Here is a 63,453-nt window from a genome sequence, read left to right as displayed (position 1 = left end):
AGGTTGCTTTGGGAGGTGCTGTGCGTGTTTGTTTTTATTCCACACTTGCCTCACCCTGGGTTTCATCTCGAGAGTCCATCCAAATGGACACGTGTTACCTTTCCCCTCACCCACCCTCCCAACATTGTCCGTCAGCTCGATCATGTGTTATTACAGAGCGCCCCCCTTTTCATCAAAGCTAATCTGTGTTGCCGGGAGACCCTCTGCCCCATTCAGCTCCAAACCTTCGCCTTCAAACATCATCCCTCTTCGTCCTGAATCCCCTTAGCTTTGAAAAAGGATCCTGGGTCTTTAAAAAGTGGACCGTGATCCTGAGCCATTCAAGGTGTATCCAGTGCCTCGCGCTCAGCAAGGCTCTTAAATGCAAAACAGACGGTGGAGCAAATAAAGATCAAAGGCAGCAGCCTTGCCTGTCTGGCTTGCTGTCCTCACATGCCAAGCGGTGCTGTCACAGTGAGTCATGGCCTTGCAGCTTCCGTGCTCATGCTGACTCCCCTCCTTCACCACCTCAGGGACACCATCCCGTCGACACCGCTTTTGCTACTTTGTGCCAGTGTCTAACATCAACACGTATTCACAGAGGGGGTTGAAACCAGGCAGTGCACGTGGCTCCCTTAGAAACGAGCCACGGTTTCAATAGTTCTGCAATAGTTTTACTCACTGAGACCTCACAGCTTTTATTTCCCTTGTTTCCTATATTGATTTCAAAGATGTTGTGTGTGGTACTTGCATTATTATTATTTCTTTGTTAAGATCCGATTGATTTAAAATGAACTCTGTCTTTTCAAATACTCTACGTTTGCTGTTTTTTTTTAAATGTATTTATTGTCTCATATCATTTTTTTTGTTTGTTTAAATTGTGCATCTCTTAAAAAATCAGTTCTGCAAAGTTGTGATCAGTGCACAGTTAAAACCAGCAGATCTTCAAGTGGACCAGACTTTGCCAGTACAGAGCTTGTATGTCTTTAAGGCACTTCCAGTGTCATCTCTGTAACTGGAAGACCGTACTCCATGTATGTTTTGTAGAAGGTGTCTGTGGGATGGACACGTGCATGTGGATTTACTTTTGACCTATAGAGGGAATGAGACAAGAGCAGGTGTCACAAAATGTGTGTTCATGAAGTTGCTCTGTCATCGTTCTGCCTCAGATGCTATAGCCGAGGATCATGCCCTCTCAGCAATGTCATCGCAGCAGGGGTTGAGCAAGGCACCGTTCTCAGAAGTTCCATATCTGCTCGACCTGTTTGTTCAGCTGTACGAGCAGGCACTTACGCCCCTATGCCCCCATGACCCACTCCCTCCTGTGTCGCTGTGCCACAGATGAGAGCCTGTGACGGGCAGAGTGCCAACGGCCCGTCCTGTGTTACAAGCGGAGCATTGCTGGCGAAGGTTGGGGTTGGGAGGTGGAGGGAAGGTGGCTGCTAGATAAGCAAACGCCTGATCCAGGTCAGCTATTCCAGATTAGAAGACGAAAGACTAACCTTTTAATTAAGTTTGCCGTGCAATTAGAGCCCTGCGGTATTGTGGCCCAGACACTTCCTGCATTGTGCTACACCACCCATAAAGTAGCAGAGCTAAGGCGGCGAGTGAAGGAAAGTGAGAGAGAGAAAGAGAGAGGCTAAAAATGGCCCCACCACATCTGCACCACACCACAAAACAAAGAGATGCCCAATTGCCACCATATAACCGGGCTCTTTAACTCCCAAAGCATGGCAAACAAACCACCTGAACTTGTCTTAATGTGAACCATTTCTAGGAAAAAACCCACAGCAGAACACCTAAAGCTTATCTTGATGTACTACGTGAACACATCCAAGTTTCCACTGCTTTCTTCTTTCTTTCTTTTTTGTTTTGTTTTTTACTCCCGCAGTTCGCTGAGAACTCCCAGAGCCGACCCTGTCAAACTTGGTCTAAAATTGTTTAAGTACATTGGACGTGATTTCCTTCTCATAACAAAAATAGAGACAAAATCCCAACAATCATATATTGGTGATGCTTAATGAGCCCTTTCGGATCCTTGACAATATACCACTAATATGGTGCTTTGCGTCCTTTGAAACATACCAGAGTAGACTCGTGGAAATAGTAACACAAAAGCGAGGCCTCGCTGACACCCTACGGTCAGCACAGTTTATACATTTTCATGCCAGTTACTCTCACAACACTCAATCTGCTACGCGGGCCAAAATTGTGCCTTGTGTTCGCGGGGGAGGGGAGACAAAACGAGAGATGAAAAATGAGTCGGGTGTACGAGTAATCGCCTGCTCTGGAGACACGTGGAGCCTGTCTGGAGAAGAGATACTGGGTTAAGGTGGGGTTGGAGGTATGTCATCAATTTGAGCTTGGCACTAATGGTTCAAAATAAAGACGAACACCCCGCTTTGATCTTCGTGGCCTGTTCACTAGACCTGCTGCTAAAGATAACGATCCATGCAGGTTACTGTAATCTTAGCCTTAAACTGCTCAGGAGGAGGACAGGAGAACAGGGGAAGAATATCTACATTTTAATGGAATGTAATTTGCAGCGAGTATTTGAAGGTGGGCTGCTGATAAAGCATCGTGTTTGAGGAAAAACAAGACGAAAAAGGCGTGCGGAGAAAATTTCTACGAATAGTGGGAGAAGAAAAAAAACTAGGCGTTTGCGAGTTGTGCCTGAGGGGTGTGGAACGTGCTGGGGCCTGCTGCATTATAAAGACAAGCCCTACACCCAGCCAGCTGTGCTGCACACAAAACTGCAGGAATGAGGGCACCATGAATGGCTTTCACTGTGTGACAATGACTGCAGCATTCAGTGGAAAGGCAACGGTCAGGGGTCTCAGCTGCAGAGATGCAGCACCGAGTGTGTGTGTGTGTCTGTGTGCGTGTGTACACTGAGAAATTACCCAGGAATGTGAGGATACATGCCAAAGACAAAGAATTTGCATTCTCCTCGCCCTCTGAAGAAATATCACAATCCCATCAAAAAGCCTGTCCCGACAGCCACACTGGATAGAACTAATTAAAGTCTTGTGATCGGCTAAAGATGCTTTTTCTTTTCCCGCTGATGCCAAGGGAGAACTGTTAGGACTGTGTGATATGGCTTGAAATTTCAATTTTCTATCATCTTACACATTCACTGGCTTTAAAAAAATTTATTTATAGATTTATATCTCAAAATAACAAAAAAAGAAACATTGTCACGTACAGTTCACACATTCTTTCTGCTCTATTTAACCCTAACTTGAGACATGGATACGCACCCTGATGGCGAAGCATGAGCCAGAGAGGAATCTCAACTTTGGCCACAGACGCTCGACTTAAACTCAGCTACGACTTAATAAATACTTTACAAAAATAATGCAGGCTTTTTTTTTTTTACAATGAAGATCTGCCTCAGAGACACACAGTTAAATTACGGGGGGGTAAATGAATGAAAATGAAAACGTGTGCATGCTAAATAAACAATCAAGCGTACAAAAAAACCTGGATAACTGTGAATGACAAAGTTAAGGGAAACTGGGTAACACATTCCTGAGGGAGGTGTCGTTATTCTATTACCACAGGTCTCTCCGATCCGAACGAGCCACACACGCACACAATCGACACGGGCACGATAACAATAACAGTTCTACAATGACAGTTTTCCCTTTTAAGAATATGAAGTCAGTCCTCCCTTTAGTAACCAAATCTCGAGTTACAATTGGCAACATAATTACTGACAAAATTTCATTTTCATTTATTAAAAGTGTAAAAACCAAATAAAAAAATAATCAGATAAAAAAGACTTTCACGCCTGGTTGTGATGATGTTGAGAGAAGTTCCTTGTGAGAAAAAACAGGTTCTGACTCTGTTAGAATTCTTTGTGGTTCAATAAGAGCAGTATGTCTGTCCTCAGAGCCTAAAAGTTCATGTGTTAATTGACCTAAAACAGAATTAAAAAGGGTTTCAGCGCCATTTCTGAGGTTTAGCTGGATATATGGGCAGTGTTTTTGCGGGCTAGAATTCCCTTGCCTCTTCAAACTGTTTGTAATAGTCCTCATCCTGAGGGTTTTCTGGACACGTCTGCCCATTGTTTGGTGGCCTTGCCTGGTTGTAGCGGCTCCAGTCACCTTTGCAGATGATCCAAGGCAGGATGTCCACCTTGTAGTGAAGGTCGGCAGAGAACTCGGTGCTGATTAGATTGGGTGTGCCAGCTCCTTTGCCGCGGGTGATGAGCTTCATGTTGTCGTCGTAGCAGCAGTGCTGCGCAGCCAGCGTGGTGGATTCAAGGGTCAGCATGGAGCGGATGCAGTAACGAGCCGTCGGCTTGTAGATCTCCAGCTTCTCTTTGGGACCGCTGGCGTCTTTCCAGCGGAAATTTCTGCGCGTGGGGGCGTCGTATACGTCCGCCGTGCTGTAAGCCACCTCGGTCGGGTAAGAGCAAGGGCAGCTGGGAAGGTCGTTTGCCACCTTGGTCATGTATTTCTTCAAGAAATCACTCTTGCAGTTCATCCAGCGCTCACAACTGTCTGTGTCTGGAAGAAATCAGGACACAATTTCTAACACTTTCCAACTGCAGAGGATGAAACCAGAAGTGAGATGTTTAAAATCAAGGTGTGCTCGCTGAGTTTAGTAAGAACAGAAAGCAAAGAGGGAGTGGGCAGCTGCATGCTGTGCTCTTCCTGTCCTGTTGCACAGTAATGGAGCACAGCATGAGCATGAGGAATGCTGAGAGTGTGCAGGAGCACTGCTGCCAGATGGAAGAAAATACCTTTGATAGAGTAAGAACATCTGAATGAAGGATAGTGTGGAGTAACACATGAGGAGGCAAAAATCTTACCAACTCCAAAGAGCTCTGTGGCATTGAACTCATCTGTTCCAGCTAACAGGCTCACTTCAGTAGCTGCCGTCCTGAAGGCATCTTCAATACCTTCAGAGAGATGAAAGTATAGTGAAAGCTGGATCAAAAGATGAAAGACCACTAAATCAACACATGGACATACATACCATGTGTCCTTACTATGAATAATGTATTTAGTGATGTGGGTTTTTGTCTGCTATTGATAAGATTTTACCTGGGCAGTTAGGCATGTCGCAAGTTCTGGACTCGGTGGCTGTGCAGGCATAACCGCATGACCTCGTTCTCTTCTGGTTTCCGTTTCCACAAGTGACACTGCACGCTGACCAGCTACTCCAGTCCCCCTCTCCATCCATGTAGTCTTGGATCAGAGAGAAAGAAAGAAACATCCTCAGCCCTGTTGCAGGCCATATGCTGAACTTACATCAGTCTAGCCTGGACAGTTTTGGATACGGGCAAGTGAGGGGGTTCGCTCTATAGTGTGCTCCTCAAAGCACATACAACATACGCTCATCTATCCACATGCACGTGCTCTCTGTGCTGATGCAAAATTATTGTGTCAATGTGCAATTTCAGTGAGCCAGTTAAAGCATTTTGGAAATTCCATAAAAAGCTTCTGTGCATCCAGGAGACAATTTAAAAATCAACGTTTTCTTTGCTACCTAAGCATCCCAGGCACAAAAGCACCGGATGCCACTGAGCTGCTCTGTCTGTGATATATTAGTTTGAAAATGGGAAGTGAAATGGGAAGAAATTATTGTTTAAGTTCAATTATCATTGAGCCCATCACCGTTATGCACATAGTGTGGGCATTTTGAGGTGGAAGTATTTCTGGCTTGGTTCCAACCTTCCTATAGGCCCCCCGCTGCCATCTGCCCCTCATTATGAGCTTTTTTTGTATGAATACAGGCCAGATAGGCTTCTTCTACTGCTGCCCTTTCTCCCCTTTTAAAGCATATTACAGAGCTGGGTGCCAACACTAACCAGAAATCAAGGAAAAAAATAGATAATAACCTGTGCTGAGACCACAGATGAGACGATTGAGTGGATGATCCTCACTGCCTGTCCACAATTATGCTTATAAAGTTTAAAGCCGAGACAGTAATGATGATAAAATATTCCCTCGTCCATTTGTGTGGTATGAAATGACCGACGAATGAGATCTGACCACAGCGATAAGCCAGAAACATTAATCGTGGGCTTTGGTTTTACAAAAAAACAAAAAACATTATATCTCTGGCAGCCTAATCACTGTAGTGCAAGTGAATAAAATGAGATTTTCCACAGCACACGCATTCCTGTTCAACCACGTTGGTTTGGGCATGCTACAACACGGGCCGGACGCATACTGCCTGACAGCGAGCGTAAATCCTTCACCGGCAGATTTATCTGTGGGGTTACTTTGGGAGAGTCTTGCGAGGACGGTGTGGCGACTTTAACGGCGCCTCTGGCCCGGCTCCTGCTCCCGAACTTTGATGTAGCGAGGCGTTCAAACCGTGTCACATAGCGAGCTCCACAACACAGAGGAATCCATCTCATAAAAGAGTGTTAAAGGCTTCAATCAAGGGCTCCCAAAGGCTCGCCTGGGATGACTGCACTTATTATGGTGACAGCTTAAATCAGCAAATCTGCAAATTACAGATTCCACGTCAGACGACAGCCATGTGTTGAAACGCCGAGGACTGGTGCTCGAATAAGACGCGGCCAAATATTGTGCAGCGTGCGTAAATTTCCCTGTAAACACACACACACTGTAATCCTCACCATATTCCGTTTGAGCTTTGCTTCCCCTCCTGTCCCAATCTGCCGGTGGCCTGAGGAAGTTGCTGTCCTCTGTGTTGCTCCCATAAGAGCGCTCATTCTCCTCTGTTTGATGAGTGGAGGAAGACGAGGAGGAGGAGGAGGAAGAGGACGACGACGAAGTGTGAGGCCACCAGTTCCTCCAGTTTGGCGAAGCCCAGTTGGGCTTGGTTTCCTTTCGGAGGCCTTTCTCTGGTTCATGGCCCTCTAGTCCATCCACCACTTCAATGGTCACCTGCATTAAGAGAAGTCGACTCAAAGTCAGTAAGAATTGAAGAATTGAACTATCGATGGTGGCACTTCCTGGTACCCCGACACACAGAGTTACCCACTCCCTGTTTTCTGTCCTCACACATGTGCCTCCCAGATGAGGGGGGAACTCTACCCCTGCCCCGCAGTCACCCTCCCACCTCTCGGGCTCTCTCCACCTAAACACAAAGTTCAAAGGGCGATTCAGCCTCCTCCAGACCATGAAAGCCAGATGAATCTCAGGATCAAAGACACCCCCCCACCCGACCCCCCCTTCTCCCATAGCTCACGCCCTTGCTCAATTGGTTGCTCTGCTCTCTTCCCACATCTTGAGATGTTAATACACTTTGTTCGTGCTCAGATCTGGCAGCGATGCCCTCAGAAATGGAAAGACCCCCTTGCTAGATTAGACAGGAGAATGATTTAAACATGGCAGCGGTTACTCGACCATCTGCATCACTGAGGGACTTATGGGCAAGGGTCTGCCGCACATTTACATAAGCTGCTGTCTGTCTCCCATCACACGGGTTAGCAGTGAAGCATTGCCGGTTAGCATCTGCTTTTCAGCTGTCATTATGATCGACGTGAGACCTCACCGTGTCTCTTCAGCTTTGCTGCGAGCCAGGAAGTGTGAAAAGGGACAAGGGGGGCAAAAGGAAGGAGGAAAGGCGACAGAAGGGGGTTAACGACGTGCGCCAAACTATCCTCCTTCTTCCTGTTTGATCTTCCTGTCCTGTGTGCTTGAGTAGTCTTGTCTTAAGCGGCAAAAAGCGGCAAAGCATGCTGGCAGATGGGGAAACACGTGCGTTTACCTGAATGTTGGGATTCTGTCCGTTGATGTCAGCTTTGGAGAGGTCGGGGAAGTTGTGCAGATCTAGGAGGAAAGCGCCGGGGCCGTCCTTGTGTACGCTGCCGCCCTGTGCCCAGGGGAGGGTTGCAGGCCGATGGGCCAGTCGGTGTTCTGGACCAGACCGTCGGTCTTGAGGGGCCAGCTGGGCTGAGGAGCTGCTTTTTGCATTTATGTTGTTCTGTTGAAGACAGAAAGGAGGGCAATGTTAATTTGTCATCACTTCTTTAAAAAATCGAATTGGTTTGGTTTGGCTGTAAAAACTAAGTAGCCCTATATGTAAGAAATCCAGGGTTTGCACATTCAGCAACATTAAGATTGATCTCTCGTGTTGACAGAGGTTCACTCAACCATGACCTCTGTCATAAATCCTGCAGACAGTGGACTACTGGGAGCCCAGAAAGAAGGAGCCACTGGGATAAACATTCTGTGTGTCTGCCTGCTTAAACCAAAATATAATCTGTCAAGAACTTGCATTCAGAGCCAATGTCACAGCTAGACTGTATATTTTTCCATTTTTAACTGACAGAGTATACTTCTGCTATACCATAGAAATATAACGTAGACATATATAGCATGTGCTGATGGTGGCTGGGAGAAAAGAGCCATGTAGGACCTATGGTTTTCCTGCTTTGGGGCTACACAGAGAAACCTAAGCAAACATTGCAAAAATAATTACATCTGCCATCTTGTAGGCAGAAAAACATTTGGTGCACTGACAGGAGTGTTGTAAATTCATCCCAGAAGGACACTTGAGGCGTTTGTCCCCGATCAGGTATGCACAGAAGGAGCAATTGGACAGCCGTAAGCAGTCGGCAATCATCCCCGTTGTGGGGTGGCAGAAAATAAGATCAAAAAAAGCCATCAATCACGCTCCTTGTTTTCTTTTTTCACGTCCCGTTTCTTCCTGCCTAGTGTTTTTGTGGCCAGGCTGAAGCCTGAGAATATGGCAGCGGCGCTGTACGGTTGCGGTGGCCAGTCACAGACAAAGTGTCAGTTCAGCCACATTGTGGTGGGTATAAAAGCCCCCAGTGGAGCTGTTTGTGTCCAGCCAAGGTGCACTCCGGGGCAATATAGGCGCTGTAAATGGAACGGCACAGCAAGGGAGGAAGGATTATAAATGTAACTTGTATTCAAGCGAGGCGGCTGCACAGAAAGACTTCCACATCCACTGAGCACTGCGTTCCTTAGTTCAAAACCAGATGGAGATAATGTGATAATGGATTTCAAAGAATTTTAAAACGTTCAAATCCCATCTCTTAATTTGAGCGATTGCTTTAATTACAACGATTATACCGCTGGCCATAACTTTGAGAAAGAAGAGCAGATGCATCTAAATTGTTGCTTTGAACCACACACACAAAAAAAAGGTTATAACTTACATATGACGACAAGGTTTTAATGACAATTTATGTCCATAATTGTAAAATTTGACATTCTGAAAAAGGAGATTCCAGCTAAAAACCACAGACGTCTTCACAACCAGCCAATTACGGCAGAGAGCTCAGTACTGGAAAACATCATTCCAGCAGCGTCGGCTATCGACCCTTTATGCGAACATCACAGGGCTCTCTTTGGATGTATCACAAGTACTTGGACTTTGAGATGCCCATGTGATAACCCTGCCTTTCAAGTTCCCAGTCTTCAGATTTCAGTGGCTGTAATTGAGCCCCGCTGAGGGAGGAGGAGGAGGAGGGGACGAGGGGGGGCAGCCCTGAATGCAACACTCACAGCTTCAGTCCACTGTGTAAATGCAAGCACACATCTGTAAACAAATTAAACAGGTGTGGTTGATCTTATCTGGGAGGCCACCTCTTTTTTTATACAAATGCTACGAAAAGTTACTTTTTTGCCGTTTCCCTACAACTCATCGTTTATGGAAACTTATCCAAAGACTCTAAGACGATTAATCAAAGCACAAAAATGACTTTTCCCCACGTGTTTGTCTTGCAAAAGAAAGCATGGAGGTAGAAATCTTTTTTTTTAACCATGAAAACCCAGTCGCAGTGTTTACAAAGAGATTATTCCTCAATTATGCCATCTAGTCATATCAGAATCTTCTGTTGTTTCATATTATGGGTATTTACAGACTTATTATTTAGTCTTGACACAAATATGAATACTTTACAGTCAAGCTTTAACATGTTCTCCATTATGCTGGAGTCACTGCTGCTCAGTGTTGAAGCTTGCTGAGCTGCAACTCGATTGTAAACACAGAGTTTGGCAGCTAATAGGCAAATATTGGTAGTTTATCAGCACTAATTCCACCTAATCTATGGCTTAAACATTAATTATATTGCAAACAAGGGGGGGGGGGGGGAAGCACTATATTACAGAACTTTTTTCCATTTTTTTCCATTTCAAACTGAAATAAATGTGAACTATTGTGCTGCACTAAAAATAAAAGCAGTCATTTACTATCAAATTGTATTCAGTAAATTTTCCACTGTATCCATTTGCAGTAAGAGCCATCTTAAAGATAGTTTCCAGACTAGATCATTTAAAGATTGTTGCTCAAATGTCACAGAAAATGGAAGGAGAGCTTTTGCTTTGCTGTGATGGCAAATTGTGTCTCTGTACATGTGGTAGACCTGCAGTAGATTAAAAACTGAGCTAGGATCACATACAGAAGTTAAAAACGTGGAATTCCCAGCCTGTAGATACTTCACTTCAACATCTCTGTTATTTACAAATCACTTGGTCTTATCGTTTCTCTCTCTGCCACCAAAGACCAAAGAAACATTTACTTTTTCTGGCCGTCCTCACAAAGTTGCAGCCGTCAGCTTGACTTAATAATTCATGTTGTTTCATGCTTTCCTTTTGCCTTTGAACAGCCGGCTTCTCGCTTTCCTTGGTGCCACGAGCAGAGATGATGGTTTTCTGACTGCCATTGAGCATTGAACAGCATTCTGACATCATCGGTCACCAATATAAGCTGCTTTTTGTCGCTCTAGATTTCCGTGTTATGAGCTCGGCAGTGTTGAAGGACAAGTCATGAAATGTTACACCCCCAAATTATTGATTTTATGTTTTTTTCCCTACTTGCCACTCCAAGAATGTGCTTTTTTTCTACGTCTAACTTTGCTCTCATACAGTAACAGTACACAGAAAAAACTCATTTGAATGTTAAAAAAATCAGCAGTGTTCCCGATCACTCATCTGAGATCTGCCTCGACAAAGTAAAATGCTTTAATTTGAAGATCAAAAGTCACACACAAGTCTTTGGTTCATCTGGGGGGCCTCCCAGGATGCCCCCACCACCACCCCACCCCAAAAAAAGCCATTAATGAACACTTGCACACACAAGCCACCCCCTTTACATCCTCACAGTATCTCTTCTTCTTGTCCCGCTTCCCCCTTTTTCACTTTGTGAGGGCTGCTTAAAGGGGCATGACTCTATTTTCAATTGGGAGCAACTCAGGGGTCCTTCCCCCTGGGAAGCTGGCAGGAAATGAAGGCCGTCCACATTGTGCCAGATGCTTTTCAACACTACGCTTCTGTAGGTGGAAGAGAAAATCATCCTTTCCCTAGTCACATGGCGTACCCAAATGTTTGCTTACATGAAGAAACGGTGAAGATACAAGCCATGGAGGACCTCTTGAAAAGAAAAGCACAATTTCATAAAATCTGACTGCATGCATTTTCATTTTTAAATTTAACTGATTTCCCGCAGCCACAGAGGCCTTCCTGCTCCAGCGATGATAATAAGCCTCAGACAAAAGAGTTTTCTCTTTCCACTTCAGGTGCATGGAGCTGCATCCTGACAATTGTTCTTCTGTGAATGGCACTTTAAATATGACACCTCGGGATGACAATACACCCCTTGGGCTGTGACAAGCACGGCTGAAAGATGACATCACGGTCTTCAGTGGAGGGTCAGTGAAGCGTATCTGCAGTTAGTCGCAGCGTTCGTGAGCAAAGAAAATTTACAAAAAAGAAACCTCAAGGCTCGTCTGGCTTCTTCTCCCTTGTAAATCTGGACGAATGTCAAACGGGATCCTGAAGCTGGGATATAAGTTGGCATGAATGAAGTTTATTTATTTATTTTTACTGCGATTCAGCTGGAGAAACTCCCTGCTACTCCTCATCCGATCCAGCATTTGGCCATGTGACAAATATTCAATAAATTCCTGGAATATTTCCTCAGCTTTGCATGGCCTTATATCCCACACAACACGGGCTTGTTTGGCATATACGCGGGTGTCACAACGATGGCAGTGATCTGGTGAAGTAAAAATTCTTTCCATTCATTTCCCCTAAGCCCCATTAAAGCATTTACACAGGGATACCATTCCAGTAGGCATAAATACCCATTTATCACCAGGAGAAGAACAAAGTATTTCAGTAGCATGCTAAATATACATCAAAAAGCAGCTGAAGGATGCTTAACACTCTCTAAAAAAGCCTGTTGATCCCAGACCCGTCTTAACCCGCAGGTCAGGATTTGGGGCTCTGCTGGAGACTGTGCGCTTTATGCTTTATGTTAAAATGGGCAGTTAAAACCATTAAACCTGCCTTAAGTGCTGTCGTGTTGACAAATGTCTCCTCCAGTGAACTTTTGTTGGGACGCCTTCTAAAGTGGACCATAAGCTTTTAGCAAAACTGTCTTTTGACCATAGTGTCTTGAGATTTCCAAACTTTACAGTCTTGCTTACACTAGATTACACCAGATTTAAAAAGTGAAGTTTAAGGTTTGACCTGAAGCGGGTAAATGTCATGACTTGTCCTGCAAACACACCCTGGGCAGGAAGTGGGCACCTTTAGGGCTTCAGCTCTGACCCCTCTGCCTTATCAAGTGTTGGCCTGGATGACAGTGATGAGCCTGTGATGACAGAGGAGTGCCTGCAGCTAGCATTTAAATCCCCGACAACAGGGAGGTGTGTCTGGTGTGGGGCACTGATCTCTGACCCTGCCTCATCTTCTACCCCTCGGCTGGCTCACCACAGATCCCCGGGGGACATCCCGTGCGTATGTCAATCTCCATTCACTCACAGGACAACCCCCCCCAGGTAATGAAGGTTTGTTTTACCTGGGCTGCATAATCATATGAACATTTGATCAGAACCATCTGCGAGTGGACACCCCTCAGATTTCCCAAATTTAGTGTCAAATTTCCCTGAAGATGTCTCCTTATGGAAAAACTAAACTAAACAAAACAAAAAAACAGCAACGAGGCTACTCACAGATTTCCCCCACTCACCTCTGTAAGCGCTGTGCTCTGATCCAGGCTCACAGTTACATTCCCTTGGGGAAGCGGATTGCTCCGCAGCACCGTGATGTGCAAGGTAAGGAGAAGAAGTCCCAGGAGCAAGAGCAGTTCCGCCGCCAGTCGCACCATCCTCTTGACGCGACCGCTCTTTGGAGCCCGCGGTGTGGTCGGAGCTCCGACTCCGCCTCCTCCCGGTGCAGAGACTCCAATCTCCGGATCCGCCGGGGACGAGGAGCCGCAACACCACTTCGAAGCCACTTCGGGAATCACAATTGCAAAAAAATAAAAATAAAAAAATAACAAAGAATGAAGGGAAACGGAGCGGAGGTGGGGCAGCAAAAATAGTTGAGAGAGAGAGAGAAAGAGTTTTTAGTTTGGATCCAGTGTTTTTTCTCTGCAGATGTTTGTATTGTCCTGCGTGAAGGTTGTCCCTCTCACTGAAGGTTCACAAAGTTTGATCTGAAGACAAACGCGGTGAGCCAACGCTGATGTGCCAATCAGTGCGGTGCAGCGAATCCTGCAGGGCCGATCCAGCGTGCAGCATTAACGCTTTCCTTTCTCCGAGCTCGGGAAACTTGCAGCCCCGTGTCTCCCCCACACGCTGAGCCTCATGCTTCAGTTTCCCCAACTTCCACCTCAGCCGCTTTACGCATTTCTCGTCATGTGCGCGCTCCGCGTTAACCGGCGCATTCTCCGGTGAGCCCTAACTTTGGAGGGAATAAAGCAAAGTGCAGGTAGTTTAAAAAGTAGCTCTTCACTGTTCAAACTTCTCGACGGAGTTGTGTCTGCTTCATAAACAGCGCGCATCCATCCCGCGGGCCCCGCAGAAACGGAAGACTCAGGCTCGCGTGCGTCTTAACGAGTCGTAGGCCGCTGGTGGAGAGAAACCGAATCACACTACCGACACACGCTGTACTTGTTGTGCGCTCTTGAGGTGGTTTTATACCAAACGCCCCCGTGCAGGCGCCCTCCCCCCGGTTAACTCTTTCGTCCCTCTGAACCAGTCCTCGCAAAACTGAAATCCGGTGGAGCTTTTCACGTCCACAGCATTCCTGAGAAAGGTGAAAACTGAAACACCCAGAAAGTATATTGGTACCCTCTGCTTTCCGCTGCAGGCGATTTCCAAAAGTGCGCTCTGGTCACCTGATCAAAATATTTAAAACAGAAGTAAATTTTATAAGTTACATTTTCTTAAAGGAGCATGTTTGATATGTGAGATTAATTAATATGACATAATTTCTTATCAAATCAGACAAGCAGGAAACCCCCCACTATGTTTGGACAATGGAGACTTTAAGTATCCACGGTGGTCCTGGGAGGCTCTGTGGTATACGCAAGCGCCTCGCAGCGCAGAGGTAGACACCCAAAGCGGCTCTGCAGGAGGTCTGCACATGTTGGCGTGTGTGCAGCAACAGCAGCAGCAGCAGCCACGTCTCAGATTGTGGAGAAGGTGTTGTAACATCTCACTTAAGCAGGACAAATGGTACATAATGTGATTAGCTGTTGTGAGACTATTTATTGTCCGCTTCAAAGGACAGGCCGCTGTGTCAAATTATGCACCAAGCAGGGCCGCTCGCTGCTTTAACGTGGGTGACAGCTCTGCTTGATCCACTTGGCCCGGAAAAGACCACGCTTTCCGTGTCATCTATCACCTGACGACGACTAACAAGATCCTATTACCTAGCGGTCATAAATGATTTGTAAGCGCCGTAACAGCTAAAATAAGAATAATCCTGACATTGGTTTTCGTGGCACAATTCAACCCGCAGGAGAAAGACGCTTTATTTCTGTGCATGCGTAATCTGGGATCTTGGTGTAGGATAGCGATGAGTTAGAAAAATCCACAGGTCTGGTGAACTGAAGCCTTGCGTTTACCTCTACTGGTGTAGCTGCAGAGTCTCCTGATGCCCGTTTGCACCAGAACGCATCATGGTCATTCCAAAGAAATCTAATGACCAACGTTAGGGAATAAAGAGCAGGTGCTTGAAGAGTTCAACAACTTAAATATTTAATAGAGTACCCCTGACATCATGTATAGAACCCCATGAATATCTGATGAGGCTGAGTTGGGTTTAAAACACACAATAAATGCTTTCAGCTGTCTTCTGCATTATTGCCCCAACCTTGACCTTTTTCATTATTTTCCCTTATATCAGTAGTTTCCAGCCCAGCTCTATTCCAGGCTTCAGTCTTTCTTAGCCCAGGAGAAGCATAGCTGTCCAAAGCGTGCAAGTTCTGTCCTGTTTCACTTCAGATCTCTCGCTCTCTTTTTTAGACTAGAAAAATCTCTGTCTAAATGGAAAACAGAGAGCGGTAAGAATGGCTTGCCTGCTTTGGACACAGTGGTGGACATCAAAGGCGTAGCAGAGGATCCCTCTTCAGAATAGCAGCTACATGCCATTCCAATAAGTGCAGTGTATTTGGATCTGCAGTTCAAAAGAGGCTGGTGCAGGCAGGCAGGCAGGTCTCTGGGGCCTTGCCACCAGTAGTCTGGCTGCACAGATGTTTTGAATGCCAGCGCAGACCATTTGCCACTTTTGCTGAAGCTGAAGGCAGTTACAAGTGACTGGAAAGAAGCTCGGAAAGACTCGCGCTCCCCACCTTGCCTGGCAGTCAGTGTGTATTACTGAACTCTTGTCAGTTTGCCTCAGGAGCCTGTTTGAACTTGACATTTTTTGGAGTAGATTTTTTTTTTTAAAGTCCATATGTCAGTGACAGCTGTAGCTTTAAAAGTAGGTCGATTGCCAGCATGATTGCTTTTTTATCTAAACAGTCTTTTAAAGATTAGGACACATTTAACTAAAAATGACAGTTTTGTTGCTCATAGCTGTAGGATTTTACAAAAATAAATAAATAAATAAAATAAATTATGCAATCTGCTTCAAGTAAAGTAGAACTTTTCTTTTTTCATGTTTTAGGGCCATGAGTCCGTTGAAATGTATCCTGCAGCAGTCACTGTCATTCAGTTTCTTAACATGTTAGTGTTGCATAATGAATAATGCAACAAAAAGATGGAAAAAAAAGCCACAGATAGGCTGTCCTCTCCCAGCTTAATTTTAAGCTCAAAAGTCATCGTCAAATATCAGATTTTTGGAGTAAACCTTTCTCCAGCTGTGCAGCTATGCAAAAATATTGCCGGTAAGTCTCGGCACGTTAGAGTTTGCCTTTCTGCATAATAACACTGGAGCTTAGTATTTGAAGACTCCATGTCTGTGACGCACCGCGTTAGGGCAGAGGATGAATTCAAGCTTTTCAGCTTCTATCTCCACACGTCTCCCTCCTGCTGCAAACCCACGCTGAATTTTTAACACTGCTCACGTTTAGAGTTAAGGTGAATGCAAACAAAAATGAATAACAGGCATCCGTTAGACGTTAGAGCACCCCGCTGGGGTGAGGCCACCTTTCCCCATCTCCTCCAGATCTTTATGAAACAGCACATTGGTATGACATCACAGATTTGCGGATTAAAGAAACTGTTTTCCATTGTTGCTGGCTATAGGAGCCAGATGTGAGATATTCACTTACAGCACAAAGCGATCAAGTACAGAGAACAGATTTCAAGAGTTAGCTGTTTTTTTTTGGAAACTTTTATCTATGTTTGTACTTCATTATGTTTCCCAAGAACTGCATATTGTTTTTTTTAATCTCCTCTTGTTAAATGTTATCACTATGCTGTTTATGGCGAGGTAAACACAAACATAGAAACATCCCGAGGAAAAACAAGTGCAGACAAGACCAAATCCGACACACTGTGAACACACATTCATCATCTATCTATAATCCTTCCTGTGTTAATCAAATGATTACCACATACCACGAGAATTTAGAGTTCAGAGCTAATTGCTGGGTAAGGTTTCTGTTGGCTCAGGTGCCGCATGCTCGGCATGCTTACCTTCACGACTGTAACGCAGTGTTGTGCGTGAAAGGGAACAGCAGGTCTTTAAAACATCAACAATTAAGCTGGTAAGACGTGGTGAATAAGAGCAGTCTCGCCACAAAACAAGCCATAACACCTTTTTTATTCTGCACGCGGGCTGTTGAGATTTAACTGCATGTCAAAGAAGTAATTGCTGCATGATCTATTATTTACAGAAAGGCTATCATTTACTGTGGAGATGAAAGTGGTGTTTCACTGGGGACGTTTTTATAAAAACAGTTCACCGTGGAACACAAAATCTTCCTTTTGCTTGATCTGTTCAGCCACAAGTAGTGTAAACATTCATGCATCAGGATATAAGTTACAAAGGGAAGACTCTTTGGGAAAAAAACAAAAGAAAACATGCCATCTGGAAGGTGAATTTATTATTTGAAAGGCATTCGTGCACAGCATTTGGGAACAATGGGTATAAAAATCCTCAAAATTTACTGAAACAGCAGTTTGGAGATTTGTCAGTTTCTTAAAGTATAAGTAAATAGGATTGTGTATTACTATCTAACTATTACTGCCATTGGCATCTCTAAAAAACTTCAAATATTAATTTAAGAGAAGCAAAAAAGTGCTTCCATAAAAACCCGTCAACGTCTAAATATAGACATAAGTAATTAGAAAAAATCTGCAAAAAAGTGAGCCCTCTTTTAATCTTTAAAAATGCCCTCAGATGTCAGTGCAGAGGAGGTTAACATCGAAAATGAATAAAACAACATATGATTTTCTTCCACGAATAAATAACTCAAGAATCTTGAGATTTACACCAATCCAAAAGATGCTCGTGCATTCATTTCACATATACATATATTCATAAAGAAACGGCATTTCAAGAGTTCAAAACATTTGTCTTTTAAAAAAGAACGAATACACAGTCCAACATTATGATTTAACACACATAAAAAACAAAAAAAAAAACCCAAACAGCTGCCAAATATTTGGCTCTTCTCCTGCTGTCTGATGAATTCACTGTGTGCTTATGATTGCTCAGTTTAGACACTGTGAAGTCAAAGGGTCAAAGATCATATCAGCTGTCCAGCTCGAAGTCTGTCTCATCGCACAGGTCGGGCTGAGGGGAATATTTCCGCCGCGAGAACTTCAGGCAGAGAAGATCTCCCACCTCATTCATACAATCGAGCACCTGAGGACAATGGAAAGTCTCAGAGCATGTATGTTTCATATATATCCAAAGTATCAAAGTGGGAAACGCTCGTGTGTGTTTGTACCTGGTTCAGCATATCCCGGGTGTGTGCAGCAGATACACAGAAGCGAGCTCGGGCCTCTGTGATCGGCGTTGCTGGAAAGCCGACCACAACTACGCCGATTTTTCTCGCCAGCATTTCTCGCGCAAACGCCCTGATCAGCATAAAAAAAGAGAAACGGGTTAAACACGAAGCACACAAATGACTTTAGCAACAGGAGGGCTTTTTTTCTACTTCTACTTCTTCTTTTTTTGAGTCCTCCTTTTCCGACTGAATGCAGTCAGTTATAATGTTGTCACATTATATTTGTTACAGCACCTACATAACACGGCAGTGTAACTCATATTTACGAGTTCTGAGTTCACCGAAATGAGCATGCAAGTCACATTACGATGGGAAATGTTTTGGTGCTATGCCTCATCAAATGTAAAATCCATAGGAACGCTGTTCCTTCTAGCCTTTCCAAATGTTTAAATATGCAATCGGGACGTGTGGTTTGCGAGGCTTGTGATAATTTCTGCAAAGTACCATAAATTAAAAAGGGTGCAGTAATTGTTTTGACGACCTCAGAGCAAGTCTGTTCATTTTAACAAAGCCAACCTGCTCTGGCGCACTTTACCGTGGACAGTTTGAAGAGGTAAAAACCTTCAAACGAGTTCTGAAAGTGGTTTGATGAATCTGACCCGGTATATTTTATATAAACATGGTGATGAGTATCTACAGAAATATGTTCAATGCTAATAAACGGACTTCAGTGTTGTTATAGGAATAAATATTATGGCTCTGGAAAAAAAATCTTTTTTTTTTTTGAAACAAGGTTTGGGGACCTGTGAAATTTCAACTTTATTACAATTAACACTGATACTCACGATAGCAGAGCGATCTAAAATCACAGGCTATATGATGATGCCATCTGATTAAGGCAATAACTGAGCAGAATTTGTATTTGTGCAGATATTAATGTTGACTGTCATATAATCAAGGACACTTGATTACATACCAGCGTGGGAGTCTAGGGTTATACCAAATCAGTACCCGATGTTGCCTCTTAAGAGGTTAAAGACATCATAACACTGCACAAATGATTGATGGAAACTCTGGAGACACAGCTGATCAGAAGACGCACGTGATGCTATACTGAAGCTAAGAACAAGGAACATCGTGATCATCTGGCTCTGTAAAAGTGTTTTCATGAGTGTTTCTGTGTGCTTACACCACTTTGGCTGGCATGTAGAGCAGCACTGGAACCACAGGTGAGTCATTATTGCCGTAGATGATGAAGCCCATCTCCTTCAGTCTGGATCTGAAGTATTTGGTGTTCTCTGCCAGTTGGCGAATCCGTCTCAATCCTCCAATTAAAACAAGGACACCAGCAGATGTACATGAGTAAAGCACCTTTTTTCACTGAATTTCCCCTCTATATTTGTACCGCGCCCTGTAGGGAAGGACATTAACTGTCAGTAGTAGCTAATGTACTGTGAGTCCTGTGCAGTGCCATCTCATTTTGAGTCCTGCACCTCCATCTGGGCCATTCCAGCCTCCTCTATGAAGTTGTTCATGATTACAGCTCAGCTGCAGCAGCAGATGGTTCAGTTTTGTCCGCCTGACAGCATGGTATATGCGCTTGCATGTTGCCAGAGTGGGGGTCTCGCAAATTGGATATGATGGATTTTGCGTGGAATTAGTGACTGTGGGCTGCCACGTGAATGTAGCCGTGACATATAGTGAACACGAATAATGCTTAAGCATCACACGCATTTCCTATAAATTCACTGCACTAGAAGATAAATCACAGGCAGCAAAGGCGGCTTGTTCTGCTGACCCTCTGTGTTCCCGAACAATGCGAATCACTGGGGAGCCCGCTTGCTCTGTAGCTGCTGCAGAGTTTGGCATGGCCGGCCTTGGAACACAGCTCTGTTTCCCTCTGATTACCTGGGAACAGATTGGCAGTTCTTTCAAAGGGACGTAAGAGAGCACTTTAAATCCCCTTATCTCAGAAGAGGGAGAAGGAGAGAGAGGGAGAGAAAAGGGGGGGGGGCATAACATTCGGACATCTGCCAAAAAAGCCCAGGCCCCATTTTGTAAATTGTTTCTCTCTGCTAAGATAGAGGTCACGAAGGTCAAAAACCTGCTGCCAGACACAGGAATCGTACGAGCAGGCGAGAACGTGTGGACGTTGCTGTCTGTCGGACTTGTGTGAAATTCAACATCAAAGAGAAAAGATGAAGAAGACAGAGGAGGACTTGGAGGAAGAGGAATAAAGACTTATGACACAGATATTCAAGGGCTCTGTTAGGTTTCTTGTCACAGTGAGATTTTAAAGTTGTTGTTTCTTTTTTTTCTATGGACACTGGGACTGATGTTTAGAAAAACTGCCTTCCCTCTCATCTATAAGACAGGTCAAGGCAATTTTTTTCCACAACAGATATTTCACTGGACTACGTCAGATACAAAGCATGTCTGCTTCAGAGTCAGATGAAAAAGTTACTCATCTCAGCAAGAAACTGCAGCATCTACCTCGACCGCAACACAGCAGGGTCTAGTCCTTGAAGTGATGACAGAAGTGTTTCATTTTGTTTGTCACGGCTGCCTAGCTTTGCCTCATGGCGCATGCTGTAAATACTGTAAATTTGGTATAACTCTAATGTGTAATCTGTCATTACTTACTAGGCACTAGATGCACTAATGCTACTCCCGTTAGCACTCCTTCCATTACCAGGAGCACAGCTACAATAACTCAAGAGAGAATTGCCCCGGTGGTATCGCGTCTGGTCTGGTAACGACTGCTTCCCCTGCCCTCGTGTCTGATGCCATTAGAGCAGCAACTTTTCAGAGCAGCAGCGTTCTCTACAACACACACATGAAAATGATTTCCTCCACGATAGGGTCACGTGTGCTCAGGGACTGCACGTCTCCCTGCTCCTTACCGCTGCAGACCCCTGTAATTGCTTCCACATTTTCTGACCAGCTGTTTGCATTTCCCTGCAGGTCTCACTGCTAATGTTAACATCGGTGGTGTCCTCTGGATTCCGTTTGCTGTTGTTTCCATAAAAATTATATAAAGGTGTAGAAATTTTTTTAAACCAGACATGCAAAGAACGTGTGACGGCTGCTATACTTACCCTCTGTGCTTCCATCTTTTCCCATGATGCACTTCATTGCACGTATTATCTGCTCAGTCGCAGGAGGGGACATGGCCGTGGCGTATACTGCACTGTGAGAATGTGTCCGCAGGTAGTCCACCAGTTCCTGCAACATGGGATACAGAGTCAAACGCTGAAAAAGCACAACTGCACAACTATTCACAGAAAACAAAGCAACAGTTCTGAACCTCTTGTGTGACCCTGCAGTATATTCAAACACCACTAGGGAGAGCTCATGTATAATCAACACCTGAGAAGCAATTAAAATACTTCAAGTCGTTTCTCTGTCACTGTGACTGTCTTGGCACTGACTGTAAAATAGTCCTGGATCCTTTCCTGCTCTCCACTCTGGGGTGGGGGAAGCCAACACATGAATATGAGAAAGAACCAAAGTCAAAATGAGCCAGAATGAGGTCTGTCGTGCTCATTATTCCTAAATGTCAGCAGGAGATTAATTCTGCTAGTGGCTGACAAGAGAAGAGGAGGATTTCAGGAAACCGATTTGGTCACGGGTCCCTAGAGCGTATGTGTGTAAGCGGCCTGAGGTTGGGGAGCTGTGACGGGCTGCTGCTCGGTGGCAAGCCGGGGTTGCGGGGTGATGACACGTAAGCCGGAGATGCTGTCTGGCCACCGCTTCCACTCACCACCATCTGTCCCTGCTGGGCGGTGGCTGCGGCTTCCTCAAGCGCACGAGGGGGAAAGGATTTCAGGGGAAGTGCTTGAATGTAGGATAAGAACCCTGAAACAACCTGACATCTGTTTTCGTTTAAGGCGGGAGATTTTCACAGCTTTGTGGTCCTGCAGGATTACGGTGCAACCAAGATAAACCGTTTAAGAGGACACGTCCAAAATTCATCTCATGCTTGGGGCACAGACTGACAGCTCAGAGGGTTTCCTCAGCCGCACGGTGGCCACAGCACCGATGTGGGAATACGTGTTCACAAAGCCCTGGAGTAGAGGCGCTTCCAGAACAGCAAGCCCACTTGAACTTCAACAGATTTATTTAATAACCTAATTTCAATCTCATCCACATTTTCAGAGATGGCCTAATGAATAAAGACTCCTAAATATAAGTTTGCAGTGACATAGAAATAACTCTGGGTGTATTTATTGGGGTATTTATTTTTGGTACCCTCATAAAATAGCTATAACATGACTGTTTTCCAGAGCACATCTGCACAGTCTTTTGTTGGTCAACCCAAATCCAGTTAATGTAGGACTTGGGGTATTTCACCACAACAACAAATACGTCAAATCTAAAGGTTCTCTCTCTTTTCCTGCCTTTTTTCCTTTAGGACTTTACTGCAGCCAGCTGTCACACCAGGAAGAGTGTTCATACTTCAAACATTATCATGCTTGTTAAAAGTCATCCTGTTAAATCTGGAGCGCAGTTCTGATGCCTGCCACAAGAAGGGGCTGGCCCTCTGCCAGCTTTACCTTCTTATTATGGCAGAGCAGGGCTGGGGGAAACTGAAGGGGAAAGAAGGAAGGGTCCCTCTCTGAATACCTAATTCAAACAACATGGTCGTTTCTGTTGTTGCTTTCTAATCAACTGCCACAAAACTGGTGTGGTTATGTACCAAAGTGTACTATTTAATGGAGTAAAAAAAAAGAAAAGGAAAAAAAAGTGCCCAGAGACGCAGCCTGGGGAACATTTGTGGGACATGTGAGGGCTAAGCGAGAGGGAGTGCGTATACCGGTAATTGACTTCCATACATTTTTAATAAACAGCCGTGGCGCAGAATATAACATGCATCATAAAAATTTACATTTCAAAATCTAAATATTTGAAAATACTCTTGTGTGATGTTTAAACCTGCTCCGGAGCCAGAAGGGTTAATTGTGTTACACAGTGCTTGTCAGGTTATTTAAACCATGTCAGGATTTAAAAAGCCGGCTCATTAATTTGATTTTCTGTAATGCTAATTCACCCAAGGCTGTTGGGATTGTTTCAGTGCGATTAATCCAATCAGCTTATTTTCTTAAAACATTCTGTCACGACCCTATTTTGTCCAAGGAGTGTTCTTTCCATTTTTAATTCTTCTGTAAAGCAACAGGTCTGCAGCAGTTCTTCCCTTTCACAAGATTGCTATGAACTGGCGATGTGGAGGGAAATGAAAACAGCGATGATGGATCGTATTCTTTTGAGAAAGCCGGGGAAGCTGATAAATGTAACAACATCACTGCCGTGTTGACGATAGAGTCTTATCTGTCCAGTACCCCTAAAAAGGTCAGAAAAGTGTCAAGTCTGGAGTGTCCTGGAAAGCTTATATGCATTGGGAAGCAGCACTGAGGACCATGACTGCTTACTTGGTCCCTTGTATGTAACATAAATACACGAATACTGAGAAGCACTGATCAAATGAGAGTAAACTTGCAGTAACCTTTTTCCCTGCGATATAGCCTCCAGACGCCCCGAAGCTCTTTGTAAAAGTCCCCATCATCACGTCCACATCAGCCGGGTTCACATTAAACAGCTCGGTCACACCCCTCCCTGTTTGGCCCACTGCTCCGATGCTGTGGGCTTCATCCAGGTACAGGTACGCTTTATATTTCTTCTTCAGAGCGATGACTTCAGGCAGTAGCACCACTGAACCCTCCATGCTATTGGCAGAGAATCGCACACACACACAAAGCATACGTGTAAAAAGGGATCAACATGGACACACACTTTTAAGAAATTACAAATCAAATTGTTAAAGTGATTAACTTTAAAAGGAAAGAGTCTGACCCTGAACTAACCATATCCACAGCAGAGCATCTCTGCTTCTACAAATGCATATTATATAATCTCACACGCCACAGTCTTCCAAGAATCTTTCCTGCTGGCCTCTTTCACTTTACTCCCACCTTTCTTCCTTTTCTTCCTCCCCTCAGATGCAAACCTTTTAAGGCTACAAATAGACAGCATGAGTGATTATACGGCTGGGGACTGGAGCAATCCCAGACCTGCTCTGGTTGCTATGGCTGAGAACGTCTGCAGCCCAAATGACATAAGACAGGGTTTCACCAGGACCGATGTGGACATCAAAGGCAGACTCGGGCTATAGCTAAAGCATGCGTACTCTTTATCCAAGCCTTTTGATGTTGCTGGGAGGTGATAGACGGAGCATTAGTTCTTTCTGTGCTTTGCTGAAAGGCGCCATTTCATTCTCATGTCTTAGACATTACTGTCTGACAAAGACAGTCTGAGGATGTGCAATTAGGTTGTCTTTCAAAGTACCAGGATTGTTGTGGGACTAATTACATTATATTAAGACCAGCTGATGGCCACGTTTAAGGCTTTCTTCTTTTTTTGATGAAAAAAAATTGACATAAAACAAGTAATTTTCACAGCATCATATTTTACTTTAGGAGGACTAAAATGCAAGTGCAGCTGAGAGCAAAAAGAGGGAAGAAAGGAGAACAGAAAATGGCCATGATAAACAGTTGGAGCTGGGGGTGTAGCCAAGTCAATCTCTATGGCTCCATTTGGCCTTGATTTGGAGCTAATGAGCAGATGGAGAGGGTCACTAAGACTCAGGATAGCTCACTGGCAGGAGAGGCAGACAATACCTTTCTCCTTTCTACGGTAATCAAATGGTACCCGACCACATGCACATGCACACACACACCCATGCACTGCCATACGCTTGCATACACACAGACAATCTATTATTCAAGAGCGCAGAAAAGGAAGCGATTGAAAAAGAGACCATAACAGGGACGGCTAAGCACAGGATCACCTCAGGTTATAAATTACAATTTCTACTCAAATCGGGCTGTGCAAAACCCTCCGATAGACCACCCGGAAGCTCATAGTTAGAAAGACTGATACAAGAGACCCAAGACATGTGTCTGTGAAAGTAGCTATGTTATAATGTGTGTGGGGTGTAATGATGGCTGACCTGTAGATGCCTTCCACCACGATGAGAATCTTTTTCCAGGGCCTGTGGGTCCGAGGCTGTCCTGAGCAAACTGCTTCTTTTAGCATCTTCTCCAGACTCTGCATGTCTGGCATAGGTGCACACAAAACATCACATAAGGGAGAATAAGAGGAAGAGACACAGCAAAAGAAGACAGACCCTAACAATAAAAAAAAGTATGCCGGCAATCCTAGTTTGGATATGTGTTATGACACAGCATACAGGATAGCACTCCAGTGCTATAGCTTGTGCGGAACACCGAACATCAACGCAAACCCGAGAGTGGGAAGAAATCATTTCCACTGGGGCAGATAGTTCACGGATTTCACAAGACACTACTTTATTTGCCAAAGACACCTTTCACAAACAACACACCGGAAATACCCTTGCACTGTGACGCTTACAAACACCTGAGATATCTAACTAGGTTAAAAATGTGGCTAAGCCTGTGCGATCTGCATATCTGCATTGTTTTTGTTACAAAAAATTTACATGGCAAAAACATTTCCCGGTGACTAAAACTCAGTTATGACAATACTAATGATCCTTTAGTGCATACCAGCAGATGGCAGTATTAAACAGCTCCAGTTGTTATGAAAGTGTGTTATTCAAAGTATGACTGCAATCCAACCATTTCCTGCTGAGGAGTGAGGAAAGCTGTCGTGGCTAATAATCTGTCATAGATGATTGATGCTCCTACTTCAAAACAAAAACAGGTTCACTTAAGAGGCAACAGATGCTCCGCTGCTAAAATTCCTTCCCGAGGCTTAGCAGAACAATGTCTCGGCTGAGGAAAGCAGAAATGAAAAAAAGGAATTCACTGTGGCTTTCTGTCTGCACAGTCAAGAGTGAGCAAAAGATTATTTCACAGTGAAACACTGATATAAGATAAGCCACAGCGTGATATGAGATACTGTATGACTGAGGATGGTTATCTTCCGCTTCGATCCATAAAATGATTCCACGATATCTTATCTGTGCTCTCACCTTCGGGGTACACACCACGCTACTGGCTTAATAAATAAAACATAAATACATTTGATTATTCGAAAGAGTAGGACTACTGTCTGTGCATTATAACTAAACAACGTGGTAATTCTCACGCACATGTATGACAAATCTGCTGGACAAACCAGTTTGTCTGCTCCATAGTATGAGTTCCATCTCTGCTAAAAATAATCCTTGAGAGATTTTAGAGAGTGCTTGCACCAATAAGTATCACTACAAAAAAATACAAGCATTGGAGTTGTTCATAAATCTTTTGTTGTGGCATAACCCTCTATGCAAATATTAGAAATAAAAGAGTTTCTGAGTGCCTAGCGCAGGAGGATTAGTGGCAAGGAGGGGTCAGCAGCTCAGGTGCCTGAGGGCTCTTTGCCTTTAGACAGGCCTCTGGGATCTGCTTTGAGGACCCATAACTGACTCTGCTTGTACCTGTCAGGAAAAATTTGCTGCCAGAGGACTGGCTCATTTGTGCTGTCTGCTGAAAGGACAGGGATGTATCTAATGCGAGCAATGGATGTTGTACCATCCACGCTTGATATTTTTCCTCTTGACAATATACCAGAGAACAAAAAGTTTAAGTAAAGATGATGTTTTGTTTAAAAAAAAAACCTCAACCCCCCCCAACCAACTTCACTATTGCTTCACGGCTGCTGCTGCTGCTGCTGAATAAAACATAAGCATGATTTCAAACCAAACCTATTGCATTAAACACAGAATGTAGGTCTTTCCTAAGGTAAATCCTGTACCACACAAAAGAACAGGAACTTGCTTCTCACAGCAGCACCAGTATACAATTAGGTGAAGAAAACACCCGATACTGTGAGCAGAAGTGGCTGCAAACAGTAACTGAAACTTTCTCAAGAGTCAGTTTGATGACAAAAAGGCACAAAAAGGTTAAACGTAAGAATAATAATAATAAAAAAGGTGTTGTTTTGTACTATGATGCATGGACTATTTATGTACTAGGTGATTGGACTCACTGTTATGTTTGAACACTCGGATGGTTGCTCCTGACAGTCTGGCTCCCAAGATGAGAGAAGTGTGATTGAGCTCATCGCTTAGTATCAAACAACCCTGGAGAACAGCAAAGAGAAAAGACTTTATTTAAATTTCACAAGGTATGCTTTGTGCTTTTGGGGTAATAGTCAATTGTTTTGCTACTGCAATGCTGAATCAAAAATTTCTAATCTAATGCTCAAAATGCCTCTGCAAACACATTAAATGGGGTATATGACATAAATTTTTCATTACAGATAAAAAGGTAAAACTTGATCTGTTGATCTTTTCTTTCTAACTGAAGAATGTGTGGCTAAATAAAGGTAGTTCACACCTCTTCACCTGCCCCTTAATCCAGGCCTCAATCATAATCAGGTCTGGTTCTCTGTGCAAAATAAGTTGTATGTACTGCATGTTAGCAGTTTTTTACTTCTTTGATGTCTGAAGTTCTGACCCACAGACGCATTGCAATTTTCATAACCGACAGCACAGTACTCCATGTTCCTTATAAAAAATCAGTATGCAAATTAATTCAGTTGTTCCACTGAAAACCTCTCTGGTGCATTAGCATATATATACGGCACAAGCTCTAAGCATTTGACTTCATTAGTCTGAATGAGTCTTGTAGAGGCTATGTTGACACTGTCTCAGTGACAGATCTGCTTGGTTTGGCCTCGGGTCCAGCCAGCCTGCTCCCTGGTCTACCAGCAGCTGTCACTCTAATGTTGTTCTGCCTGCACAGCAAGGCCTGTCCTGGCACAGCCTGTCCCTGTAGGATAGAGCTGGCAGTGAGGGTTGACCTCCAGCCTCTGCAGGGTTACTGCGGGGGGCTGCAGCCCAAGGGGCTGCTACACCTCTTGAGCTGCATAAACGACCCTGTTCTCATCACTTAAACAGTCAACCTCCTCTTCCTCCTGTCCAGTCCAATCACAGATATTCATGCTGTGTGTTGCCCCTGGTAACCCACAGGCCTCTGCATCAGCCACTCTGGTGCACCGAGAGGCCAGAGGATGGGTAATCCCACCCTTGAGGAGTGCTCTTAACAAAAACTGCCCTTCCTTGTATATCTGACTGAAAGCAGCTATGCATGCCCAGATCCTCATCCTTCTGGCTACTGTTTTGTGTAATTATGATTTTAATTAGCAGCTGTGGGTCAGACTGTTTGCAGTTAAGTTTATTTGACTGTTCATTAATTGAGACAATACCACAGAAGAGAAAAAATCCAGACTGATATCTGCTGCATTGTGAAAATTACACTTGCAAAGATGTTCTGTATAATGCTGAGTGTATAAAATCTCACATACCCTGCCCACAAGTGCTGGAATATTCATTGAGTTGGTGGCGAAACCCATCCCATAAGTCATAGCGGACTCGACTCCAAGGAAATTGGCCACAAGTTGTTCTAGCTCTTCATGGATGCTCAGGTTGCCTATATGATAGAAATCAGAAAAAGATGACTCACCCCGACAACATCACTGTACCTGTTGGCACATCTGGTAATCCTTTAGTCTCTAGGCTTTGCCGGTCTTTGTCACCCAATCACAAGGTTTGTCAGAGATGAATGTCTCCTGATAAAAAAGTAAGAGACCCAGAAGCAAACGCCTGGATCAGCATCAGCGGCTCTTGCTGTCTGGGGATCTGAGGAGATTTATAAAGATCCAAGATGGGGTAAATTTGTAATTTAGTTCAACTGCCGTATTTCATCCCAGTAATATTAAGGGAGGTCTAGCGAGGACTGAAATGGTTCTGTTGTACATTTTAGGACTGAGCCAGCTCAGGTGGTGATAACCCTATGTGACAGGTGGAGACCAGAATTCATTTGGAAAATTGATCAGATTGCAATCTGTCACCTGATGTGGCATTTTTTCAATTTTGTACAATAAAGTGGGATTTTCAGGTACCTGCCCTTGTGCTTATCTGATAAACAGAAGAATTGCTGTTATAATTGTGAGCTATGGGGGGAGAAGTGGGCAATAAAAGGTGCACGTACACTGTATTTTATCTCTGCAGGGATGATGTTGTATTCTGTACGGCACAAAAACATTACAACATTTCAGTGCATCTGTGTTTACTGTAATACTACATTGTAGTTACCAGGTATTGCACACTGAATTAAAGCTACTTTGTAAAGCAACTTTCTAATGAGTGCTTATATAATACAATATATCACTACTGCATTAACATTTAAAAAACGGGGCATTAATTGCACACACGTGGGACACTAATCAATAACAGTCAGTAACCACAGAGAGCGAGCTTCAAACAGCCAGGATGGTTCAGGATCAGGAAGGACTGGAGAAATGGTTATTGAGTTATGTGTATAAAAAAAACATAACGCAGAGAAGCAGTTCTGTCTTTATGGCGATTCCTATTCACTGCTTTCCATCAGGCCTTACGCCAAAATCGATTCATACATTTCCTCGACCGCTCAGGCTCACAGGCCCTGCCGGCATGTGCAGCGTCTTCTTCTTCTTCTTTTTTTTTTTTTAAATCAGGCTGCATTGACATTTGCTCTCTTAATACAACATTTTACTGAGCTGTGGCTTTTTAAGCGTGCCATGCCTTCTTATTGATATGTTAACCTCAGAAGGCCACTCTAGGTCCCGATACTCTACAGATAAGACAGTCAGGACGGAGCCTGATCACTTTGCTTAAAATAAAACCTACACACCTTTTAAAAATTGGTCACTGTTCCTCTGAGTTACCATGGTCACCTTTGTGCTATCAAGGCTGGTTGATGAGAAGGGCAGCCACAGTGAAGACTGTGCATGCAAATCTGATAGTTCTCATAGTTAAATCTGTTCCTTTTATTGGGAACTATATGACCGAGGAATTTTTAAGGACAAGAAAAGAGACAGAATAACAAAGGTTAATCATTTCTGACACAAACCTTGAGTCAGCGAACCATTATAAAGTTAGTGTAGCATGTTTTAATATATAAAAAGGCACAACAGCCCTATTGCACTAGTATACTAATACCAGAATTTTACTACCTTGTGTTTGATAGCTGTACCCAGTATATTTTTATGCATCTGAATGTTTGACATTATTATCTATTAATGATTACAGGAAAAGCAGTGCCAATAAGCTACCCATTAAGGTAACTCTATGAATGTTTGACATGGGTGTTTATTCACAGGGTGTGCTTTCAGTGCACTTTGTGTGTAGTTCAAAATGCCTTATTGATAATAAAAAAAAGAAAAACACTCCCTGTGTGGGCTCGAACCATATTGTGAGTCATTTTTATTTAGATGTTCGGAACTGGAAGTTGACCTAAGTGTTTAACTGCATTTTCTAAGATGATTTAATATTGGAAAAGGTGAGAGGCGAGATGAGATGAAATTAAATTAATGATGTCAATGACTGACAAGAGTGAAATAGAAAAAAAAAGAATTACATGTCTAAATGTTTTTTTAATTGCATTTTTTGTATTTTTTCTAAATTGCTGACAATTCAGTCAAAAGCAATGCTGACAATTTGACTTTGAAGATTTTCCACATGTCAACAGTAAAAACTGCTGTGTGTGCATCACTAGTGCAACAGAGACGCTGGGATCTTTAATAATTTATGCACAATAATGTCTCATGGGAAGAACGCTTGTTATTTCTTAAGCTTCCCGGTGAGCCAGCTAAAACACGCATTAGAAACCCAGGCTAAAACAGTTGAATTTTGAAAGGGAAATAAACATATAAATAAATCACATAGATGAATAATAGATGGTGTGAAGTGTGCATGTGCACACTCCACACCATCCATGTGTGTGTGTGTGTGTGGGGGGGGGGCTTCAGCTTGTAGTCATACTTGCTCTGCCAAACATACGCATAACTAACAATCACATGTCCTTAAGTTCCTCTGATTTTCTCTCCTCTTGTCAAATAGCTGGTATCCTGCAACGCTCAGTGACTCCGCTTGATCTGAACTTGCATGTCAGCTAACCTACTGCTAGCCTGCTCTCTGCAGAAATAGCACATTGGTCTCTGAAGTGTCACAACGCAAACCTCGCTGAGAGGTTTGCTTTGTGAGAGAGAGAAACACTTTTCTGCGTCGCCTGTTCCTCAAGCTCTGTAAAGTGTATCAGCGGGGCTTTGGTGAAGAAACACCCAATTGATGGCCAATCATTCGATTTCCTCGCCGCACCATTGCAATTCTAGAATGTTACATCCACATAGACACTTAAATACCATCAAATCCAGAATGAAGTTCAAAGGACTTTCATCAGAAGCCACAGATCCCATTTACTTTCTGATCCTTGCTGTTATAACAGTTCCTTTGCATGCATGTACATATAGGTTTTTAATGTCAAGAGTGCTTTACAATGTTAGGTTCCTCAAGACTGTAGCCCCCCAGCTTCTCACTTTGGACCGATATATAATGATCTCAACATATGCCCAAATGCTATATAATTTTGCAAAAGGTGAATAATTCATACAACACTGAAGCCACTGGCAGATATTTAAATGTGCACGCCGTATGCAGGAAACCTAAAAAATGACGGTGACAAGTTTCATTTTCAGTTTGATACTCTGACCATTCAGCGTCAACAAGGCCTGACAGATAGCTTTTTTAAATAGAGGCACATATAAGATATGTAAGGATAATAAACACTACCATATAGCTGTTATGTTTTTGTTGTATGGTGGACTTTTTTCCTCCCTAAATCAAATCAACTGCCACAAACCAGCTCACAGAGAGAAGTGACACAAAGCAAAGTGGCAATAGTTTTGTTTTTTTTCATCTTTACAACAGAATCGTAACCACAAACTCACCTATTTCCTGTCTTGTGCTGCAAACCCCAACCCCATACTGGCGCACTTTGTCTGCCACAGTTTTCAGGAAATCAGCATTGTTCTCAGCAAAGCCAAGGTAGTTGTACGAGCCCATATTGATAACATTGTGTATTGTCTTCCCGGTAAACCTGCAATTACACAAACATCAGGACTCAATTAGTTTGTCTGTTTTTTCCTGATTCATACACATGCCCAGTGAATTCATTACATATCAAATTTTTAAATAGCATATTCAATTAAATATGTTATTTGCTAATCAAAAACTCCACTTATTCTATTGATAGGAGTCTGCTAATGGGAAATAGAATTATAAAACATGTTTTGAAGACAACAGTGGCACTGACTGGATCCACAAGCAGTAGTAGTTATGTATTGTACAAAGAACATTTTAGTGTTAATTAAGAGATTATGCTTCACTATAAAATGTAGGATTGTGTGTGTACACTGGGAACTGTTGTAATCATTTCAGGCACTAAAGCAAGTTCAGGTAAACATCACACGAGTTCAAGAGTGCGCATCCCTATCAGAGGTAATCTGAATCTAAAACTATCTAAAAAGAATTTTTCCTTTTTGTCATCTGACCTACTTCTTCTCAAACTTCACGTACCCCTTTATACCGCTACGAAACCAATCAAAACTATGCACCACAGTACCACGTCTCTACTTTTTCCAGTCACATTAAACATGTTTAAATATGTAATCCACGTTTACGTCACACTCATAATGTCATATTTCTACCCTGTGGCTCCCTTCATACTCTTTTCCATACTATATTTCTCCAACCCTGTTCTGTAGCAAAGAGGAATATCAACTATGACCCAGATTCTTTGGAGTGGCATATCTTTACTGATGACAAATAACCATGTTTCCACCTTTGCAAACAGCTTATAGAGGTTACCAAGCTAGTTAAATCTGGGATGTCCACTCTTTACCCTCAGAAGAGAGATGATTTTGTGCAAAAAGACTGTCTGGCGAGTTTTAAGCATTTTTAAGGTGAGCGGTATACACTGATAAGCCAAAACACTTTAAGCCAGCATGCTATTAGCCTTTTGTGTGCTGCCCAAAAAAGGTCCACCCCACTGAGCTATGGACTCTACGAGACCTTGGCGGATGCCCTGTGGTATCTGGAGCTAGGATGCACCACATCCTTTCAGATTTTTTCCAGCAAATTACCCAAAACCCAGTGGGGTCAGCTCACAAGCCTTGTCGTTTTGGAGGTGCTCCAACCCAGTCGACTGGCCATAACAATTTGGCCCTTACTAGACTAACTCAGTTCTTCACACCTGTCCATGTATCTCAGACCTCGACATGTGCTTTTAACAGGACACAATGTTTTTCACCTTATCTGTGAGTGATCGTAATGACTCACCTCCTCCATGATACTGTTTATGCTATTTACAGTATGTCTATCATAGATCAATCGATTGCAGTACCTGAATGTCCAGTTGTAGTCATCAGATACCCTTTCCATCAGGTCAAAGACAGGTCCTGGTAGGCTGCATATGGGGCGGTTCCAGTTGTCTCGTACCCTCATGTACAGGTTTCGAGTGTAAAAGTTCTCAAAATCTTGATAAAGTGGGACAAAATCCTAAGGAGGAAAAGCATAAGCAGGATTCATTTAATAACTGGTACTAGATCTAGCATTTTTGTGTTTTTATGTTTTCATTCTAGTCCAAGAAATCTTCATTGATCCAATATCCAATGTTTGAGTATTTTCAAGATTATGTGAGACTTAGTCTTTACGGTATGCCCATATGCCATATCATAAAGTGACTCCTGTCCAAAAACAGGGCAGAACTCACTGGTTATTTCTTTTTAGGTTTCTGACTAAAGAAATAGTCACAGAAATAAGGACAGGGTACTGCTTCAGATTTTTCTTAAAGGCTTTTACCTTTTTAATAAGGCCTAGACAAAAACAAATCTGACAACAACAAACATCCTAACTCTAATTTCTGGATTTGGAAAATCAAATCTGTGGCAACACAAAGGCTACTATGGCAATGCCAAGGCCTTATCTAAAATCTGAAGCACAGTAACAAAGAAGGCGCTTGAATCCTCTGAGATTTAATTAGATCTTCAACAGATATTCTCTGCGGTGTCCTGCCTCACTCATGGCAACGTTATAGTGTAGAGGAACACAGAGGATGAAAACAGAGGGAGAGCTTAAGGAAAAAATTGACATAATTAGAGGAAAACAAAACGTACTGACACCACATGCATGTTACTCTACTCCAACTGTCTGCATGGGTATTTGTGTCTGCATTTTGTGTGAGACCCTACAATATGCCTGTTTGTACTATTTGCATGTGTAACCTACCTTCTGTTTCTCTCTTTCCTGGGCAATGTTGCACTTCTCCAAACCCACAGCTCTGAGGAAGTCTCTGAGGTAGCCAAACAGGGTGACAATGCCAAAGCCCAGGTATGTTAGCACGGCAACATACATGGGAGCCTGCTCAAAAGGCTCATGCTTGTGGCATCTGGAGGCAACGTCGGTCCCCTGGCCGTTTTTCTATACAACAAAAAGCCCACATAAGCTGTCTTACATTCTACACAAGAACACAGACACACACTTTGAGTTCAAATAAAGGGTTTGTAGTTAACGTGCCAATTAACCTGAAAAATAGAGAGACTGTGGCCTAGTCTTCAGTAACATGTAGACTAGGACTATTATTACAAAAGAAACCCCTACAAGATCATCCACAGAAATGATAACTGGACAAAAATACATTTTTCTGGAAATGTTGAATTTGTTATAATATTATATACTACATGTAATAGGTTTTTCCTTCACAAAAAGAGTTCTGGCAACTGACTGTCGAATCTATGCCTAAAACTGGAATCACAAGGATAAATATTGTAAATGTTTTGTTATGAAGAATACATTTTAAATAGATAATATTCAGTTTATACATTTTGGTTTAATAACTTTGGTCTAAGTACTGTTTACCAATTTAATGCTGCTTTACTCTGTGGACATGTTTGTCAGCAAAATCGTGAAAGAAGAAAGCAATGCCATACATACGTCATACCAGAGGTATTTAGTAGAAAATTTGATTATGCCTCATTACATATATTTGCATATTAGTGAGATATGTGCATATTGAAGTACTTGTGCTGCCTTTGTGCAGGAAGACAGCAGCATGAGTTAAAGGAAAGGTTTACAAGATAGTAGTGAAAACTCCTGTGATGTATGGTTTGGAGATGGTTGCATTAACAAAAAGACAGGACACCGAGCTGGAGGTGGCAGCGCTGAAGATGTTGGGATTTTCATTGATTTCCAATGGACAATATTAGAAGTGAGTATATCCGGGAGGCAGCTCAGGCTGAGCAGTTTGGACATGAGAGGCAAGGTTGAGATGGTTTGGACTTGTGCAGATTAGAGACAGTAGAAACACTGGACAAATAATATGGAATTGGCAGCTCCACATTGAATATGGAGCTGCAGGCAGGAGGAAAGGAGGAAGACCACAAAGGAGGTTTATAGATGTAGTGAAGGAGGAGGGCTGAGGCCTGATGAGACCCCTAAAGGGAGCAGCTGGAAGAAGAAGGATTACTTCTCCTTCACTTTGTGTTTGTATTTAATTCAATTCAATTTTATTTATATAGTGCCAATTCACAACACCAGTTGTCCCGCATCCCCAACTGGTCAGGGGAGTTGAGGGTGAGGGGAAGAAGACAGGAAAAAGACACGCTGTGGAAGAGAGCCAGAGAATAATAATAATAAATGCATGCATGGGTATAAAAGGTGAATGAAAAAGAAACACTGTGCACATCAGTGCATGATGAGAATCCTCCATCATCCTAGACCTATTGCAGTGTAACTACATGGGAAGTCAGGTTCAACTGATCCAGCTCTATAAGCTTTACCAAAAAGGAAAGTTTTAAGCCTAATCTTAAAAGTAGAGATGTCGTCTGTCTCCTGTCTCGGGTTCCACAGAAGAGGGGCCTGAAATCTAAAGGCTGCTCCTCCCATTCTAGTTTTAAATAAATACTCTAGGAACCACAAATAAACCTGCAGTCTGAGAACTAAGTGCTCTGTTGGGTTGACACAATAAGGTCATTAAGATAAGATGGCACGTGATTAATCAAGATGTATGTACGTGATGAGAAGGATTCTGGATTTAACAGGAAGCCAACAAAGATAAGCCAGTATAGGTGAAGTATGCTCTCTCTTTGTAGTTCCTGACAGTAATCTTGCTTTTTGGACATCCTGCTGTACATAATAACGAATTAGGCTACGTTCACACTGCAGGTCTCAATGGTCAATTCCGATTTTTTTGATCAAATCCGATTTTCTTGTCTGCTTGTTCACACTACAAACAAAATATGACAGCAAACGCGCGCTAGTGTGAACGCTCAAAGCGGCCCGCATGCGCAAAAGAAGACGTCACTCACGCGCTCTGTTTAGACCCAGAGCAAACAATATTGTTTGACTGATGGCCCTTAATATAAAGACTATTTACATAATAATGTAAATAACATTATAATTGGCGTCTGTCTCGTGTCAGTGACGTAAAAGACGGATTTAAGGCGACATGACCGTTCAAACAGCAGTCGCTTTCTAAAACATCGGATATGTATCGGATTCAGTACCACATACGAAAGTGACCCAGATCGGATTTGAAAATTTGTACCATTCACACTGTCATACCACGATCGGATGTGGGTCACATAGGGTCAAAAAAAAAATCGGATTTGACGCGCTTTCGCCTGCAGTGTGAACATAGCCTAGAGTCCTCCAGCCTAGAAGTATTAAATGCATAAACTAGCATTCTTAATAACAAACTAGAACAAGCATAGTGGTTGCATGTGTGTCATTGGGGTTTTTGAAGGGCACAAGGCAACCAGAAAGTCTTGTTTTACGTTGTAAAACCAGCATGGAGGCCTTGTTGAAGCAATATGGCCGACAGCTAACCCACTAAGATATTTATCTTCAGGCAGGTTATGTCAAGCTAAAGACATTTTTTAAATTCTTTTATGACATTTTAACAGAAACATTTTCAGGAGTGCGAAGAACCCTTAAGACAGTGACTCAACAGTAGGTAGTACTGGAAATAGCTACAAAAAAACTAGCAACCACAAAAATGATGCTAAGCCATAGCTTGTATACTGTATACTGTCAATTTAGCAAACTATGCTACGACATAGATTGTTTGTATGTAGGGTTATACAAACTTAACTTGTAAGGCAGTTAAGACTGTCCACGTTTTCAATTATTCAACTATTAAACAATATGGACATTGCTTGAACCTTCATGTAGTTGGCTCAGATAAATCAGCTACATCTCACTCACCAGCGACTCACCAACCAGCATCCTACACAAGGTTTCAGGGCGGGGTATTGCATTATTATTGCTCTTTACATTGTCCATTTTTATATGCAGGGGAACTAAACAGCACTCATCATCCTGCTGTCGATATTTTACAGTTTAAATCGATTGTAAACTAAGCACTGGCACATTATAAAACTCGTATGGCATATTACAGTTGTAACGACACAGTTATGCTGTTGCAGTTGTGGGTGTTCCTAACTTTCGTAGTGGTGTGATACTTTTTTTTTTAAAGTAGGTGAACACTTACAAAACATGCCGACGTCATATTTGTCTTGTTTAGCGAAGAAGAGCTCAAAATAAAAGCAAACTTCCTGTGTTATTTTTATTGTGTTAAAATTCTTGCCACTGCTGTAAAGCCGGCAGTCACGCATAGAGCGCACGAAATAAAACAAATTATCTTCATAAATACACTGCGCTGACAGGCAGACAGACATACCTCCTTGTGGTTATGATAGCCGTTTTTCCCGATATGTTCGCGTTTCACTCCATTCTTTCTCAAGTATGGTTTTAAGTTTCCGTCTGCAGCAGTTGTTGCCATGTTCTTGAAAGCACGGGCTCAGCTCTGACTGACAGGTATAACCGGTGTGCTGTGCCCAACTTCCAAAGGTGACTTCCTCCTTCTCTCTTACGCTGGTTAAGCCTCTTTTGAAACGCTTCAGCTTTTACTGACGGCTTCTCCAAAACAAAGTCACGCTTCCGATTCTTACTGTTTCGATTTTGTTTAAATAGGACGACTTCTCCCTTATTTTGAATCCCCCCCCCCCCCAAACTTCCGCTTATTACAAAATGCTGCATTACAAAATGAACGCTATACAACTGCTTTAATTCTTAAAATATTATTTTTATTAAAAAATAATTGGAAAGTAAAACACATTTACTCAGGCTGCGTTAGTGATTAGAGTTCTAGTAATTTGAGTACTTACATTTAATGGAGCCTAATAATAGAATACTAGCTAAGCATTGTGGTGGACTGGTAACGTGTACTGGTAATCTGGGACAAGCTCCAGCACCCACTGCCATTCTCAGTTAGATAAATTCTTATGGATAGGTGCAACTTAATATATACTCTCATATTTGCACTCTTCATTTACTACATTATTAGTTATTTGTTACCTAGCAGATGAATAGTCTACATATGGTAACCTGTTCAGTAGTTGTCTAACATTGTTTTACAACAATATAACCTACTTGAAATGAACTCCACCTACTTATGACACCTTAATGCAGCATCATCATCAATGAAATCCAGAAATATAACTGATAATACAGCATAGCTATCAGTGTTGACATTCATATCAAGTACTTGTCCTTTGCTTTTGATGCTTAACTCATATTTTGCTAATTTTAATCAGACTTTTAGATTAACAAGCTTTTAAAAACAGTCCTTTTACTGCAATATAGCATTTTGACACTGAGATAGTTGTGTAAGAGTAAATATTAATAGAGGTTTACGGTGGTAGTCATTCAGCTACACCAGACAATGAAATAACACATGATTAGAGTGTAGCAAAGCAATTTTTATATCTTGTGTCTAGTTTGCAGACGTCATTTCCTCTAGCTTTATCTTACATTTGAGTGTGTGGTGTACTAGCATTGCTTAACAACTTTTATCATTAGCAGCTTTATTGCCCACATTAATCTGATCACAGTGTAATAGTAGTAATAAAATTCACAATCATGCTAAACACATTACTTATTACGTTTAGGCTTTCTATCAACATTGCACAATTCAGTACCAAACTGTATTATTTTGACATAAAACAGCTCAAAAAAGAATATATGATAGTCAACATGGGTTTTTTTCTCAGCGCATTCACGGGTTAGAAGACCTGTTCAGGTTCATCTCTAGCTGATAAACTGTCTCAATCTGACTCAAGGATCATCGAGGCGCCATTCTTCCTCATACCCGAGCTTGAACTTGTTGGACTGTCACTAAGCAAGTATTAAGTTTGCAGAGCACAGAGAGCCGAAAAGTGCGCGACAATTATCGGTCACCGCAGTTAGCCTTGGTAGTTGATGATCTACCAAAGCGTCATAAATCAGACACACTGTTTCTGACATAAGCCAAATCAAAACAGCCTCGTAAACGTACTGCTGCATGCGGGCTGCTGACAGTTTGGTGTCTGCCTGCATTTTTGAGATTTTCCCCTTTGGGCAAACACAAAGCGATTGTTTGTTGGTGAAAGGTCAGCACCTACACAGTGGTCTTGTGGCGGACTTAAGTTTTCTGTGCATTGTAAATCAGAATATCGGAGGTGCTGTGGCAGTAAATGTGATGAGAGATATAATGAGGGTTTTTTTCCTTGGCGTGTTCTTTAGGAGAGTTTGTCTCAGTGGGTGTTCACAAGCTGAACATGTGAACCAGAACAGTGATAGTGTTAAGAGGAACTTGTAGTTTGGAATGCAAGTGCGTGTCTGAACATTATGCTAGGAAGTGTTTTGTATACTAGCTTCTTTCTTTCTTTCTTTCTGGCTCTTCTGCTGGCAGTGTTTGAACTGCAATATGGGGCATTTTGCACCATCTGATACTTTTCATTTTCATGTCATTTAAACACCAATCACTTATAACTATAGATATGAGACTATAGCTTTCACATTCATTTGACAGACATCATTTCTTCCTTTCCCAACCCAGGGCAATCGGAAATTGTGCTGTCTGTTTGACGTGTGTCTAGATTTCTTAAAGTCTTCATTTAAATTGCAAAGCTGCTAGAATCAGATCTTCTTTGAATGCATTGTATGATGTTTTGGCTGAAAACACTAAAGCCCTTTGGGATGACATGTGTCATCCACCATCATCTCAGAGCTGCCTTTTCATGACACTAACTGATGAGGTTTGGTGTTGTCTAATAACTCAAGACTGCTGTCAGGGAGGGAGGGGGGGAAACACAGGCTGACACTTGCATGAGGGTAAACTAGGAAAGCTGACAGAAGAGTGCTGGGAGACGGTGGGTATTGCAGTTTGAGTGAAGCGTAGAGAAAAGGACGTGATGAATCCAGACCAGTCAGCCTTGCATCCAATCGTTACGGAGAGAATGATTGAATGGAGGGTAGCATTCAGCAGGCTGAGTAAATTAAAGGTATCCGCAGCTCTCACCTCCTCTTAGCTTAGCTTGGAGTCTTAAATGGAGGATTGCTTTTTACCAGTGGGACCAGATGTAACCTACATCTGTCAGGCTTCATTAGCTACGTCAATCTGGAAAGTACTGTTCCTTTTGGGTTTACAAATATTATTATTTATTAATTTTTCAATCAGTTCGCACTTTTAGGCAAACACAATTTACAGTTTGAAGTTTCCAGCACTGAACCTTTAGATATATTTCAGCTTGCACTTGAGCGTGCTGTCGCTCTGAGTTTAACTAAAGGTGATCAGTCTTTAAGGAGGATCACAGAATTAGACTAATTTCCACAGGGAGAACTGAATGTTACACTTCACTGAGCATTTTTCGTGCTATGCGGTGTGACTGAGGATTGGACTTAAATTCGTCACTTGAAACCTGTCCTGTTAAATACCCTATTGATGTTTTAGGTCTTTTACAGCATGTCTTCTTGTATTCATCACCTTGACGTCTCTTCTCTCAATTCCACATTATTGCATTACTGGTGTTTTGTTAATTAAGATTTGGTGGTTAAACCATTTTTGAGGCTCAGCACATGAGTTTTCCTAACATGAATACAGATGATTGGTGAGGCACTATACAGGGAATAAGCTGCCTGGTGGGTTTTTGAACACACTGATTTCATATGAATGTAAAATAAGACGGGTTTTTCTTAAAAAAACAAAAAAACATGATGAATGCTAATCCATATTTATTCTGCTTGCATGTTTTTCAATAAACCTTCATTCACTGGGTTACTAGCTTAACTAATTACATTTTTTCTCATTTATTTCTGTGTGACTCTTGTGAAAGAGGAGCAAGGATGAACACACTAATAAAGATTTTTCATGTGGAGCAGATGTGTGTTGTCCTGCCACCTTGTGGCAGTGCAGTAACAGCACCATAACATGTACAGCCACACACAGAGCCTTCACTTTCCTTCACCCACACCCATGTTTTCCCTATAATGAAATGAATGAGCAAATGTGTTTACAATAGCAGATGAGCACGTCATCCCTATCATGCAATATTTGCTCACAGTAATACTTAAAGCCAAGCCCATCCAGGCTTTGGACACTTGTTTATGGATGAACTGATGTCCTGCTGTGCCGTCGGAGGCTAGTTGGAATGCAGAGCTATATTTAAACTTCCCCTGGGGTGCCATTAAATCATGTAATTTCTTCGTCAGGCCTGGCTGACCCCATTACCCACATCAGAGAGAATTAAGAAAGAAAAATCATTATTTGTTGAATATTGAAATTGTATCTATGTGCTATGCTACATTTTAAATTTATGCACTACTGTAGACATTCACATCGTGTGAGACTAACAAACAGAATAAGCTCCAATTCCTTAGATGTGGATGTTGGAATGGTAGGAGAGGTGTGATCAGTTTTGGCTGGTTTTTCCAGTTGGGGCTTTGCCATATCCTACCACTCTTAGTAACAATCCCAATATAAATCAAAAAAGTGCAAATGAGCTGCTTTTTCAAGTGTGCGTTGTTAGATGATGCCAACAGTTAAGTAGAAACTCACACATAGAACCTTCGAATAAACTAACCTGGAGTAGTTTATAGATATGGACCAGACATAAACAAATAATGCTCTCTGTTTTAAATATTACATAATTATCACATAAATTATCCCTGTGACAGACTGGTGACCTGTCCAGGGTGTACCTCCTCTGGCCCAGTGACAGTTTGCATTGATGGATGGCTTCAGATATAATTAAGAATATTACATAGTTTGAATGATTCATTAGAGAAAACAATGCAATCACTCTTTTCTCAGGGTGACTCCTTATAAGTCTTAAGTGTTTTTGTGTTTTTCTTTGAGTTTGCTAGGAGGTACAGATCATCAGATCAAAAGAAATCAATCCTTTTAAACCACCAAGAGAAATGAGAAAATGACAAAACTTTGATGCATAAAAGGAAGATGTTGTTGCTTTTGCTTTGCAGGGGTAAGAATACAAACTGTGCTTTCACTCAGCAAAATGGGATGTACAAGTTTAATTGTGTTTCTGCTGTATTATTTTGGAGAAAGCGGGAACAGAATGAAAAATTAAAGAATTTAATCCAGCTATAGTTTTTTTTGGCTTTTTGTTTTTTTGGTAGATAAGTGACTTAGTACTTGGCAGTGAGGGCTATTAATGCAATGGCCTGTACAAATGTCTTAAGTTCTATGTGATGGTTAAAAGCCTGATCTGTTAGCTCCTGCATCTGTAGTACTCCTAACCTTGAGTGGGTGTTCAGATCCACAGGGGATAGAAGATTCCCCTGTTCTCTTCAGAAGCAAGCGGGAGAAGTGGGGAAAAAGACTGTCTCAGAGACAGATATTTATAGAGAGAGTGGGAGAAAGTGAGATTGTGGCTTGAAAGGTTAGAGTAAAAGAGAGCGGCGGAATGACAGAGAGGGAGAATGACAGAGTTGTCGAGTGAAACAGGGAGATGGTGGAGAATATGAAGCAGGAAGATTTAGAAATAGATAATGCTGCAGACACCACCAGAGGCTGTGTGGACCCTGCTGTAAATTTCTGGGCCTCTGTAGGTCAGGGTGGCACTTTATTGTCTATGTTGACCCTAATTAAATCCTGCAGATATTGCGAATGAGTCACTAAAGGGCTTGAGAAACTATCTTCTCAGGGTATGTCATGTATTTATGTGCCTATTGTTTCCCTATTGTCTCATCTTGGTCTACACCACACGAGTTTATTGCAGTGATCTTAAACACAGATTATTAACACCATGAGAGAATTTAAAATATCCTTTAAGAATAATATAGGTAGCTAAGCATTTTGTGAAGTTAAATTGGCTCTTCTGAAGTGTTATTAATCTTAAATAACTCATACACAAGTAATAATGTCAACGTAAAGTCTTAATGTTCCCATCTGGGTAGAATTATGGGACTAAGTAGACAGCTAAACCACTAAATCACCTCCTCTGAAGTCAAATTTGCTCAAATCTGTAGCTCTTTTTCTGCTCTGACAGCTGAAGCAACCAGGTACCCAGGAATCTATTGGCCTTATGACACTGAATCTCTGCAAGGCTCCAGACTCTCAGTGAGCCTTCTAGCTGTAATTACGGTTTCCCATCTACTGGGATTGTTCAGACCAGGCCCACTGAGACTCTGCTCTAAATCTCCTTGATGTTGTCAGTTGGCCGTCCAGATAGGTAGCTGGATAGGCACAAAAAAGGGAGGGCCTCCTGGAAGCGAGCTCCACTCCAGGGCAGCTGATGTATGGACCGTCGTGGGCCAAATAACAGATGATTTCTCCTCACACACTAGGCCGTTCTGAAGTCATTGTCAAACTCGGCAAAACGTGTCCGGGAGGATAGATGGGAGTTTGCTGCGTTCAGGATAACGTCGAAAAAATGTTGTCTCCTGTGATGAGACACACAGTGGCACAGATAGCCATTTTCCCGCTGTAAAAAGGAAGGAGTTTATAGGAGCTGGGCTGTCAAGAAAAAGGAGTAAATGAGGATATGTGGAGGGAAGTGGTAGCTCAGCCTCAGATGTTAGTCATTATACTTCTGTTTGTGGTTTTAGTGTCCAAACAGAGCAACTATATAACAGTTTAATCAGTTATTCTTTTGCAAGAAAAAAAGCTGATTGAATCAGCAGCACAACACTCAGGACATGCTGTTTTAGAAATAAAAATTAATGAAGCAATTTCAAAACAATAGAAATGAACAGAGGAGAGTAGACCTTTTTAACGTTTGGCTGTTATGAACAATTCAAACTACGTACCGATGGAGCTTCCACACACTGAATTAACCTTAAATAAATGAACAAAGTCTGAAATTTGTGGCTCCACGAGTGCCTCCAATTAAGTCCTCTGTTAACTTGTTACAAACAACGATTCTATGTTGTTAGGTAGATCTATATTCAGTCACAGTTTAAAGGAAATTTTATATTGTAGACGTAATATCACCATATGCTCTATTATTCACCAAAAGCTTGCATAAATTATATAGAGTGGTATAAACTGTTGCTCACATTGTGTCCAATGTCAGCTGGAAGTGCCACCTTTGCAGCTGCAAATGTATGCTTGGTAATTAGATTGTTAACTTTGTTTTTACTGTGTGTCATATTGAGCAAAACCTCGAAATGTAGCCTGATAAGAAGTGAACTCTAGTTCTGAATTATTTCATTTAGTCCATCCAACGATTTACAGTCAACTGTGTTTTTGCCTTCGACGACAGTATTTTGTTCTGAAATCCAGCAGGACTTTTGTTTCTGCTGCTTTTCTCCTGATCGAATGTACAACTCGTGCGATGTAACCATTGTTTCCACTCCAAACTAGCCTATAGAGAGTTTAGCGTGAAAACTGTCTCCACGATCGATTTGCATTTTCACGTATTTGAACTAGCACGTATTTATATAGATGGCTTTCTGACTGAGAGCACAATTGTTGTTTTCTAAGCTTCCTGCTTCCTTTATGTTAAAAAAAATGTCTGTTTACAGGAGCATGAATTAGACTAAGATGTAAAACATTTCATGGAGCTTTGTTGCAGACTGAGATGGGCTGATTGCCTCAGTCTCTCCAGTTTGAAATATTGATTTGTTTTTATGTTGTTGTTCAAAAGTAAATTAAACAACTTTCAAATCAAATCAGTGTGTGGCTTTTGCAAAGAAAAGATAAAAGGACAAATATTCAGACTTTCTCTGTGAAACTAAACCAGTGCTCTGTTCCAACCACACCGCCATTGTGTGTGTGTAACAAAAGTTGATTAAAACAAGACACTAAAGTGACACTGTACACACTATGCAGATATATTAAACGGCAATATTTCATTATATGCAATCACTCACGGCTGTGCACATCACGTCAGGCTACAAGATAAGTGAGACCAGTTGTGGTTGGAGTTGCCATGCAGTCGAAGTGAAAGAGAAATAAAAAGAGCAGGAAAGACAGATAGCTGAAGGGTTTTTTTTTTTTTGGTTTTTTTTACAGTGGAGCATGATTATTATGAGAGCATCAATCCACATTATGACACACTGCAGTTCCACTCATTTTCAACACTTTGCCTCAATGGAAAACTAAAGTACTGCATTTTATATTCACTGTTTGTTATTATTCCAACTACAGCTGGAAATTACTGTTAGTAAGCCTTATAAGCTATGTGGGGCTTTGCACTTTCCTGGGTTGTGTGACGCAACCCTGAAAGCTTGACGTTCGTGTCCCTCATTTACCTAAAACTGGGCGCAAATGCAATTACCAATGCAAATATTTAGATTGTGGGAAAGAAGAGGAATGTGCCAGCGGTTGGCGTTCTGGGAAGCTTGAGGAAAGAGCCAGTTGACTTAAAAAACACATGAAATTCTCAGTCTCTATGTTGTTCAGTGCTTCTTGTCGTTTGTGGACATTTGAGTGGCTGGTCACACTTTGGAAGAATCCCAAAGTCAATACAGGAAACTCCTAAAGCAAAGAAAGACGTTAATGGTTCACCTTCACACCATGAAATAAAGATCAATGCAAACAAATGGATGCATTTAGCACAGTTTTTCTCAAGCGTCTAGCACGTCCTCTAGCTAAGCTCCTGTTACTGTTAGTGCATAAAGTAAATCTACTACTCGGTCAACTACACCAAGGGAAAAGATGTCACAGTACTACTCTGTCTTGTTTTACAGTGGTCACAGATTCTGTGAACAAACTTACATCAGTAGGTGATGCTTTTTTAAAATCGTGCCTCTTTATTTGATACTAAAAGCTGCAGTATTAGTAGTAGTCAGTAACGCTTTGAGTTGAGTTGGAGAAATTGCACCGCTGTGCTCCACCTATGTGCCACCAGACTGCATTCGTTGTAGCTCAGGCTTCACATGAATATCATTATCGTATGCTGATATAAAGATACTAGCTATTTTCAGGCTACCTTTGCAATTTCATTTTAGAAAGAGCCAGACAAAATAAAAAACAAGCGCCTCTTCAGAGCTGCTTTCCTCCAGCGATATTGGACCGACTGGTAAATAGATTTACTAGCACTGAAAAATACATATTTGATTCTGGCATATGGAGATTTTCATATTCTTTATTTTGCTGTGCCGTTTCTCAGTTTGCATTTGGAAGAAGGGAAAAAGAGACGTCGAGACTGATGCCAGCTGGCTGTGACACTGGTGGCAACAGGCCTGCGAGTGTGAAGGCGATGGGGGAGGGTTGTGTGCATTCGGAAGAGGGGCAGAAGGAGAGGTGATTGACTGACGGGCATGTGTCAACCCTTCTCCGATAGTAAATGTTAAGGGGGGACAAGAGTGTCTGGTTAATTAGGGCGAGATGTAAAAGTCCCTGTCACTCATCATCATCTTCACTAATATGTTTGGAGGCTAAAGTCAGCTGAAGCATAGAACTGAATGGTTAGTCACTACGGAGTGAGGGGCAGCTAAGGGAAGGATTGCATTACCACTCAAAACATCTTATCTGGACATTTAATACAGCTAAGATCTGTACTACACTGTTCGCTGAATAGAAAGCTCTCTACTTTAGTTACTGAACGTTTGTACACTTAATTTGAAAGGCAATTTTAGAGTGCATCCCTGTGAGACCAAGCCTTGTCTCTTTTTTTTCCTCCGTTTTTTGTTTTAACAAACCCATCCAACTTAATATCAGCAATGATTGTCATAGAGGCCATAATAGAGTACAGGTCTTAGCCTTTCAGTGTCTATAATTTTTCATTGACCTTGATTTGTCCCCTGCTTTTAGAAGCCCTCGTGTGGTGCCCTGAGGGAAATAATGGCAAGAGAAGAAGAGTGCCATTCAGCCTCTGGAATTGACTGTGAAATTAACAGGAGACACGTTATTCCAGAATGCCAGTGTGAAAAACAGATAGTGACAGCGATAAGTCCTCGTGCTACTGTTTTGTTTACCATGTGCTCCAGTTTCTCAATCTTGCCAGAATACAGCTGAATAACAATGATGCTGCTTCAGCAATTGCAGTAGCATGGAAACGGTTTGTTTAATGAGAACACGTTCAAGTTACATTTTAAATGTTTTTTAATTAATTCTTTTCCACAAATAAAATGATGTATTAAAAAGCTGCAACACTATAGGCTATAAGAATGTTTCAACAGGTACAATTAAGCTTAATTGAGCGTGTAATTAGATTAATATGTTACCGAGATTCCCTAATTCATTTAAATGAACATTTAATACTAATATCATAGTTGGCACGGAGCAATTCCTGCTCTTGAATCTAACAGTTCAAACAAAGCTGACCAGTTATAAAGCATGGTCTAATTTGAGTGGCACTTAAGATCTCATTTCCATAACCCTCTAACTGGGAAAACAACAGCAATTATAGCACTGGTATTAGGATGAAATGACACCCCTGAACTGCAGTCATGCAGCAGGTGGGTAATTGGCCATGAGCTGCACTGTGGAACTGTCCTTGTCTCTTGATGGTGACACCAGCCACTCCACAGGGTGGTCTTATCCGCTCAACGCCCTCTGAGCCAGATGCAGCATTTCATAATTAACCAAGTGAGACGGGAAGGGTCAGAGGGAGGGGCGGCAGTTCACTACTGTAACTAGCTCTGCTGAAATTGCAATTATACACACATACAGTAAATGTGTCTCTCTTCTTTTCTTTTTCGTGCTTGCGTTTATTGCATCAGATGTGCAGTGTGTGTTTCATTTGCATGCAGAAAGTGTGCTAGTGAGAGACAGAGAGTTTTATTGCCACGAATGAAACTGGACTCCAGAGGCCTCCCTGGTGTTAATTGAGGTGTAATGTGATTTGTTTTGCTGCCCCTTCCAGCAGCCCTTCCCAGTACATTGAATCAGATCCCCAGTGATTACTCTCTAATGGCCTCAGTTACGTCTGTGTGCTTTAAACAACCCACGACTGCTAAAGATAAAATGACAATGTGCGCATTTTATGACCATTTACACAGCATCTTTATAGTACCATTGCAGTTTGTACTTAAGAGAACTGTCCTTAAACACAACAACCAAAAGGGTGATGATAACATTTGCAACTGGTGCTCATGCATATTTGTGTGCTTACATAACAATGTGACCAATAAGTTGCTCGGTGTTGCAAGTACATTTGTGCGAGAAAAGGAGCTTGACAGCAAAAAGTTATACTTGGAGGAAGCGCTCTATACAATATAAAAGACCTCGCTCTTGCTTCATTAAATGCCTGAAGCCATTGTTGGACATCATTTGCTGAACATAATTATGCACTTCAAAAGAGCCCATTAATAGAAGTACTGTACTTTATACTAATGTGCCTTTTTTGGTGCTCAAAGCCCGAGAGAATTCACATCTGCCAGCTGTTCAACAAGGAAACTTTAGCAGTAACTTTCTACTCATTTTGAATGTCGGGTATTTTACTGAGGATAACTGTTGTCATTTTATCCTGACAAGGCATGCTGACACTGATATTTACAAATGCACATTTTTGAACTACTACTATCATCCCCAAAACTTCAGCTAGTTACTCTGAAACTACCTGAGTTGTAGACTGCAGTCTTCATTCTTTAGGAGAAAGTTCCGCTATGTTTAGGGTGAACTGCCCCTTTAACGGTGCAATTAGTGTCACGGGTGAGATTTGAGTGAGTGAGGGATGGTTTCAAATTATTTTCTTCAATGCAATATTCAGTAAAGAAGACGTGCAGCAATACCATCTTCTGTTTCTGTTACAAAACAAACAGGGTACCAGGTGCAGGTCTGTGATGAATGCATTTATTTATTAAAAGTAGGCATGTTGTTGCAGGGTGCTGTATACGACTAAACCGATCATTCTCGAGTGACCTTTCTGCATTGGTGCCACTGCACTGCGGTTCATGAATGTTTAATGGAAAGGCAGGCTGTTTTGGGCCTGCCAAGCTGGGTTTGCTGCTTGACAGAAACATTCTAACTCAAAGGCAGAGCGGAGGTTAAAAACAGTGGGTGCTACAAACGCAGGGTGCCAGACACAACTTCTGACAAATAAACACCCCTTAGACTCATATGAATCAGCTGTGTCTGGGATGAGAAAGACATGCACCAATACACACACTCACACACATATTCCCGTTCTCCCTTTTTTGCTCGTAGACGCACACAGTTTGACACACATTTGATTACAGGGACTGGCATTCCATATTAATTAACATCCTTAGAGATTACTTAGAAAGGCTAGATTGATAAATAGATAGCCATCTAACAATCTCAAGCGGTGTGAAAAAGCCTTGATGTGCATTAGGCAGAGGTGGCAAAGGTACATGCAATCATTTAGGTACAGATCCCTGTGTTAGAAAGTGCCCCGATAAAAGCTTAAGTACTTATTTATCTTCTTTACACAAGCAAAAGTGAAACAGTACAGGCTCTGAAATGTACTCAACATATATGAGTAAAAAGTAGCTACTGGAGCTACTGAACCTCTTGTGATGTTAACATCATAATAAAATAATATTAACAGAAGTGAATATAAACTTTATTTCAACTTAAATTCAAACTGTAATGAAGATGCTCAGCTTGAACATCTGCTAAGTGGAACACAAGTAGAGAAAAACAAAGAGCATTAATAAAAAACTAACTCTGGTTGCTGTTGCTTATATTGAAGATGGGTGACTTTGCCTCCATATCCAAAACAGGAAAGTGAGTGTAGAATGGGGTTAAAGTGGGATCCAACAGATGTGGGAACCCCAAGATCAGCTGTAATGATGCAGTGGGGGGAAAAGAATCAATTAGAGATAGATCAACAAAACACATTTCTGCTGCGAGCTCCAGTAGATACTACCTACAGACCGTGATCAGTTGCTGGTCCTGCTTTTTGAGGCCTGATTTCCAACCCCTATGCACCATAAAGCTTGTATAAATGTGGGATTCTGTGAGCCAGTCTAATCAGCACCACCTTAAATTTAGTTTTAACTTAAACTTACACTGACCATGACCACCGCAGCTACTCTGCTCCAGTGCATTACTGCAACTGTGACCACAATACTGTAAAGTAAAGAGTTTAGCCTTCACAGTATGATCATGCAGCGCTTGAATAACACAGAGTTAGTTAGTATACTTTAATTTGTTTTGCTGGACATTTCACATTGTGAGAAAACAGTTACAACATTACATGTAGGGTTAAAATTTCCAGTTTATCAAATGTCACTGAGCAGTCCCTATAATCTAACCTCTCTTCTTCTTCTCCTCTCTTTCTTACATCTTTCTCCTTCTTTGACTGAAGTTATTTCTTATTGTTGTCTTTCCCTTGAACATACAGCAGCTGTACCTTTGGCTAGCAAACGTTTTATGTTTTCAAGACATGTAGTGATGGGAAATACTAAGTCCTGTCTTAAACCTAAATTATTGAGCATTTTGAGTAGAAAGCAGACATATTTGTGTAAAAATGTAGGGCGTTACAGATAAATAAAGACTCAAGTAAAGTACAGATACCTGAAAATTCTACTTAAGAACAGTAGGAAACGCGCAAATTAGCTAACCGTGCTAACGTGTTGACGCCGTGAAGACCCACGCATGGGGCGATCCGCGCTAACTCACTAACGGAGATTTGCCGTGTTATGGCGTTAACGTCATTTTAACGAGATTAATTGTCAATTAATTGTCAAAATTAACGCTTTAACGCAGATTAAGCCGTCATCACGATTAACGCCATAAAAAAAAGAAATTACGCTATTAACGCATCTGGAGTGCAGAATGACTTAAAATCCCTGAAATGTTTCTGTCAACGCATTTTGGGCAGTTTGTCCAAGTAGAGTTACCTTCGCGCAGACGCAAATGGGCAATTGGTCTGGTAGCGACGGGCAGCTGAGCCAATCAACTAAATGATGATAAAAGCACTTTGGCCCTCTCGATGGGAAATTTGAGTATTAAAAAAATAACAAGACGGAACAGTCGACCGACATAAAGTTTTATGCACTTTGTGCAAGGAGGAATTTTCTTTTCACTGTAGCACTTCCGGCTTAAAATATTACATTGAAGTGAAGCATACGTATGCTGCTAGCACTTTGGCTAATGCGTCACCCAGCTTGTGAAAAATCACTTACGGAGCATCAGGGACTCAGTAAGTCTACCTCGGACACATTGCAGACCTGTTAATATCGTTGAGAACACGCGCTTTACATAGCTTTGGTTCCTCGTCTCAAGGACTTGAAGTGCCTCCCAAAGAGTGACAGAGAGAGAGAGTGGATAAATGTTTACAGAATGTTTTTGTTAACATGAATGTTCAAGATGTTCAGTAAACAAGTTAATTGCGTATATTTTCCCTTTTTTCTTGATTTTGTTTGCTCATGCAAAATGAAATGCGATTAACATATATTAAAAATGAATGATATTTAATCGTGATTAATCAAAATGTATATATAAAATGTGCAATATATATATGTATTTATATATTTGTGTATATATATATGTGTATATATATGTGTGTATATATATATATATATATGTGTGTGTGTGTGTGTATTTATATATATATGTGTGTGTGTGTGTGTGTGTATTTATATATATATGTGTGTGTGTGTGTATATACATAAATAAAATGGAATTCATTCAATTGAAAAAATAGGATGTAGTGAAAATACTTTTGTGCGGATTTCTACTTTACAGTATAGCTCATGGCCATCTTTTCCTGTTTCTGGGTTTCCAGGTTTATTTCCTGCATATCTCTACATACTCTCAAGCACTGAAAAGATTTACTACAAGAAAAATAAGAATACCAAGAAGCAATTTGCGTGAAGGGATGATAATGCTGAAAAAAGATGAGAAAAATAATTAGGTTCGAGAGTGAATGAAATTCGTGGAGGAGAGACACTGGTACGGGCGGTGGACAGTAACGCATATGACAGTGAGTGAATTTAAAAGCAAACAAATAAAAAAAAACCCAACAAAACCTACAATTCTTTGTTGATGTCATGTTTGACTGTAGGGGAACAAAAAAAAACATCAAATCAAAGTCCTGTACTCTCTGTTTGCAAGATAAACACAATCAACTTTTCACATCTGTCTGACAGCATCTTTCTTTTTCAGCTTTACAGACAAGACAGCACAAAGGGAGCACTAGTGAAGTGTGTCACCCAGAGAGAGGGAAAGAGCAAGACTAAGGCTACCTCCAAGTGAAGGCAAACTTGCTTCATATATTCCTACATTTTACTACCAGGGTGGCACGATGCGAAATAACCCTTCCACTCTGAGCTGAAATCTGAGGGAGAGAACAAGCAGATGAGTCAGCTACGCTAACAGAGTGGAAGAGCGTTTGAATATGATTTCAATAAAAACCCCACTTTAGAACTCCTACATATTCAGTGAGTGGTCATTCAGCCTGACAGCTTTAGCAGAATTATTAAAGAAAGGGAAACAATAAAAAGAGAATGGGATTTGAAAAGGTCAGATGGAAACGTATGTTTTTTTAATCAGATTTTTTATACTTCTACTTTTGTATTTTTCATGGATGTATTTTGCATGTAATAATAATAACAATGATAATATGCCAATATTGTAATAAGCTCATGTTTTTACCTGGCAACATAAAAGACATACAAGTGCCCATGCTACCTCAAAGACAGCCTGCTACTTAAAGATTCAAACTTCACCTGAAGGTGTATTTTTAAATTTCCATTGGTTGAGAGAAGCACTGAAGAAGGAAATAGATGATAGAGCCCCGTCTGGCGGTGCTGGAGCCGTGATGCGGAGAGCAGCTCTCATTGATAATGCATCAGGAGAAAAAAATCCATCAGGACCACATCCATTAAATGTATGAAGCAGACATTTATGCATGAAAGTGTCCGTGGCCTCTTTCTGTGAACCAGGGGCCAGGTTAAGTGGGACTGTCCTCTCTGGTTGTCACCGAGTACAGCTGCCCACTTCTCATGGCCGTGGCGGCTCCCCCCCATGGTCATGGCGGTCCCGCCCAGCTCCAAACAAAAGAATAAAACATTCATGAGGTGTATTTTTTTGACAATGGCAGATTCAGTATTGTTTGGTAATGTTGGCCTCGCCACCTTTTCATCATAGCATGCCTCCCTCCCCTCTCCGCATGCATCGTATCTGTTGGCCCACTTGATAGAGCTTTCAAGGTGAAAACATAAACCCAGTATGGAGTAATTACCAAGCGCGCTCCTGCAGAGGAAGGACTGGCATTTCTCTCTCTTTGTTGTGCATCTGACCTTTGAAAATATCACAGATTAAATCTTTAATTATTTATGAGGGCTGGAGGTGGTGATGAGAGGAGAGAGGCGGATGTTGCCACATGTGATGGGGCATTTTTACTATAAGAGAAAAGAATGACTTCTTTAGCTGTCATTTTTATCCCACTGGACATAATTTCAGCAATTTGAGGAGAATTTAGGTTGGGATATTTTCCAAACTTGCTCTATAGCAATGCCCTTCAGGCATATTCGTACTTCTGGAAATGCATGGACTTGAAAACTGGTCAATGTCCAGTAAAGCTGTATCTAACATGCACTTCTTTCTAGTGATATCCAAATAAGATCAGGCTGTTAAAACATCAGGCTTTAATATGTTGTGAAATGTAGTAATGTAGAAAAGTAATCTACTATGTAATGTATTTTTTTAGGTCTACCTCTAACATAGAATTAAAGTAGGGACATTTTCCCAGTGTGTGTTCCACGCTGTCTACTGAACTTCAAAAGAGCAACACTCAGATCGTGTCACTTACCTTGTGCAGTAAACAATCCTGACACATTCATTTTGAAATAATCAAATAATCATGGTGCAAAAATAATAAACAACAGTGAAAAGATCAATGTTATATGAATAAAAAATTGCATTTCCCTTGGGAATAGTTTAACCAGTGTTTGAAATGCAAATTCTCTTTTTCATCGGAACTGCCAGTAAATGTCACTAAGGGACGCTGGGGAGGAGCTGAACAGCTCAATTAAACAGCGCTTACATGTATCATCCCAAACAGACCAAGATATGAAAGACATCGTTTAGATTGATATACATTGTCTGTAAGAATAAATCAGAGCGGCAAGCTAATAATGCACTCCGGGGGTGCACGCTAAAATTGCAGATAGGAATTTTTGAACAGTAGCCGCATAATGGTGTTCTAGTTGAAGTTCTGGATGATTATTTGGAAAATGGCCACCGCCACTTTGAAGTTATATGCTGAGATATTTCTTAGAGAAAAGACTGAGTTTACAGCTGTAGCTCTCTAATGTCTGGATCATGGTTATCATTAGTTTCTCACTTTTAGAAGTGTGAGTGGAGAGGATAAAATAATTCATATGCACAAACATTTTACCTTCTCCGGCTTTCATGCCCGGAGAAGGGCACGGTGGCATGGTGGTTAGCATTGTTGCCGCACAGCAAGAAGGTCCTGAGTTCGATTCCAACACCAGGCTGGGGTCTTTCTGTGTGGAGTTTGCATGTTCTCCCCGTGTTTGCGTGGGTTCCCTCCGGGTACTCCGGCTTCCTCCCACCGTCCAAAGACATGCAGCTTGTGGGGATAGGTTAATTGGATAACCCAAATTGTCACTAGGTGTGAATGTGCGAGTGAATGTGAGTGCGAACGGTTGTTTGTCCCTGTGTGTTAGACTGGCGACCTGTCCAGGGTGTACCCCGCCTCTCGCCCTATGACAGCTGGGATAGGCTCCAGCGCCCCCTGCGACCCTGAAAAGGATAAGCAGAAGTGAATGGATGGATGGATGGACGGCTTTCATGCCAATGCTTTTTGGTACACTGTGATAGCAGGCGTAGTATACCAAAATGTATAGCGGCCATCAGAAGATGGGTACACTGTGGTTATAAGGGAATGGATATGATCAGCTGCAATAGTAAGGAAAGAGACATTTAAACTATGCTCAGTCGGCACTGAGGGGTGAAAGTGTGCCAGGAAAATATTCCCCACAGCATTATACCGCCACCACCCCAAACCTTTAACGCAAACCTTTGATTCTGACTCTGCATTCTGAATGTCATCGTGGCAATTCAAACTGATGAGACCTGACAAGTTTTTACAATCTTCTATTGTCCATTATTGGTGAGCCCATGTAAATTGTGAATTCTAACCTCAGTTTCCTGTACTTTCCTGATTGCGGGGCGATCGTGGCCCAAGAGTTGGGAGTTCGCCTTGTAATTGGAAGGTTGCTGGTTCGAGCCCCGGCTTGGACAGCCTTGGTCATTGTATCCTTGGGCAAGACACTTCACCCATTGCCTACTGGTGGTGGTCAGAGGGCCTGGTGGCGCCAGTGTCCGGCAGCCTCGCCTCTGTCAGTGCGCCCCAGGGTGGCTGTGGCCACAATGTAGCTTGCCATCACCAGTGTGTGAATGGGTGGATGTGTAAAGCGCTTTGGGGTCCTTAGGGACTAGTAAAGCGCTATACAAATATAGGCCATTTACCATTTTACTTAGCTGACAGGAATGGCATCCTTTATGGTCTTCTGCTGCCATAGCCCAGCTGCATCAAGGTTAGACATGCTCTGTGTGCATAGATGCCCGTCTAGTAATAGTAATTTAAGTTACTTTGAGTTTCCTTCCTATCAGCTCAAAGCATTCTGTTCATTCTCCTGTGATCTCTAGTATCAACAAGACTTTTCAATCCAGATAACTAAAGTGCATTGAATATTTTCTCTTTTTCTAAACATTCTCTGTAAACCCCACAGTTGGCTAAGTGGGAAAATCCCTGTTGGCAGTTTCTGAAATGCTCAGACCAGCAATCATGCCACATTCAAAGTCACTTAAATCTCCTTATCTTTGCCGTCCTGATGCTTGATTTGAAGCAGGTTGTCTTCACCAGGTCTACACGCTTACTAAACATAGTGACTTGTGTACCTTCCTGAGATCAGATATTTGTGTTAATTAGCAGCTGACAGGTGTACCTAAGAAAGTAAATGGTGAGTGCTTATTAACAGAGTGCTTCAAAATCCCTCTTGTAGTATTGTTGTATATTGTCTAAGAAAAGCCATAACATAACATTTTCACTTGCTCTGAAAGTTTTTTAGTTTTTATCTGTACTTTTAACAAACTCCACTGATCCAACAGCAGGCTAAACAAAGTCTCCCATGCAATGTTTTCAAGCTTCTTTTAGTTGCCAGGCAAGAAGAGTTTGGTTTGTTTGGAGTGGACATCTAACAAATCTCCATCTGATCTTTTTTTTTTTGAAACAACAGAAGAGTTAAAATTTTCTGCAGCATTGCTCTGTTGTTTGCAGTGTTGGATCTTGCTCTACTACGTTGTCCATATCGCTCCATAACCTGTCCATCTCAATTAGCCGGCACATTGGGTACACTTTTGCAGAAGAAGATTTAAATGATGCATCAAATGTCCCTTTCATGTAAGTGCACATCGGCTTTATTAACCCAGGATGTAACAGGCATAGAAAGCCTGGCTATGTTGAACTTGTTTTGTATTAAAAGATCGTGATGCTTGGCTTCTAGCTGCAGTTGAAAAGTGTCTGAGACTGACCAATAAAACAAAAAGGTTAAAAGATGGAAGAAAAAAAAATCTCACTGAAGAGTGGCTGAAGTGGTGCTTTCTTTGCAACTCTGCTCAAAAGGCCAACATCCTTGTGTTCACCTCGTTATTGTTGAAGTTGAGACGAGTGTCTTGGTGCTATCATTTAATGAAGCTGTCTGTTCAAGACCTGTGAGAAGTATGTTTTTCATACTAGCGACTGATGTCCATAGCTCCTTGCTCAGTTGCGTGATTGGACCTCACACTTGACTTCCTATTCTGATTAGAGCAAGTTTGCACTCTTGTACGAAGGCACTAGTACATTGTATTGCATAAAATCTTCAGTTTTTCATTTTGTTTGGCAATCTCTCTTATGAAATACCATGTCATATAAAATCTATTTCATTCCTTTGGAGTGGTGGACAAGTCTTTTGGCCTGAACCAACAAACTATTCAAGGCTTTTGTCCACTATAGTAGCTTTATAAAGATAACGGGCTATGATTTGCAGAATATTAGATAACTTTAAACCGCTTATTTTAACCCACAATTACATGATCCCTGCATGAACTTTTGAGAGGTAGCATTAACAGCCCTCATGTAGCCATAGTCTCAGCTGTGGCTACTGGCAGATGCTGGACCCATTTAAGCTATCAGTGGATGTGCTTCCTGTTATGAAATGATTATTAGATCAAACTATATTGGAATCTGCAAACACTAACATCTTCAAACTCAAAGCCTCAAGTGTGAAAATGAAAAGCAGCGGAGCACCTAAACACAGAGGCCGTCTTTAGATGCCTTTTTGGTCACTGAGCTGTGATATGCAAATGTATAAATGTAAATGTATTTAGCAATCTGTTTTAGAGTTCATGGCAACGTAGTGCTCCTTATGAATACCAAAGAGGATATATCAGATCAAGCAGAAATGAGGAAATATGAAATACACAGCATATGAGAGCATCAAGGGTTACATTAACAAATCCAAGTGAGAATGACCCAATTAGCTGACCAAGGAGGGGGTGAAATGTTAGGCCACAGCATGAGATGTCATGCTATTAATGTCACCTCAGGTTTGCCTTGTGCATGCAAGTGAGAAGAGCTGTTTGAGCCATTTAGGGGTGTTTAGAAATATCTTAATAGCATAAAGAACATATAAAAACAGTTTTTCCCTTTAATGTTTTTGCCTTGTTTTGCAGTAATTGAAGGATGATGTATACTTACCTTCGCCATGCACTGGGATTGTACACTGCTCCATTCACAAGTACCATTTCTCAAGAAGCTGTTGTGGGCCATGGTTACCAGTTTTGCTCAGACTGTAATCTTATACAGCCTTTGCTTGTCACATTGCTCTCCATATTCTACAGCATGTAGTGCAAATGCAAATGCAAGATGTTGAAGATTAAAAGAATTACTTGGAATCTGAAAAAAGTCTGCATTTAAGGCTTTAGATGACCCAGTTTCCAGGCATGCATCCATCCAGTGGCTTAGTTGCTCTTGAGGCTTCTAAATGTAGTATTTTTGGATTTACTATGCAGTGTGTATATGTGCACATGTGTATATCTCTTGTCTGCACAGGCACACAAACATGCAAATTCTCCTTTGTGTTTGCATTCTTCCTATGTAGCTTTTTTTCTCAGTTGTGTCAGTGTTTTACTCATACTTAGAACTCATAAAAAAACAGTGACCTAGATATAATTAACCCCCTCAAACCAGCATCAATCTGCTTTGCTTGTCATTATGGGGCTGCTCCCTATGTTAAAGTCAAGTTCCTAATAGAGGGTGATATTATGGACTCCCCGCAGCATGGCAGCACACGGGGCAAGTGCTCAGAGAAAACATGTGATGGAATGAATAAGCTTGTCTAAAGGCAGTCTCCCGGCTGACAGGTATTTCAAATGAAACATGGGATTTCTAGAAAACAAGAGCTTCTCCTTCTGTTGAAATGAGTATCACTTACTGACTAGAGAAAATAAAGGGAGGATGCCCTGAACCAAGACTTGCTTCTGTAGTAGTATGACACGCAGTCACTTGAGGGAATAAAATCTAATTTATTCTCGCTCAGATAGCCACTTGTACCACATTATTTAGGCTGAATGAGCACACAATCCACTTTAACCTAATAATATAACATCATTTGTTCATGCATATAAATGTGTTTAAAGAATTTTTTTTTCAAAATGGCAGGACTGTATTATAGATGGTGATAATAGCTGGCATAACCCAATCAGATCATTTTAGTGTTCACATTGTCATGAAATTGATTTCTTTATACATTGATCTAATTCTGTAAATTAGGAAATAGATCAATTTTTGCTCACATTCTCATAGTATATCTTAAAGTAGATCCTGTTAGTAATTTGAAAAACACGGTATTGAATGGCGGGAGATATTGCATGACACCAGTCGGTAATGCGGGGCATTATGTCATTAGTTGTGAACATTGGGTAATAAGGCACAGCAACTTAATAACTAGATTGTGGCCATCTCTTCATAACAGATGGCATCAAGGTAATGGATCAGTTATTTACTGACCACACTGACAATATGAGCTCTGCAGACCTATAAAAAAAGGCCAATTTTTTTTTTGAAGAGTCAGTGTAGAAAATTTTACCCACTCTTCCCTGCAGCTCACTCTAATCGTTGAGATATTTTTAGGATGTCTTGCATGCACAGCATGTTTAAGGTCTATCCAAAGATTTATTTGAATGGTGTTGAAGTTATGTGACAGTAAATGCTGTTCAAAAACTGTCATCTTAATTTTAGCAGTTCGTTTGGATTATGAGGTGCGTTTCAGATCATTGCCCTGCCAGCCTCTGTTCACTTGTGAATCCCTAAAAGTAGGTAAGTTACTCACTAAATGCTGCTGATTGTGCTCGACTAACAAAAGAGCTCAAGTTGAAATTCATTGATCTATCAAACTTGCTTCCAAAATGACTGTGAATTCTGTGATTTAATATACACTATATGTAGGAAAGTATCAGGCCACACCCCGTAATCTTTGAATTCAAGGTTTTTCTAAAGAGCTCACTGAGTTCTGCAATCCAGTCTTTAAATGATGACGTATGAACCCTGGTTCTGGGTCCAAACTACTCTTCCTTTATTAAGGCTGTTGTGTTTTTAACGTGTTTTAGTGCTTTGTATCTTGTTCTATTTAATCTGAACAAGTCCCTAAAAATAGTCAGTGATCACAGTCGGTCTCTCTCGGTTTTTATTACCACTATTCATTTTAAAGCTCAGTTTTTAAAACCTTACATGTAACTACAGCCCAGCCCATGCAGCAGTATATGAATGACTAACCTCGTATTGTGGATGGATTATCTCAGTTGTTCTCCTGACTTAAGGTTGGTCCGTTTACAGCATCCTGCCATGCGCTTGCATTTGTCACTAACCATCAGGAACCCTCACATTTACTTTTATCGAATGGAAAAAAGTTAGCATTCATCCTCCTGCTTCATTGTGCTAATGTGTTTATATTATGCTAACCATAGCTGAGTAGCTAGCCACCATGTAACACATCATTATATACCAGGTAGCCCAACTTTAGTAACCCTACAAACGTCATTACTGTTTAGTTTTTTTGTCTTCATTTATGTTGGAAGTGATAGCAGAGCTGTGCGTTTTAATTTTTTCAGAAATCTCACAGTCAGAACATGGTGGAAACTAGCGAGCTAACTTCTAACTCCGTTAAATTTCACAAATCCTGTTTTCATGGATGCCTGGATTTTATACTTAATTGTTACACCTGGTAGAGCAGCCACACCTATCATTTTATTAAAGATGAAAGAATTCAGACAGTTTGTAACTCTCAGTGATGCCGCAGTGTTCATTTGATTTTGGGACCTGAAGCAGAGTTTGGACCTGGAAACGGCTAATGATGTCAGACTTAAAGACCGGATAGGATGCCACTGTTGCAACAGTCTAAATATTCCATGATGAACTGCAATTTCTTTTATTGTAAAGTGGAAGCTTTCAGGAACTGTGGCAACTCAACCATCAAGTGGCAGACCAAGTACTGTAAAGTTACAGATTGGGGTCGCTGAGGCGCAGAGTGCGTGAAAGTCACCAACGCTCTGCTGACTCAGTAAGTTCTAAAATCCCAAACCTCCTCTGGCATCAACAAATGCACAAAAATAGCATTCTTCCACATTTCATGGCATGGGTTTTCATGGCCCAGCAGCTCCTGTAAAGTGTACTGTGTAGCTGGAACAGTACTGTTTTCCATTTAGTATATTTTAGGCATTAGCTTTACTGATTCAATTTTTTGTAGACCCCATCTTTGTATTAAGAGTATCCCAATTCTTGGCCAGCTAAACCTTTGTCTGTGTTGAACTAACACGCAGTTTTATTGGAAATTTTCTTGGTCTTCCTGATCTTATCTTGAATTCTCCACTTCCTGTTTACTTCCATTTCTTAATGACATTACAGTCACTGGAAACTGCCAACTTGAAGTCCTTTGATATGTTTTTATAGCCATGCTCTGCAGGTCCTGAGTCAGTAGGTCTGAGGAGCCCAGAATTTCTAAGTGTTACTGCAAGGTTTGAAGAGCTGTGTTCACAGAGAAGGTATAATGTGGGCAGCACATTAGCAGAACTGAAGCAGCAACTTCGCTGCTTTGTCAGAAGGTTTCAGGGATTGTATTGAGTGGCAGCCACCCATGTGTGAAGGGCCCGAGGTAGAGACATTGTCCGAGGAATTAAAAAGCTCTGTAAATGTCATCAGGTGGCAAATTGTAATGAAAGGTACTGACCTGTCCAGCAAGACATACCAAGTTAGGGAAGTTCTGATGCTTTAAAAGCAGCAGGTGTCAAGCAAATGAAAAGGTCCCCAGACGTCTGCACATCTAAAAGATTTACAATAAGAAGACTTTTATTATCTGTTTTCTGTGAAGCTGTATTTGCTAGTTTTTGCTATTACAGTGAGAAAAATATGTTCCCAGACCAATGCTATTGTGCATGAGCGTATATGTATGGAATTTAACATATAGCAATAATTAATTACTTTTATCTGTGATATAGGCATCTGTGTCATAAATTCATCCACTGGTGGAATTTCTTAAGTTGACAAAGGTATTAAAAGATTTGCCTTTTTAGTCCCAGTTAATGCATAAATTAGTGACTAACTCTAGCTATACTTGTGCTTCTGGAAGAGTGCTGTATTCCTGCTTTTGTTCTCCTGCACAGTGCAGCAGTGCTGATGTGTTGTTTCCTCACCCTCCCTCTGGGAGGTGTGAACCAAGGGAAGGGAAAGGTACGATAGGGGAAAGAGGAGGGGGAAAACACACAGGCAGAAAACTTTGATAACCGCTGTGCCCTCATCTTCTAGTTCAGAGAATTTCCAGTTCTTTTTAGGGGAAATGAAGCATTATCCCTCATGCTCTAAGTAGTATCTCTATTTCATTGATTAGATGAAGGGGTTTAGCATGCAGAGCTGCACACTAAGGTTATACCAGGATCTCCACGCACTCATTAAACCTGCTGATTTTATTTGATGAATCAAGGCAAACTCACTTGTAGGCTGAGATGCAAGCAACCAAACTAAGCCTCCAGAGTTATTTAATTATGTAGCTAAAACATAAACACAGAACCCTGAGTCTGTTGGACTTTGTGGCACGTATGAAAAATCTGTTATGCTGCAGCAAGTGCTTAGTGAATGTTGTTACAATAAAATATCTTTTTTCAGTCCTCCATCAGAATGGAAGTTATATTGAGAATCCTACTGGCACGCAGTCCTATCCTGGAGCTTGGGGATTACATGTGCTGCGTACATGTTAAAGCCTCTAAACCCTCGCCTCCGCAGAGCCAATCTGACTGCACAATCATCTTCCTCACTCCCAGCTCCACTACCTGAGCTTCACAGCTACCGGCAGTGAGGCCTCCGTTCTCCCAGGATGCAGAGCGCTTGCGGTCAGACTCCAAATCCGTAGGGTTCTGCAGTGCAAGCGAAGGTCGGACTATGAGTAAATTTATTATCTTGCCTCAGTGTACACTGGGACCCTCTGGGAGCTGACACTGTAGCACACCACAAGTTTGTGTAGCTGAGCTGAGCGTTCTTCTCCCAAATCAGTCTATTTTTGTATATCACTTTATTTTTAGACAAAACCAATACCGGAGAACACTTGGGCTTTTTGTTTTCCTCATTGCACCCCAGCTTACCGAACACTTCGACAGGTGCTTGTGTTGACACACGCTTATTTGTAATGCAGTCACGCATTTCCACACAAACTCACGCACACTGACACACACACAACCACACAACACATCTGCCAATTTCAAGGAAGGAATTGAGGACCTAGAGCCAAGGAATGCCATGCAGGGAAGAGCACATTCAGTTAGCCCCTGGCAGTTCTTCACCCTTACCTATCGTCATTGCATCACATTTCAATATTTCACAGAGGTGTGCCGCCAACGCACTGCTGACACATCAAAGGGCTGCAGCAAATCCACACTCCTCCTCGGAACCTCAGAGCTATGTCGCAGCCGTTCTTGGATAGGCCAGACAGACGCAGGGAGAGGCCAGGCATGACTAAAGACCTTAGCAGGCATATTAAAAAATGGATTCTCTATTTCCCACTTCGATGAGTTGAAGTTGTCAGGCCAGCCTGTGGGTAGAGGTTTCCTGGTTCACTGTGGCGTGGTTAACTCTGAGGGATAAGGAGAAGGATGATCAGGATCATAAAATGTGTACAACAGGGTTACGTTACTTTTTGCACATACAATACTTTTTCTTTTAGCTTCAAGTTACTTTTCCAAAAAAACTCAACCGTGTCTAAGGAGTGTCTATGCAGCAGCAGGGCAT

At 41.8% G+C, this 63,453-nt stretch overlaps 2 protein-coding genes across 3 annotated transcripts; both read right to left on the bottom strand.

The window, feature by feature from the left end:
- Positions 1–3,125: 3,125 nt before the first annotated feature.
- On the bottom strand, positions 3,126–13,909 carry ism1 (isthmin 1). Its single transcript, XM_026190214.1, has 6 exons — positions 12,913–13,909; positions 7,678–7,893; positions 6,581–6,851; positions 5,034–5,177; positions 4,799–4,888; positions 3,126–4,493 (listed from the first exon to the last, which is right to left on the bottom strand). The coding sequence occupies exons 1-6, from the start codon at positions 13,048–13,050 to the stop codon at positions 3,976–3,978; spliced, it is 1,377 nt and encodes a 458-aa protein (XP_026045999.1). The 5' UTR covers positions 13,051–13,909; the 3' UTR covers positions 3,126–3,975.
- A 3,297-nt stretch (positions 13,910–17,206) lies between these two features.
- Positions 17,207–37,962, bottom strand: sptlc3 (serine palmitoyltransferase, long chain base subunit 3). 2 transcript variants are annotated; one of them, XM_026190212.1, is made up of 12 exons: positions 37,653–37,962; positions 34,202–34,393; positions 33,318–33,472; positions 31,864–32,012; positions 28,402–28,526; positions 27,082–27,175; positions 25,079–25,184; positions 23,576–23,795; positions 21,171–21,297; positions 19,262–19,397; positions 18,073–18,202; positions 17,207–17,987 (listed from the first exon to the last, which is right to left on the bottom strand). In XM_026190212.1, the coding sequence occupies exons 1-12, from the start codon at positions 37,752–37,754 to the stop codon at positions 17,874–17,876; spliced, it is 1,650 nt and encodes a 549-aa protein (XP_026045997.1). In that variant the 5' UTR covers positions 37,755–37,962; the 3' UTR covers positions 17,207–17,873. The 2 variants fall into 2 exon arrangements, with proteins under 2 accessions (XP_026045997.1, XP_026045998.1); XM_026190213.1 differs by lacking the exon at positions 37,653–37,962 and adding an exon at positions 37,178–37,588.
- Between the last annotated feature and the right edge of the window lie 25,491 nt (positions 37,963–63,453).

This window comes from Astatotilapia calliptera, chromosome 13, assembly GCF_900246225.1.
Source record: "Astatotilapia calliptera chromosome 13, fAstCal1.2, whole genome shotgun sequence".
Taxonomy (NCBI): Eukaryota; Metazoa; Chordata; class Actinopteri; order Cichliformes; family Cichlidae; genus Astatotilapia; species Astatotilapia calliptera.
Note: the sequence above shows the minus strand (reverse complement) of the source record. Positions and strands in the feature narration are given on the sequence as shown.

Coding starts and splice junctions, on each gene's coding strand:
- ism1 (XM_026190214.1), bottom strand. CDS start 13,050: ATGGTGCGACTGGCGGCGGAACTGCTCTTGCTCCTGGGACTTCTTCTC. Junction 5,178..6,580: donor CAAAGCTCAAACGGAATATG/GTGAGGATTACA, acceptor CTCTGATCCAAG/ACTACATGGATGGAGAGGGG. Junction 4,889..5,033: donor CGACATGCCTAACTGCCCAG/GTAAAATCTTAT, acceptor ATCTCTCTGAAG/GTATTGAAGATGCCTTCAGG.
- sptlc3 (XM_026190212.1), bottom strand. CDS start 37,754: ATGGCAACAACTGCTGCAGACGGAAACTTAAAACCATACTTGAGAAAG. Junction 27,176..28,401: donor TTCCAGCACTTGTGGGCAGG/GTATGTGAGATT, acceptor GCTGTTCTCCAG/GGTTGTTTGATACTAAGCGA. Junction 17,988..18,072: donor CCCGGGATATGCTGAACCAG/GTACAAACACAC, acceptor CATTGTCCTCAG/GTGCTCGATTGTATGAATGA.